Source organism: Giraffa tippelskirchi, chromosome 4 (genome assembly GCF_054371585.1).
Source record: "Giraffa tippelskirchi isolate mGirTip1 chromosome 4, T2T-mGirTip1v1.2.pri, whole genome shotgun sequence".
In the NCBI taxonomy this organism is placed as follows: Eukaryota; Metazoa; Chordata; class Mammalia; order Artiodactyla; family Giraffidae; genus Giraffa; species Giraffa tippelskirchi.
The window spans coordinates 105,503,987-105,576,075 of NC_137278.1; positions in this window are offsets into that span (position 1 = coordinate 105,503,987).

Here is a 72,089-nt window from a genome sequence, read left to right on the forward strand (position 1 = left end):
TGCCATGATCTTAGTTTTCTGAATGTTGAGCTTTAAGGCAACTTTTTCACTCTCCTCTTTCACTTTCATCAAGAGGCTTTTTAGTTCTTCTTCACTTTCTGCTGTGAGGGTAGTATCATCTACATATCTGAGGTTATTGATATTTCTCCCAGCAATCTTGATTCCAGCTTGTACTTCTTCCAGCCCAGCATTTCTCTTGATGTACTCTGCATATAAGTTAAATAATCAGAGTGACAATATACAGCCTTGACGTACTCCTTTTCCTATTTGGAACCAGTCTGTTGTTCCATGTCCAGTTCTAACTGTTGCTTCCTGACCTGCATACAGGTTTCTCAAGAGGCAGGTCAGGTGGTCTGATATTCCCGTCTCTTTCAGAATTTTCCACAGTTTATTGTGTTCCACAGTTTATTGTGATCCACACAGTCAAAGGCTTTGGCATAGTCAATAAAACAGAAGTAGATGTTTTTCTGGAAGTCTCGTGCTTTTTCAATGATCCAGCAGATGTTAGCAATTTGATCTCTGGTTCCTCTGCCTTTTCTAAAACCAGCTTGAACATCTGGAAGTTCACGGTTCACATATTGCTGAGGCTTGTCTTGGAGAATTTTGAGCATTATTTCAGTAGCGTGTGAGATGAGTGCAATTGTGCAGTAGTTTGAGCATTTTTTGGCACTGCCTTTCTTTGGGATTGGGATGAAAACTGACCTTTTCCAGTCCTGTGGCCACTCCTGAGTTTTCCCAATTTGCTGGCATATTGTGTGCAGCACTTTCACAGCATCATATTTCAGATTTAAAATAGCTCAACTGGAATTCCATCAGCTCCACTAGCTTTTTTTGTAGTGATGCTTCCTAAGGCCCACTTGACTTCACATTCCAGAATGTCTGGCTCTTAGCGAGTGATCACACCATCATGATTATCTGGATCTTTTTTGTACAGTTCTTCTGTGTATTCTTGCCACCTCTTCTTAATATCTTCTGCTTCTGTTAGGTCCATACTGTCCTTTGTCGAGCCCATCTTTGCATGAAATGTTCCCTTGGTTTCTCTAATTTTCTTGAAGAGATCTCAGTCTTTCCCATTCTGTTGTTTTCCTCTATTTCTTTGCATTGATCCCTGAGGGAGGCTTTCTTATCTCTCCTTGCTCTTCTTTGGAACTCTGCATTCAGATGGGAATACCTTTCCTTTTCTGCTTTGCTTTTCACTTCTCTTCTTTTCACAGCTATTTGTAAGCCCTTCTCAGACAGCCATTTTGCTTTTTCACATTTCTTTTCCATGGGGATGGTCTTGATCCCTGTCTCCTGTACAATGTCTCGAACCTCTGTCCGTAGTTCATCAGGCACTCTGTCAATCAGATCTAGTCCCTTAAATCTATTTCTCACTTCCATTGTATAATCATAAGGGACTTGATTTAGGTCATACCTGAATGGTCTAGAGGTTTTCCCCACTTTCTTCAATTTCAGTCTGAATTTGGCAATAAGGAATTAATGATCTGAGCCACAGTCTGCTCCCAGTCTTGTTTTTGCTGACTGTATAGAGCTTCTCCATCTTTGGCTGCAAAAAATATAATCAGTCTGATTTCTGTGTTGACCATCTGGTGATGTCCTTGTGTAGAGTCTTCTCTTGTGTTGTTGGAAGAGGGTGTTTGGTATGACCAGTGCGTTCTCTTTGCTGAACTCTATTAGCCTTTGCCCTTCTTCAATCTGTACTCCAAGGGCAAATTTTCCTGTTACTCCAGGTGTTTCTTGACTTCCTACTTTTGCCTTCCAGTCCCCTGTAATGAAAAGGACATCTTTTTGGCGTGTTAGTTCTAAAAGGTCTTGTAGGTCTTCATAGAACCGTTCAACTTCAGCTTCTTCAGTGTTACTGCTTGGGGCATTTCAAAATTCTGTTCCAAATATAACTACTGTGAGGATTTAAATAAACTACTTCAAGGAAAGTATTTAGAATAGTTCAATAGTTCAATATTTAGAGGTGTTGGCTCTCAGATATATTTTTAATATCCATATTTCTCCCCTTTGATGACTTCTCTGGTGGCTCAGATGATAAAGCGTCTGCCTACAGTGCGGGAGACCCGGGTTCAATCCCTGGGTCAGGAAGATCTCCTGGAGAAGGAAATGGCAATCCACTCTAGTGTTCTTGCCTGGAAAATTCCATGGATGGAGAAGCCTGTTAGGGCTACAGTCCATGGGGTCGCAAAGAGTCGGACATGACTGAGTGACTTCCCTTTCCTTTCACTTTCACCTTCTCCCCTTTGTTCAATTAAGTTCATTATGAATAGACAGAACGTCTACCTGTAAGAGGCACTATGAGACACATAAGAAACAATAGAGAATTTCTGCCCATCGTGGTATTCATGTATCCATTCACTGAATATATGACATTGTTCTGAATGCCAACTTGTTAGAATTCTAATATTGGCATCATTTCCAGCGGACAGAAAAAATGCCACTGGAAGCATTACTAAGTCAATAGGTATTAACTGTGTTGCATATGAATAGCGTTTGTGTTTAAGGAAACATTCAAACCGTATGTCCAGTCAGTATTTTCTTGAGAATTGATGTAACCATTTACTTTGTATTCAGAGATTATGTGTAAGTAACATAAAACTACTCACTGTAGACTCATTACATGTACAAGTGCATACACACAGTCAACTAAAAGAGAAATGTTTAATTTTCTCTGGTGGGTAAAGTCTGAGGATATACCCATTATGGATGAATCTGACCGGCATTAATTATTTGGGCATTGTAGCATAAATATTCAATTTGCCAATGTGAGGACCCTTCTCAGGAGTGAAATAGCTATGATTTATCTCTCTAAATTAAAAAGGTTGAATGGTATTAACTCATATACATAATTCATTTTAATTAAATGCATATTCTTAAATAGCTTCTTAATGGCTATCCAATGCCTCATTAATCTTAAATGTAACAAACTGAGATCCTTTGGGGGGTCATGTGATAACTTAAAATTCACAAACATAATTTGCAATGCCAAGTAGAGTATCTGTTAGGCAATCTATACAGGTTGAGTACATACCAGCCATGATGTTCATTTCTGATATAGTAAGGCAAATATTAAAGAGGTAGAAGCCATGGAGTCAAGAGAGCTGATTATTCTGCCATCATCACTTTGAAAATTCTGTTCCAAATAGTACTAGGATACCCATAATATTTTAATTTATCTTCTCTGAGGAAAGTTTATGGAAGTTTAGAATATGCTAGCTTGATCCAAATTAAATTAGGTTTGTTTTGTGAAATAGGGATTTCCTATACAAAGATTTCCAAAAGCAGAAAATTCTGCCTCTTTTGTTTAATTCTGTGCCATCAGGATCCAGGAAATTCCCAAACATATAGATGTTCAATAAAGATTCCATGAATGAATGAGTGGTCTTTGATGATTTTAGGGTACATTGTGACTGTCCAAGAAGTAAATATGTCATCATTGACCTACTTGACTTTAGCATCCTTTGCTACACCTTTTGATACAGGAATGTTCCAGGAGTAATTTGGGTAACATTCTTCTACGTTCCTCTGGTCTATAGTTGTGTCATCCACCACAGTCTCAGGTGGAGTTCATTCTAACTATGGGACATCAGACAAAAGAATACAGTGAATGACTGCACAAACCCCCACCACCATTATTATGAAAGAATAGATGTGAACCCCAAAATAAAACAAAGCAGAATTCTTGTCCTATGAACTCTCCAAAATAGATGAATTGATCATTAAACATCTGAGAAATATACCTTGCATATTCCTTTTTAAAAATGTCTTACAGTATCTATAAGATATAAAAGTACAATACACTCTTTCATTATTTTTGCATAGTTTATTTTTATATTCTAGCTTCTTTACAAAGAAAAGACTTCTGAAAGAAGAAAAATAAGTGTCTGAATTTTCTCTGGTACATCAGTTAATATGAGGGAAGAAATGAAAGTGACATAGAACACACACATACACATATTTCCAGGAGAGCCTGCAAAGGCTCCCGAGACAGTCAGTAACAAACGCCTTGCTTTTTACTGACTATCAAACTGCATTCTTATGAAGTTTGAGAAATGCATGAAGCACTCTGCCTTTTGAAGTACTTTTACTTCATTAATTAGGCAACTTAGGCAATACTTACAGCAACTTAGTGAGCTGAATTAGAAGCATGGTCCCCATTTTACAGATAACGAAATTGTGACATCATGAAGTAGGAGAGATTTGTTTAAGGGCACGTAAATAGTCAATTGCAAAGACACCAAAACAGAGAAGAGGGTTGTGGTAGAGAAGGGACAGAACTGGACAAATAGAGATTGATACAGAAACCTGGTGATATGTCACTGATCTTCGCAAGTCTTGAGTGAAGTTCTATGGAAGAACTTATGGTGAAAATAGAACCTTGTAGCTAATCACACACACAAAACAGAGCAATGAAATTCAGATGTTTTCCTAAACGAAGCAACCCAAACAAGCATTTTTAAAGCAAATTGTCCTTCAGCTTATATTTAAATAACACTAAATGAATGAATAACTCTATTCTCATCATCTTGGGTTAAGAATTATTTAATTTGATTTGGGCAATTTTAGGGAATAAATTCTAGGAGTTGGAGGCTGGCTCTCCTGAGTTCTAGTGCTAGCTCTTAAGTATAGTACATACATAGTTGGATTTTTTTTGGAAATAGAACTTCAAAATATGCTTAAATTAGTTTAGGTGGATTGCATGAAGAAGAGAAATTGTGTTTGGGTTTTATTAGGACTAAAGGTGAGCCTGGGAAGATTTCATGCCTGTGCAGGTGGACCTGCACTCGAGTGGTTTGAACCTTCCTGTTGGTCCCTAGGTCAGATGCATGGAAGGTTTATTAGTAGGGAATGATTGAAGGTAGGAGGAGAAGGAGACGACAAAGGATGAGATGGTTGGAGAGAATCACTGACTCAATGGACATGAGTTTGAGTAAGCTCCGGGAGTTGGTGATGGACAGGGAAGCCTGGTGTGCTGCAGTTCATGGGGTTGCAAAGAATCAGACAAGACTGAGCGACTGAACAACAACATCACTCAGAGTTGGGAAAAACAACAAACGGAGAAGGTGGGCTTGTAGGCTATGAGTAGCCAAACATCCAAAACAGAATTTCTCTCTATTAGAAGCAGTATCTATCTCCACCTACTAATTTCATGTTGCATTTCATTATCACTCAGTTAAAAATACTTTCTAATTTCCCAAATGATTTATTTTTTGACCTATGAGTTATTGAAAGATGAGTATCTTAATTTCTAAGTATTTGGGGATTTTCATGACATTTTGTTCTTGGTTTCTAATTTAATTTAAATAGAAGTTTAATTTAATATTATTGTATTCAAAAAGCAAGACTTTGTGTGCTATAATTTATTGAGGTACGTTTTATGGCCCACCATATGATATATGCGCACTTGGAAAACATATGTATTCTTATGCTGATGGATATGGTCTTCTATAAATATCAACTTGGTGCAGGATACTGACAGTGTTGTTTGAATATTCTTTTCTCTTAGCAGCATTTGCTTCATTATTCTCTCAGTAATGAGAAGAGTACACTAAAATTTTCTGTATGATTATGGATATCTATTTCTCCTTTTAGTTCTTCCATTTCTGCTTCATGAATTTAAATCTCTATTTTTAGGTATGTACACTTTTATTAATGTATACTAATATGTATTACTCATTAATTGGCCTTTTATGATCAACATTTAAAAAATCTCTAGGGATGGTGTCGGAGAAGACAATGGTACCCCACTCCAGTACTCTTGCCTGGAAAATCCCATGGACAGAGTAGCCTGGTAAACTGCAGTCCATGGGGTCGCTAAAAGTCGGACATGACAGAGCGACTTCACTTTCACTTTTCACTTTCATGCAGGAAAAGGAAATGGCAACTCACTCCAGTGTTCTTGCCTGGAGAATCCCAGGGACGGGAGAGCCTGGTGGGCTGCTGTCTATGGGGTCACACAGGGTCAGACACGACTGAAGGTCTTAACAGCAGCAGCAGCAGCAGAGATGGTGTATTTGCTTTTTATAATCAGTTTGTCTATGCCTCTGTATTAAATTGTTCTTGTTTTCTGAAGTTTGAATATGATATGCCTGTGTGGGTATATGTACATATATATGTGTGTGTATACATATATATACACACACATATATATACATATATATATATACACATATATATATGCATATATATACACATATATATATATATGTATATATATGTGTATTTATTCAGTTTTTTTCAGGGGTGGGGAACATGGGGAGATATTTATCTGTTTCTTGGCTTCCTGCATCAGTGGTTTGATGGTTCTAGTATTAAAATTATATATATATGTCACATCTTTTGTTATTGCCTCACAATTCTTTGATGTTCTGTGTTTTTTCTTTTCTCTTTGTGTTTGTTTCAGCTTGGCATATTTCATCTCTCATCCTATCTTCAAATGCACTAGTTCTTTCCTTAACCATGTCCAGTTTTCTCATTGAGTCCACCAAAGACATTTCATTTCTGTTAACTATGCTCTAATATTTCCTCTTGATTTTTTCTTAGAGTTTCCATCTTTCTGACTGCATTAGCCATCTGTTCTTGCCTGTTTCATATTTGAGATATTAGGGACCATACATATTAATCATAGTTATTTGGAATTCCCCATACAATAATTCCAACATCTGTTTCTTGTCTGAATATTGTTCTGATGAATTTTTCCTTGCTTTAAAATACGTTTTTACTTGCCTTTTGGCATGACTTTATTTTTTTTGTTTAAGGCCAGATAAGTTGTATTAGGTAGTAGGAACTGAGGTAAATAGGTCCTTAGTGTGAGGATTTATGTTAATCTACCAAGAGTTAGGCTACTTATAATAAGCGGTATAGCTATAGGTAACAGGGGCTTCTAATTTTTCCAGTGTTATTATTTTACTCCCCTATTACCTTTGCACTTTCTTGTGTTTTTCTACTCAGAAAAAAGTCAGTGCCTTATAGCTCTTCAGCTGTAATGCACTGTCATTATACTGGTGCCCTCTTGGTATGGTTATAACTTGGGGAGTAGGAGTATTTTATACTCTTCTGAGTAATCCAGCCTTTCAGTGAGCCTGTTTCTCGGGGCTATGGCCTTCACAAGTATTCCTCAAGAGGCTTAGCTTTTGTTCTTTCTTCCTCCTACTCTCCTCTGAATAGCAAGATTTCCAATCTATTTCCTGGAAGCCCTGTATTGGAAGGAATCATCTTCCTAGGTTTTGTGCTCTGGCCAAATCCTTTCCTCTGGAGATCAGGCTTCTGCTATGGAGAAGATTTCACCGTGTTTCACAGTGGCTACTCTTGACCTTCCCTTCCAGAGCCATGGAGGATCTATGGGTTCCTCACTGTGAGAGCCTGGTGGGTTTGTGGAGGAAAAACCTAAGTGTATCTCCTCCTACACAAGACTGCAGCCCTAGGAGTTTCTCCCTCTCCAGCAATTAGTCATGGTCCTTGCTCGAGTTTCTATCAGTTTACGGCCCCAGAATCTTCAGCTTTGGGTAAACAGATTTCAGATGCATGTCTCTAAGGTGTTCCTGTCTCTCCAGGTTTAAGAATGGTGGTTTGTTCTGAAATCTCAGATTTCTTATAGATCCAAGAAAAGTCACTGATTTTCAGTTTTTCCAACTTTTTCTGGTTGTCTGGTTGAAGTAGATCTTTACATGTCAAAACTGAAACCTGAAAGTCTATAGTATTTCTTTTCTTTTTTTTTAGTTGGGGGCTAATTACTTTACAGTATTGTAATAGTTTTTGCCATACATTGACATGAATCAGCCATGGGTTTACATGTGTTCCCCTTCCTGGACCCCCCACCCACCTCCCTCCCCATCCCATCCCTCTGGGTCATCCCATTGCCCCGGCCCTGAGCCCTTATATTCAGCTTATCATTGGATCAATTTTATTATCCAACTGCTTTTAGTTGGAGTGTCCATTTGTATTTAATTCTATTATTAATATGTTCATTAAAGTCTACTATTGTGGTGTTTGCTTCATATTTTATTTTTTTGTTCTGTTTCAATGTTTCTCCTTTCCTGACTTTTCTCAGTAAGCTGAACATTTTTAATCTCATTTTATGTCCTCTGGTGGCTTATTAGCTATATTTCTTTATTTTATATTTGAATTGGTTACTATAAAGTTTATAATATTTGTTTATAATACCAGAAACTGGCTTTATATTATATTATATGACTTCATGGCAAATATGTAAACCTCATTTTTCCTTCCCTCCTTTTTTGCTCCTATCATATTTTATATTTATTCATATAATAAAATCTTCATAGCATATTATCATTATTTTGGACTAAATGGTCAATAATCTTTTAAAGTGTATATACTTACATAAATGTTTCCCCAGCCTTCTGCAGCTGTTGCCTTAACATTAGTTTAGGCAGAGAATGCCTGTCAGGATTTCCTTTCAGTTTTCTCATCCTGACTTCATTCAGTCAGGTGTTGAGGTGTAGTTATGTTTAGTAAAAGACCCCACATGCCTCTGGGAGGATCTGCTAGTTATTAAACCTTGAACTCAGTCTTTAGTTATTCCTGAATTTGCTGGAGGTCTATGAAAAGAGCTGACAGATGAAGACAACTTGTGTAGTTGAGGTCTTTGGGGTTCTAATTTATCATGTCAGCCTCAGTTCAGTTGAGTTCAGTTCAGTCACTCAGTCGTGTCCGACTCTTTGCGACCCCGTGAACTGCAGCACGCCAGGCCTCCCTGTCCATCACCAACTCCCAGAGTCCACCCAAACCTATGTCCATTGAGTCGGTGATGCCATCAAACCATCTCATCCTCTGTCATCCCCTTCTTCCCCTGCCCTCAATCTTTCCCAGCATCAGGGTCTTTTCCAATGAGTCAGCTCTTCGCATCAGGTGGCCAAAGTATTGGAGTTTCAGCTTCAACATCAGACCTTCCAATGAACACCCAGGACTGATCTCCTTTAGGATGGACTGGTTGAATCTCCTTGCAGTCCAAGGGACTCTCAAGAGTCTTCTCCAACACCACAGTTCAAAAGCATCAATTCTTCGGCGTTCAGCTTTCTTCACCATCCAACTCTCACATCCATACATGACCACTGGAAAAACCACAGCCTTGACTACACAGACCTTTGTTGGCAGAGTAATGTCTCTGCTTTTAAATATGCTATCTAGGTTGATCATAACCTTCCTTCCAAGGAGTAAGCATCTTTTAATTTCATGGCTGCAATCACCATCTGCAGTGATTTTGGAGCCCCAAAAATAAAGTCAGCTACTGTTTCCACTGTTTCCCCATCTATTTGCCATGAAATGGTGGAATCGGATGCTATGATCTTAGTTTTCTGAATGTTGAGCTTCAAGCCAACTTTTTCACTCTCCTCTTTCACTTTCATCAAAAGCCTCTTTAGTTCTTCTTCACTTTCTGCCATAAGGGTGGTGTCATCTGCATATTTGAGTTTACTGTTATTTCTCCCGGCAATATTGATTCCAGCTTGTGCTTCTTCCAGCCCAGCGTTTCTCATAATGTACTCTGCATATAAGTTAAATAAGCAGGGTGACCATATATATCCTTGACGTACTCCTTTTCCTATTTGGAACCATTCTGTTGTTCCATGTCCAGTTCTAACTGTTGCTTCCTGACCTGCATACAGATTTCTCAAGAGGCGAGTCAGGTGGTCTGGTATTCCCATGTCAGCCTACATGTGGCTATAACAAGTTTGCCATGAATTTGTCTGGTGTCCACTTTCCTCAATCTATGGCAGAGTCTTCTTTCTCCTTCTGTTTCACCCAGGATGAACACAGTGATGATATCATCCTTTATCCTATGGGCTCATCTTTCTCTGGATATTATCCCATTTTGATTTCTTTGCATTCTCATCTCTCCGAATTTATTTTAGGTATTGTTTAATAATTTGTTTAGCTTATTTTACTTTCTATGGTTAGACCAACATTATTATGTTTTCAATCCTAACTGGAAATAGAAATTCTCTTATTGTCTAAAACATCTTTCTCCTCTTTCGTAGGTACCATCAGCCAAATTGTAGATGACCTAACTCATATCCAACTAAAACTTTTCTATATCTTTATAATAATTTATGCAGAATAACTCTCTTTAGGGCATGGATAAAGAATCCAGGGGTATAGAAAGGTCTTACCAACCTAACTCAGAACAGCAGCTGGGGTATATTACAGGGTTTGCTACAGGTCATGCAAGTTGTTCAGCCTGATTAGTCAAGCGTATGCCTTTTTCTTTTTACTGTGTCAATCATAGGTCCTAGGGCTCTGGTGTCATCAGCCTTAAGAAGAATTATATGAATACTTGACTGTGAACAGCAAGGGAGAAGAGAAAGCTGAGTTTTTTTTAGAGATGTGGACACAAATAAAGGTCAGAACACTATCTGTTAAGCGATCTGTTTAGAATTTCTAAATGTCTAGCTCCTTCTGTGGTGTCCACCACCCAGGGAGAGGTGGTAGAAAATGACAGGCCCTAATAATGAATACTCTCTAGTCTTCAAAATGCCCAGCATGACTGTGGCCACTCAACCCAGTCATAGAACTACTCTTTGGATAATTACCTTTTATAAGGATGCTACTTTCATATACTTTCTCCTCAAATACATATGCTTCCTAGTTCTTAGGAACTTTCTCCATTCCCCCCATCCATACCCACCTCACAGAAAAATTGCATGTGTGAGTATCTAGATTTTTTGGGGGGGCTTCTTATAACTTTTGAAAATATACTTTATTTTTAAAAGTTTTAGATCTACATAAAAATTGTGAAAAGGAGAATGTTTTTGTATATCCTAAACCTAGTTATCCCTACTATTAACAGCACACATTACTATGATATTTATTAGAAGGAGAAATGTTTAAGTCCATACTTTATACATATTTCCTCAGTTTTCATCTGATATAAAAATCCTGTTGCAAGATTTCCATCTAAGGCACCATATCACATTTAGTTATCTTGTCTCCTGAAAGTTCTTCTTGGCTATGACAGTTTCTCAACATTTCTTGTTTATGATGATTTTGACAATTTTAAGCAGTATCAGTCATTATATTTTAGAAAATCCCTCTACTGGAATTTTTCTTATTTTTTCCTTATGATTAGACTGGGTTGTATTATCTGGGGAGAAAGATCACAGAGGTAAAATATCCCATCAACTTGACTTACTGCAGTTGATGCTGACCTTGATCACTCGGATGGGGTCGTGTTTGTCAGGGTTTTATCCACTATAATGTCACATAATAATATTCCTTTTTCCTTTTACATTTTGCACTCTTTTGAAGGAAGTCACTAGATGCAGCCTAGACTTAAGGTATTGGGAGTGATGCTTCTCCTCCTGAGATTCATCCTTCATCCTCCCTTTGTTATGTATTCAATCACTTATTTATATCAGTATGGGACTCATAGGCATATACTGAAACTTTAGGTTACAGTCCAAAACTATTTCATAAGTTTTGCTGCTCAAATATTTTTCAGTTTTGGTCACTGGAAGTTCTTTAACTTGACTCTGTGTTCCTTTTATTTACTGCCTCGTTATCATCACTGTTATTACTATTCTTCTTGTTCTTATTTTACTCCCTTATTTTTGGCACTGTAAGACACTCAACCTCATCTTATATATTTCCTACTTCATTTCTAGTCAGCCATTTTGCCTTAAATTCCTGGTTCCTTTTAAGAAAGACTGGCATTAGAAACCAAGAAACCAAGGTCTGGGTGATATTGGTTATTACTACTGCTGTGTGTCATTTCTTCTAGGCAGTCTCAGCTGAAAGATCAAGGAAATACATACATTTGTACTATACACATCTTTTTATATTTCTGTATGTAGCTAACGGTATTTTCATTAAGTTAAATATGAGTTCATATTTATATCTCCACTTCTAGTCCAATAGTCACATGGACCATTTTTACCTTATCCTACTGCTTATCTACAAAATTCCCCTACAATAGTGAGAAGATTGTGTCCCATCACATCTCAATACATTTCAAATGATTGAAACATACAAAGTTTTGTTTCCTAACTGCAGTGGTATTAAGTAGAAATCACTGGGAATAGCAAGAAAATCCCCAAGTATTTGGAAATAAAGCAACTTCGAATAACACATAAATCAAAGAAAATATTACACAGGAAATTTTATCTATATCTATATCTATCTATCTATATCTATCCATCTATCTCCATAATGAAGAACAAAAACAAACAAATGAACCAAAACCAAAACAAACTCTTGTGCTTTGCAAATTGGCTCTATGTTAGGGTTTCTCAGCACTTAACCTGGGAAGCCATTTACAGCTCTGACAGTCTTAACTTCCTATTTGCACCAAGTCTTCAGAGCAGTCAGAAGTGAGCACTTAGGGTCCTCTTAGTTCTTTTCTAAGCATACATCCGGCCCTGCACATGCACGTGTGCATGAATTTCTAAACACGTCAGCTCTTCTGACTACCCTGATTTCCCAAAGAAACTCTCCAGCTTTTCATCCCAGGCTTTCAACGTTCTTTGTCTCTGCTGTAATCTGTGCTCCAACATGTTTTCTCTCTCATTTTAGCATGTCTCATAACTTTTTGTTGAAAGCTTAACATGATTTTTTGGGTAATAGGAACTTAGATTAATAGGTCTTTAAACTGAGTTTATATGCTAATCTTGCTAGAATTGGGGCTGTGTTTAATATTTGTTGTAGCTGTAGGTGCCGGAGGCTTCAAATCCTCTCTTTTTTTGTTTGTTGTTCTTTATCACCTGTTGTCATTTGACTTCTTTAAGAACGACTCCTTTCATAAACTCTTGGTCTTTCAGCTCCTTCAACTGTTACCTGCCATGACTACACTGAAGCTCTGTTGGTAGGATGGTAAGGTGTGGGGGAGAGTGAGTCCCATAATATTCTGTATTCCTGGACTGTGACCTTGACAAGTGTTTCTTAGCTTTTCTTCCCCTCTATTTTAGGTAAGACTGAAAGATTATAGGAGGGATCATGTTTGGAAAATGACCTTCCTCCAGGTAGATGAGACTCTAGTAAAGTCATTTTTTCCTCCAGAGAGCAGGCTTTGATATGGGGAAAGCTCTGGCACATTGCAAGCTGATTACTCTTCCCTTCACCACTTCCCCTAAAACCATGAGGAATCTCAGGTTCTTTGAGAACCTCTTTGAGAACCTAATGCTGTTTCTTAAGGTAAAATCCTTGGATATGGATTGGTCTCCCCTGTAGCTCTGTCCTCTAGGAGATCTCACTCTAATGCTAGTCCATAATCAGCCTGCAGAAATTCATCAAAAGTATCATGTATGTGTTCTGTTTCATATTTTTTTTATATTTTATTTTATATTTTCAGTTGCTTCTAATTTAGGCAAACATTTCTAGCTGCAACTTTCTGTGTTTGCCTATTTCTCCAAGTTTTTAGCATGTCTGTTTGCCTTGTGACCTCAGTTCTCTCATAAATCCAAACAAAGATGTTGATTTTTAGTTTGTTCAGCTTTTTTCTAGTTGTAAGGATGAGAGTGATTACTTCCAAATTTTTTGCATATTTGAGCTAAAATTGGAAACAACGATATGTGTTTTGGGGGTAGAAGAATGGGACATACTTTTTGCAATTTTCTTTGCTGTGGAGTGAGGTTTTACACAGTCTAAATTAGGGGAAAATATAAAAGGATTAGAAATAGTGATCTATATGACAAAGAATGAAGTCTGGAGCAAGCCTTTCTATTTCAATAGAGATTTATTTCATATATTATTTAAATAGAGATTTATTGCTAATGACTTTCTTTAAATAGGTCTGTGTTTACAATGAATTCATTTATATATATATTAAACATATATAAAATTTATACCTATAAGTATGTATATATTCTAACAGCATTACTCAAGACATTTCTCAATAAATATCATAAACTCAGAATTAAGTCAACAATAGTCATGAAGTGCACTGTTTTTGTTAATTTCCTTTGTTTAAATACATAACTTACATTTCTAAAATTTCTACCTCACAAAGATAAACAGCCTGTGATATGTTTCTTACAGTCATTTTAATGTCATGACTTAGAGTGCCAAAACATGGAATAAAGATCCTATTACTGAAAGTAGCGTATCAGTGAACATAAAGGGAAATGAACATAAAGAGAAATGAAGAGGCTGGCTCAAAACTTGGCCTAGTTCTCCCTTGCCCCAAGCAGTCCCTGCTCCAATAACATCAGATACTATAAAAGGACCTGTAAGAATAAAAGGCTTGCATGTTCTTTATAGCCCACTGCCTAATGATAGGACCCTTCATTTTCATAGATGCAAAAGCAGTTTGGGGATTTCAATAGCAGTGTTATAAAGATATTCAAAATCTGAATATGAAGCTAAAATACTATGTGGGTATCTCCAGAACAGCAGTAGAGCGATGCTGTGCCTCAGTTCCAATCTTTTCTAGCAATGTGTGTGGGGGTGAGGGGGGGGTGCTAAGTGTAGATGTGTGTGTGTGTGTGTGTGTGTGTGAATGTGTGGGTGTGTAAGTAGGTTCAAGCTCTTAGAGAAGCTTATATGTTAAAAACTGATATAACAACAAATATAAACAGGTAATCAAGGAGTTACTTAATGAATCTACACTTAACTCAAGGATTTATTGAAGATACAAATTTATTTGTATGTTGAACCTGAAAGCTGGTATAGATCAAATCTGAAAAATGTGTTTACACAGATTTTTCAGTTAAGTTTTTTAGGAAATAAAACTGGAACCTTCTTGAAAACCATATCGCAAAGAGAAATTAAAATATATTAAACACTTAGATATATAGTAGGAATAAATTGTGTATACACTTTTATGTATGCATTATGGCAGTGGTGGTGATTTAGTCATCCAGTCATGTCCAACTTGTGATTCCATGGACTGTAGCCCGCCAGGGTACTCTGTCCATGAGATTTCCCAGGCAAGAATACTGGAGAGGGTTGCCATTTCCTTCTCCAAGCGATCTTCCCAGCCCAGGGATTGAATCCGGGTCTCCTCATTGCAAGCAGATTCTTTACTGACTAAGCCACCAGGCAAGCCCTGTGTAGCATGTCTGATATTAGTTTCTAAGTGTAGGATTTGTTCATAGTTGTTTTTAAGCAATAACTTAAATAGATTTATTTAATAGTTGCATAATTGAAATTTCCTTTCCGTCTTGTTGGCTCTGTACAGATGAGCCTAAATATGTCTAATGTGAAACATTTCGAAGAATGGGAGGATAGTCAAAGAATGGGAGGATATATCAAGCATAAGTAAGCAAGTTTTACTAGTTTATATAGGAAACTTCAGCAATAATGAAAAAGTCTGTATTTTGGGAGAAACTTATCAAGTTATCACTTGAAATTACTTTTTTATTTGATCTCCTAGCATCAGTTGAAATCAAAAGAAATATTATTAAATGATAAAATGAGAAGAAACCTGAGTTAAGATTTTAGAGGATACATAAATAAAAGGTTGGAAGATTCTAAAAATAGTCAAATTAATCTCAGTGCGAAGGCTGAGGTGGCCGTTTTTTAAAAAGCACTGATATTTAGCACATACATAGAATAAAAACAAAATAAAGATAACTTCAAAAATATTTATTTTTACATTCTGAATACGTGAAAGACTGCTATAATGTAGAAGAGGATTTTGATGATTAGATATATGTTCTTGAGAATTTTAAACAATGTAAGTTACCAAAAAAAGTCTTCTTTTCCAGGCTCCGATTATTAACCCTAGATCACCTTAACTTATTTTTGTTGGAGAAATATACTTTAAACAAATTTTTGCCTACCTGCCATGTGTTTTAGTCCACTTTTTTTTTTCAAATAGCATATTAAGCATAGCCTCAATTGCTAAGTCTTCCCACCTTCATTTTTGCATCTTTGTTTGAGCCTGATCTTAGCAGGAGGGTAAAATACAGTGTGCTTTAATGCAGTATATTTAACATAGAGCTTCTAAAATATAGAGTTGTTCAACAAAACTGACAGTAGTTTGAGCCAATCAGAACAAAATATCAATGGAATCTATTTAGTAATATTCAAAGCTATTTCTTTGTTTTAGAAAAGAATATACTTTCTAATTTTCTTTTGATAATGAGGGATCATGACTTCATTTTCATCCAATATTCTTTTATTGGTTGGAATGATAAATAGGGGTAGCATAGGGGAGCAGTGATATTCAGGGAAAATGAGATACTCTAAAGAGAATAATGAGGAATTCTATGAAATTTGGCCAAATAAAAATCTGTGATTCCACACTGATGGTCACTGAGTACCTTATACCTTTATTTTTTTACCCTGTGTGAGTGGAAGCCTCTGATTCCACATTACTTTACATGTTATAACATCAAAAAGCAAACCACAAAAACTGCCTATTGAAAGCACAAGAATAAAGTTTTTATCTTGATTACTTTTTGGAACCTTAAAATTATATGAAGACAGGGATGATAGTTAATAAAGCCAAGGCCATTGGCTGGCTCTCACCTTCGTTCTTGCAAGCTTCATGCACAAGGCAGGTTCTTTGAGAGAGAAATGAGAGGATCCTTTATAAGGCCTACAAAATGGACTTGTATAAATATTACTTTCAGAGTGACAAATGGGAAAAATTATAAATTGATGAAACTTAATCTTTTAAACTTTAAAAACTTTAGGAGTTTATTTATTAACAACAGAAAGTCTTAGCATTATATATTTTTTATAGATTCTTATATTCTCTGTAAAATAGTTTATTTTTTTGGAGCTAAAATGATGAATTTGCTTTAAGAAAATTGTACTGGGATTTTGATGATTTGTATAGATATATATCCAACAATATTAACTTAGAAGTCTAGCATTTGTTCATGGCTGTATTTTGAAAACTCATTTCAAAGTAGCCTTGTAGTAAGCTGTATAATCACTCATTGATGGTTTTACTACTAAGGTTGTAATGATTGTTTTCCCTCTGAGTTGCTCCTTTACTAACCATCTATTCTAAAGTATAGTTGTTGTTTAGTCGCTAATTCATGTCTGACTCTTTTGTGACTTCACGGGCTGTAGCCCGCCAAGATCTTCTGTCCATGGGATTTCCCAGGCAAGAATACTGAAGTGGGTTGCCATTTCCTTCTCCAGAGGATCTTCCCGACCCAGGGATCAAACTCGTGTCTCCTGCATTGGCAGGAGGATTCTTTATCTCTATGACATCTGGGAAGCCCGCAGCTAAATAACAAAGAACAAAAAGTACAGTTACTGAAACTTCAGAAGAATGTATTAGGGTATACTTATTCTACTGTAGAGTCTAAATGCTGCTTTTAAATTTTTTTTAGCAGCTTTAATACTTTTGGCATTTTATAGCTTTTGTGTTAGCAAACATTTATTGAGTTTCAGTTTTGTGCATTTTTTCTAGAGCTTAGTGTTTTGATAAACTTGCATATCATTAATTTTCTGCCTGTAAAAATTTCAGGATTCTGTGGGGAAAAGTGAACTATAATGTTATGATTAGACAGTGAATATTATTAGCATTTGTGTGCAGATTATATTTATAAATACAAACAATAGCATAAGAGTAGTTTATTTATGATCTATATTTTATTTTGTCCTCTTTTTTTGGCCTTATATCTTGCCTCTCTATCTGCCTGTATGCCCTTTCTGAAGCATTTAAGAACAAATTGAAGAAAGATAAAATAATTCACATAAAAAATTCAGCATTTAGCTTCTACAAACGTGAGCATTAACCTTACAACTGCACTACACTTCTCACATTAATGAATTTAACCTTGATATAAAATTTTAATCTAATATATAGTCCATATGCAAATAACCCTGGTTATCTGAATGTTATTCTTTTTAGCTATTTCTATTTTAATTCCAAAATCTAATCAGGGATCATACATTGTATTTCACTGTCACCTCTCTTTAATCTCCTTCAGGTCAGCAGCCCTCTGTATGGTATGAACATTTTTGTTGAGCTCGGGCTAGCTGTTTTGCAAAATGACTCTTAATTTGGATTTGTTTGTTTCTGCACGATTAGATTCAGGTGAAACATTTGGAGCCCACCAGGCTCCTCTGTCCATGGAATTCTCCAAGCAAGAAAACTGGAGTGGGTTGCCATTTCCTTATCCAGGGAATCTTCCCAACCCAGGGATTGAACCCAGGTCTTCTGCATTGCAGATTCTTTACAGTCTGAGCCACCAAGGAAGCCTAAACATTTGGAAAGGAACTATGCCTTAGGGTTACAATTGAGTCTTAGGCGATATTGTTATCTTCCCAGTGTGTCAAATTCAGAGCCTAATGCACTGTTGAGATGCTGTGCTGGCATTCCTCATAATTACTATAGGAGAAAGATATTATTATCCTTGCTTTATACATATTAATTGGAGAGTTACAGGAATTAAGTTACCTGCTAAAATTGGTATGTGGCATCTGGGCCTTAAATATAGATCTTCCATTGTCAAGCCCTATGCTAATTTTTCAAGTCATAATAAAGTTGTTCCTCTCACAATTAATTTCTTTACTATTTTCAGCTAAGATCTCTTCATAATATCATTGGTGAAAGTATGTAGTTAGGTTTTGATTTGCTTTTCTATTTCATTAGTTTTGCTTTTGTTTCTAATGAATTTTGGCTACCTTTTGGTCACAATGTCTTGATAAATGGAATTGAACATATAATGGAATAAGTATAGTTAACATATTACTGAAGCATCATTTCAGAGAATCAGTTTGGAAGAATAATCTATTTCTTGAATAATGTACTAAGACATAATATGGGGATAGAAGAAATTAAGATCAAATCTTTGTTTAAAACCAGCATAAGGTAGAGGATGCTTTCTAATCCAGTTGAGCTATTTCAAATCCTCAAAGGTGATGCTGTGAAAGTGCTGCACTCGATAAGCCAGCAAATTGGGAAAACTCAGCAGTGGCCACAGGACTGGAAAAGGTCAGTTTTCGTTCCAATCCCAAAGAAAGGCAATGCCAAAGAATGCTCAAACTACCGCACAATTGCACTCATCTCACATGCTAGTAAAGTAAAGCTCAAAATTCTCCAAGCCAGGCTTCAGCAATACGTGAACCGTGAACTTCCAGATGTTCAAGCTGGTTTTAGAAAAGGCAGAAAACCAGAGATCAAATTGCCAATATCCGCTGGATCATGGAAAAAGCAAGAGAGTTCCAGAAAAACATCTATTTCTGCTTTATTGACTATGCCAAAGCCTTTGACTGTGTGGATCACAATAAACTGTGGAAAATTCTGAAAGAGATGGGAATACCAGACCATCTGACCTGTCTCTTGAGAAACGTGTATGCAGGTCAGGAAGCAACAGTTAGAACTGGACATGGAACAACAGACTGGTTCCAAATAGGAAAACGAGTACGTCAAAGCTGTATATTGTCACCCTGCTTATTTAACTTCTATGCAGAGTACATCATGAGAAACGCTGGGCTGGAAGAAACACAAGCTGGAATCAAGATTGCCGGGAGAAATATCAATAACCTCAGATATGCGGATGACACCACCCTTATGGCAGAAAGTGAAGAAGAACTAAAGAGCCTCTTGATGAAGGTGAAGGAGGAGAGTGAAAAAGTTGGCTTAAAGCTCAACGTTCAGAAAACTAAGATCATGGCATCTGGTCCCATCACTCCATGGGAAATAGACAGGGAAACAGTGGAAACAGTGTCAGACTTTACTTTTTTGGGCTCCAGAATCACTGTTGATGGTGACTGCAGCCATGAAATTAAAAGACGCTTACTCCTTGGAAGGAAGGTTATGGCCAACCTAGATAGCATGTTTAAAAGCAGAGACATTACTTTGCCAACAAAGGTCCGTCTAGTCAAGGCTATGGTTTTTCCAGTGGTCATGTATGGATGTGAGAGTTGGATGGTGAAGAAAGCTGAGCACCGCAGAATTGATGCTTTTGAACTGTGGTGTTGGAGAAGACTCTTGAGAGTCCCTTGGACTGCAAGGAGATCCAATCAATCCATCCTAAAAGAGATCAATCCTGGGTGCTCATTGGAAGGTCTGATGTTGAAGCTGAAGTTCCAATACTTTGGCCACCTCATGCGAAGGGTTGACTCATTGGAAAAGACCCTAATGCTGGGTAGGATTGGGGGCAGGAGGAGAAGGGGACGACAGAGGATGAGATGGTTGGATGGCATCACCGACTCGATGAACATGGGCTTGAGTAGACTCCGGGAGTTGGTGATGGATAGAGAGGCCTGGCGTGCTGCAATTCATGGGGTCGCAGAGAGTCGGACACGACTGAGCGACTGAACTGACTGAAGGTAGAGGATGACTTGGCAATATATGTCTCAAAAATGTGTGTATTTGTGGAATAAAAAAGTGACTGTTGAAAGCAGAATACTTTGAAGAGCAGGCATTTGGTTGTATCATTGGAAACAAAAGCTGTGATAATGAAAATTCTGTTTAGAGCTAAGGAATTTGACAAAGACTTCTGAAGTAGAGCCATTTAGTTCATTTCAGTTCAGTTCAGTTGCTCAGTTGTGTCCGACCTCATGAACCGCAGCATGCCAGGCCTCCCTGTCCACCACCAACTCCCAGAGTTTACTCAAACTCATGTCCATTGAGTCAGTGATGCCATCCAACCGTCTCTTCCTCTGTTGTCCCCTTCTCCTCCTGCCCTCGATCTTTCCCAGCATCAGGGTCTTTTCCAATGAGTCAGCTCTTCGCATCAGGTGGCCAAAGTATTGGAGTTTCAGCTTCAGCATAAGTCCTCCCAAAGAACACCCAGGGCTGACCTCCTTTAGGATGAACTGGTTGAATTTCCTTGCAGTCCAAGGGACTCTCAAGAGTCTTCTCCAACACCACAGTTCAAAAGCATCAATTCTTCTGCACTCAGCTTTCTTTATAGTCCAACTCTCACATCCTTACACGACTACTGGAAAAAACATAGCTTTGGCTAGATGGACCTTTGTTGGCAAAACGATGTTTCTGTTTTTTAATATGCTGTCTAGGTTGGTCATAACTTTTCTTGCAAGGAGCAAGCATCTTTTAATTTCATGGCTGCAGTCACCATCTGCAGTGATTTTGGAGCCCCCAAAATAAAGTCTGACACTGTTTCCATCATTTCCCCATCTATTTGTCATGAAGTGATAGGACCAGATGCTATGATCTTAGTTTTCTGAATGTTGAGCTTTAAGCCAACATTTTCACTCTCCTCTTTCACTTTCATCAAGAGGCTCTTTAGTTCTTCAGTTTTTGCCATAAAGGTGGTGTCATCTGCATATCTGAGGTTATTGGTATTTCTCCCGGAAATCTTGATTCCAGCTTGTGCTTCATCCAGCCCAGCATTTCTCATGATGTACTCTGCATATAAGTTAAATAAGCAGAGTGACAATATACAGCCTTGATACACTCCTTTCCCTGTTTGGAAGCAGTCTGTTGTTCCATGTCTAGTTCTAACTGTTGCTTCCTGAGCTGCATACAGATTTCTCAGGAGGCAGGTCAGATGGTCTGGTATTCCCATCTCTTTCAGAATTTTCCACAGTTTGTTGTGATCCACACAGTCAAAGGCTTTGGCATAGTCAATAAAGCAGAAATAGATGTTTTTTCTGGAACTCTTTTGAAGTAGAGCCATACATATTAGAATTTTATGGTACAAATTTTGCTTATTTTCATTATCTAGTTTATACATGCTTCCTCATGTGATCCCCTAGATGACTGTGTCTACACTATGCACCTCCTATTACTGTGTTAGAGGCAACATGGTAATATAAGTGTAGGAGTAAAGTATGGAGTTTTAGTTCAGTCAAACTTGAGTTAATTTGAAAACCACTTCTGTCTTTCATGTTCACTGACTCTGAAGTAGTTTTTTAACTTCCTTGGGCCTGATTCCATTCATAAAATGGAGATCATGGTACCATTTCAAATGATTCCTGTGAGAATGAATTAAATAACAAAAGTAGCATGCATTGTACTTGGAATAATACATGTTTTATCAACGAAAACTAACTCAATCCTCCTTTTCCACCAACTGCAGTGCACCAAAGTGGACTTACTGATCAGGAAAGCATTGAATTTAAAGGTTAAAATAGAGGTTTACATCTATCCCTGGGGCAGATGGTAAAGAATCTCCCTGCAAGGCAGGAGACCCGGGTTCCATCCCTGGATCAGGAAAATCCCCTGGAGAAGGGAACTCCAGTATACTTGCCTGGAGAATTCCATGGACAGAGGAGCCTGACAGGCTATAGTTCATGAGGTTGCAGAGTTGGACATGACTGAGTGACTAACACTTTCTTTTTTCTTTTATATCTATCTACCTATCTATCTATCTATTTATCTGTGTTGCTCTATATTTATGTCACTGTGTTTGTCATCTATTTATATAATTTCTTATAATAATGGAAACCTTTAATAATGGAAAATTCCTTCAAATGTAATCCTAATTGAAATGCTAGTATGCGCTACGTGCTAAGTCACTTCAGTGGTGTCTTACTCTTTGAGACCCTGTTAATGTAGCCCTCCAGGTTCTTCTGTCCATGGGATTCTACAGGCAAGAATGCTGGAATCAGTTGTCATTTCCTTCTCCAGGGATCTTTCCAATCCCGGGACTGAGCCCATATCTCTTATGTTGCCTGCATTGGCAGGCAGGTTCTTTACCACTAGCAAAAATGATGTAAATGCTCTGATTGATAATTGCTTTTCCCAGAAACAGCTCCCAGACCTGCATGGCCCTGTGGAGGTACAGTTTGTAAATTGCTGGGTTAAATGAGCCTTTATGGGTTCTGGATCCATCCCATTTCAACAAAACTTTGCAATCTTAGTTTTCAGACTTCATCTGCTGCAGACACAACTGACACTGCATTATTTAAACAGCTCACATTTTATTGGTTCATTCATCCCATTTTTCAATGAAGGATTAAATTTCTCCAAATGAATTTATTTCTCTCCAAATCCAAGAACGACACATGTTTGATAGTGATACAGGTATTTTATTTTTAAATAATGTCATATATATACCACAGACATAATAATTAATGGTATTATATACTTCAAATTTCTAAGTGAGTAGATTTCTCAAGCCCTTAACACAAGAAAAAAAATTGTAACTACGTGCAGAAAAGGATGTTAACTAAACTTATTGTGGTAATCATTTTGCAATATTTACATGTATCAAATCATTATGTTCTACACCTTAAACTGATACAATGCTATTTGTCAATTATATCACAATGAAACTGGGAAAATAATAAATAAATCAATGCAGTTTTATTCTAAACCACACCCTGATATTTCTAAGCTGCCACTCTGAATTTATTTAAGAAGAATAATTTATAGCTTCTGGGAAGGAAGAAGATAATGCCTAGAGCAAAGATGTCATTGCTTTGGCAAAACTCAAGTTTTTAAGTCCTATGACAGGAAAATTAGATTTTCTTGAGAGATAAAATTTTTTTTTCTTAGAAATCTCAAAACTAAGTTTTAGTGTCAATAGACACTCCTAAATACTAGTATCTTAATACTAGTGGTATAGAGTTATTACAATGACCTGTGGAATAGGAAAGGCATGGCTTAACTCTAGGAGAAGTTCCTGCTGGGAAGGATCAGGAAGAGGGAAAACAGAGATCAAAGGTGAAGATACAAAGGTAGAAACACCCAGATGTCCAGTGTTTCATTTCCATGCTGTACTCTATAAAACTTCTAGAGAAATCTTGCATTAGTCATGGTTTCATGTCCCCTGTGGCATGGCAGAAGACTAGTTTTATGGTGAGTCTAGGTTGGTGCCAATGGGCACACTCACCCAGGGTTCTAAACTCCTCACTATGGTACAGTGAAGACAACTCAGAATTTTTGTTTTTTTCTTTCTTGGCAATGTTTTGAAAGTGTAGAGAAAGCCTGTCAATAAGAAATTTGGATTTGGATCCCAGAGGCTATTGAGTGACTGTAATTCCAACTGGAGAAAATGACAAAGTCCGTGGTTATGAAAACAAATGTTAGTATAAACAAAGAATGTCAAATGAGCCAAACTACGTACCAGATAATGGAGCAAAGGCAGACACTGGAGTTCGTGGGCCACATGGAATGAAGTATCTTGCCTGGAGGTTGCCATGGAATCTACATTCCTTCCCTGATTTTGGAATGCACAAAATCCTGAAGAGAAGAGTAATAGCAAAGGGTAAGAGGAGGTTGTTGGACAGCTCCAGAGTGACTGAATACTTTCCTCCTCATTCCTGAAATTTGAACAATGGACAGACTTAAATTGTATTGACAAATCACTTGACCAGATAGATGGGTATCCCCAACCCCAGGGCCATAGACGGGTGGGAACTGGGCTGCACAGCAGGAGGTGAGCAGTTGTCATCCATGAAGGCAGCCCCTTGTGCTAGAAAGGCTGGGGGCTGCTGATACAGATTATCCTGGAACAGGTTGGAGTAAATTGATTAGTGAAGGCAGCCTGAAGCTAAAAAGTAAACTTGTATAATGTTATGTATTTTTGAAGAATAGCTGAGACAAAGTGTACATTTTTGTTACAATGCTCTCATGAACTCATCTTCTTAACCTATTGCTTTGCTAACACCAGGATCACATAGTGGGTATTCTCATTTCTCAAGTAGAAAAACCACCAGTCACCAACATGGAGCCAACAAACATTGGCATGACTCACTGAATACGTGAACACCAGCCTAAAGCTGCTGGGAGATTCTTTGGCACTGTTGGGGAAAAGGGGAATTCCCATCTCTCTTTTAGGTTAGATTTGGATAAAAAAAAAAAAAGTCTTATGGCAAGGTTGCTTGTTTATAGAAGAAACTGTTCCGTTAAATTTTCTTGCTCAGAGCCCTGTTCATCTCTCCAGGACCCAGGCATAAATCCACAAGATGAATTTAAATGACTGCACCACGTTCAAAATCATTATTTCTTTCTAATAATTAAACTTTCTTTCTGGATAAAATTCATCATGCCTGCCTCTTTTTCCCAGTATGAGTTTTCTTTGGCCAAATGGGAGTGGGGGTGATGGAAAAGTCTTTAGATTTTTAGAAGTATCTTGCAAATCAGCTAGACAGGGAATCTAGTAAGACTTTTTTTAAAAAAAAACTTTTTATTTAATGTTGGAGTAAAGTTATTTAACAAGTGTGTTAGTTTCAGGTGCATAGCAAAATTATTCAGCTATGTGTATACATGTATAAAACCTTTTCCAAGTTCTTTTTCCATTTAGATTGTTCCATGATATTGAGCAGAGTTCCCTGTGCTATACAGTGGTCCTGTTGGTTGTCCATTTTAAATACAGCAGTGTGAACCTAGTTAGATTTAAGTATGGTCCCAGCTGTTTCTTTATTCCTCTCTGGTATTTGGAGTTAAGTAACAGCATCGTTACTCAATCTCTATAGGAAAAACGGCATAATGGTGTATGGAGAGGAGCTCTGGACACTGAATTAGAGAACCCACATTTCTTTCATATCTTCCTAGGCAGGAACAGAATGACATTTGACAAGTCATCCATCTCCCCGTGTCTTAGAGGTTTCACATAAAATGCATAATTATAATGTCCTGTATTCCTTATAGATTTGATAAAAATAACATGTCCACCAAGTGTGAGAACACACTTTGCAAAGTGACATACACAAAAGGATATTTTTATTGCTGACCTTGGGTTACAGAAGCAGTCAGAAGTCAGTCGTGTGCCAGTGCAAAGAGATCTCTCAAATGATTGAAGGAGTCTAAGTCTGAAAGATGTGTGTGCCTTTAATGTTGTTCATATACCATTTACATTTTATAGGTAATTTTTTCTTCTACTTTTTAATTTTGGTTGTTTCACTTAAAGCTCTGTACACATGCCAGAATAAGTAGGAACAAAAGAAAACATTGTTGTTGTGGATTAAAACAGATAATTATTCTAAATGTGTTTTCCCGGCAATTTGAACATTCATGAGCAACAAGACGACTGAAATCCAGCTAAGCATTATGATAGCTTTTTAGAAGTAGTATTACTAGACAGTATTACAGTGAGTCTTAGTTCTGCTTGGAATATGACATTTGCATGGGGTTTTTCTACTGAAATGGAATGTATGCACATTCCATTTTTTCCCACATTAAAGAACAGAACATTCTGCCTCATTTTCACCTGCTTCACATGCCATCTATGCACATGCTGTCTATCCATAGGGCATGACATTAGATGAACTTTCCCACAATAGGCCTAAACTTTAAAGATGCTTCTCATTTTTTTTTCTCTGCTACTGTTTCTGTTCTGTAATATTTAGTAGTAAAGAAAGGGTTTTAGTATAAATTATAAAATTCTTAACCCATCCTCCCCAAAGAGTCATCTCCCATTTTATGTCTGTAAACTGGTCAATGAGTAATAAAATTGCTGGATAGAATCAGTCTGTTCTGACCATATTTTGACAGCATAGTTCTACACACAGAAGCTCACTGCTCACATTCAAAATGTCATCATTGTCACTGTTGGAAGTGTGGTAGATTACACCCCCTTCCCTAGTCATTACTTCCTATGTGTTGCCCTTTGTACTGATTGGTAGCTCCTCTAACCAAGAAAGTGAAAGTGTTAGTTACTCATTTGTGTCTGACTTTTTGCAACCCCATGCATTGTCACCTGCCAAACTCCTCTGTCCATGAGATTCTCCAGGCAAGACTACTAGAGTGCATTGCCATCTCCTTCTCCAGGGAATCTAACCAAGAGGAGGAGGCTATTTCCCCTCCTCTTACATCTGGACTGGCTTTGTGACTTGCTTTTGCCAACAGAATAAAACAGAAGTGTTGTTTATCTTCAAGCCTAGTCTTCAAGAGATCTTAAGCATTTCTGCTCACTATGTTGGAGCAGCAGCCAACTAATATGAGAGGCTGAGAAGGAGAGGCTGTGTGAAGTAGAGCTGAGTTGTGTTCGCATAGACTATGCTGGACCAATCTGTTCCCAGCTGAGCCATGAGCTGACCACAGTCACATGAGTGAGCCTAGTCAGGATCTATAGAGTTTAGAAGTCAAGCCACAAACTCATGATGTGCATAGAAGCTGCTATTCTAAGCTTCTACTCAGTGTGAGAGTTCATTAAGCAGCAATAGATAACTGATACAGAGGGACTGGGGCTTCCCAGGTGGCACTCGTGGGAAAGAGCCCACCTGCCAGTGCAGGAGACGTAAGAGACCTGGATTAAATCCCTGGGTAGGGAAGATCCACGGGAGGAGGGCATGGCAATCCACTCCAGTATTCTTGCCTGGAGAATCCTATGGACAGAGGAGCCTGGCAGGCTACAGTCCATTAGGGTCACAAAGAGTCAGACATCACTGAAGTGTCCTAGCACACACACACATAGAAGGACTGATCATTTATCTATGAAAAGTTATTCTTCATGGTCCTGACATCATGACTGGAAGTTCATCTTCACAAGAAAGAGATAAAGTCAAGGAAAAACTTTGAAGCTTTTGATAATTTACATATTCATTTTGAAACTAATCAACATGAAAATGACAATTAAGCTGATTTCTTTTAGCTTATGAAATAATCATAAAACCATGACAGGAGAAGAGCACCGTGAAAAAGTTGACCAGTGTTTGCACAATTGGTAAGAGGTGAAGATTCTCTTAGAAGGAATTTTCTACCTATAAAATGTCCACTGAGAACTCTGGCCTGTTGGTTTAGTTTAAAAAGTAAAATGTCACATCTTATCTAAACCATATGCACATGCTTTTAATAGTCAAATGCTCATGGCCAGTGGAAAATTACAATGGCTCAGATGGCCAATGGAAAATTACAAATGTTCTGTTCCATAAATGCTTTCTCTTACAGTGTGCTGGACACAAAGCTTGAATGAACAAGCCTGGGAATTTATAAAAGGGTCTGTAAATTAAAATAATTAGTAGAGAACATGATCTAATTCTCCATGGAATTTGCACTTATACATGTCACTCATTCTTATGTGAACATGTGTGAACAGATGATGATGTGGTTGCTGATTATAATAATGTTAATTGATTTTTATAACTATATGATACACTCTTACACAAGAAGGAAAGAACATTTGGCTGTGAGACTAATGGAACCACAGCAGCCATGGATCTCAAATCCTGGTGATTTGAAGGGGAAAAAGTTACTTACAATCTCTCACATTGCCTTGGAACTCTCTTAACATAATTGATATCCTACATAAAATTGGTTATCTGAAGAGCTGATGAAGAACAATTGCATCTAGTTATAGCAGTTAGTATCAGGAATTCACTTTTCAAAAAAGTCATTTTTACCAAGAGTTATTCCTTGAGAGCTTTCACATAATGTCTCATTTGCAATAGCTTTGGGAGAAGGGGGGCTTTTTTTAGACATCTTTTCTCATCAGATACTTTAGTCCATTGTGGTCCTTTTTTCTCAGCTGATGGATATCGTGAAAGATTAATTGAAAGGACTCACAGAGAACAACTTCTAAAAATACCTTTTGTTGCTGAAAAGACATCCTGATGTAAAAACAAGATAGTGAGTGCCTGGAATAAAATGTGCTTAATTTAGGCTATATCTAGATGAAGCAAGATCATCCAGCCATACTCTATTATGAGGGTGCATCAGTGACTAATGAGAATTCAAGTATAGTTTCACTTTTTAAAAATTTACAGTAGTGGTAGTGGTTCTTTTTTTTTTTTTGTCATTCTAAATTAGTTTATTTTCTATTTTTTAACTTTACAATATTGTATTTGTTTTGCCATACATTGACATGAATCCACCATGGATGTACATGTTTTCCCCTTCCAGAACCCCCCTTCCACCTCCCTCCCCATCCCATCCCTCTGGATCATCCCGGTGCACCAGCCCCGAGCACCCTGTATTATGCATTGAAACTGGACTGGCGATTCGTTTCACATATGATAATTTACATGCTTCCATGCCATTCTCCCATATCATCCCACCCTCGCCTTCTCTCATAGAGTCCATAATACTGTTCTATTTATCTGTGTCTCTTTTGATGTCTCACATACAGGGTTATCTTTACCGATTGACTAAATACCATATATATGTGTTAGTATACTGTATTGGTGTTTTTCTTTCTGGCTTACTTCACTCTGTATAATAGGCTCCAGTTTCATCCACCTCATTAGAACTGATTTGAATGTATACTTTTTAATGGCTGAGTAATATTCCATTGTGTATATGTACCACAGCTTCCTTATCCATTCATCTGCTGATGGGCATCTAACAGTAGTGGTTCTTAAAGGAGGGGATTTTGCCCATTCAAGGCACATCTGGAAGCATCTGGAGACAGCTTTGAACATCTTGATTTGTGGGTGCTGGGCTTCCCCAGTGGTTTAGCAGTAAAGAATCAGCCTGCAATGCAGGAGACACTGGTTCAATGACTGGCTCAGGAAGACTCCCTGGAAGAGTGCATGGCAACCCACTCCAGTATTCTTGCCTGGAAAATTCCATGACAGAGGATCCTGGCAGGCTACAGTCCATAGGGTCAAAAAGAATCAGACATGACTGAAGTGACTTAGCACGCATGCAGGTTAGTACTATGGAAATCTAGTGGGTAAAAGGGCAGGGATACTGCTCAAAATCCAACAATGCACAGTCAGCCCCACAACAAATATATACAAGAATATAGGCTAAAATGTAAACAGAGGGGGGTTTCTCTGAAAGTTCAGTGGCTGACTCCACACTCCCAATGCGGGGGGCCTTGGTTCTATCCCTGGTCAGGGAACTAGTCCCACATGCCCTAACTAAGAGTTCACATGCTGCAACTAAAGCTCCTGTATCCCATAATGAAGATCAAAGATCCTCTGTGCCTCAACTGAGCCCTGGCACAGCCAACACATATATAAACATATTGTTAAAAAATTAAAATGTCAATAGAACTGATACACCTTACTTCTAGCATCTGACAAGCTTCTACCTTCTAAAAAGGAAACATTGTATAGTGCTTAAGAGTGAGCTCAGGAATCAAACTTTCTGTTTTCAAATTCTAGTTCAGTTCAGTTCAGTTGCTCAGTCGTGTCCGACTGCTAGCAACCCCATGTATCACAGCATGCCAGGCCTCCCTGTCCATCACCAACTCCCGGAGTTTACTCAAACTCATCTCCATTGCCTTCTCCTCCTGCCCTCCATCTTTCCCAGCATCTGAGTCTTTTCAAATGAGTCAGCTCTTAGCATCAGGTGGCCAAAGTATTGGAGTTTCAGCTTCAACATCAGTCCTTCCAATGAATATTCAGGACTGATCTCCTTTAGGATGGACTGGTTGAATCTCCTTGCAGTCCAAGGGACTCTCAAGAGTCTTCTCCAACACCACAGTTCAAAAGCATCAATTCTTCAGTGCCCAGCTTTCTTTATAGTCCAGCTCTCACATTCATTAGTTATAAAGTGTATGACCTTGCACAAGTTATGTATCCCCTTTATCCCTTAGTTTTCTAATCTACACCTTCTGAATAATAACTACCTCATGGGGGTTTGTGATGATAAAATAAAGTCAAATGCATAAAAGCGCCTGGCATATAATGTTAGTCACTCAGTCGTGTCCGACTCTTTGTGACTCCATGGACTGGTGGCCACCAGGCTTCTCTTTCCATGAGAGATTCCAGGCAAGAAGACTGAAGTGGGTTGCCATTTCCTTTCCTTGGCACATAATATTCACTCACTAAGTAACAGCTGTTGTTACTGTTATTTTCAAATAATAAAATTGGTATAAAATGATATAGATAACTGTGTAGCAAGTGTTTGTAATAACACTTGAACTTCTCTGTGAAGGTTCAAAATGAACTTCAGAAGTTACAATAATGCTGAACAACTACCTATTTAGCTCACATATTCAGTGGTAAATGAGTTCACATTTTAAAGACCATAAAAGTGAAAGTTTTCACTGTTGAGCAGAGTGTAATCACACATGCAAAATTTAAGATTATTACAAACCTTTTTGGAGTTAAGAGTATAACAAAGAGACATATAATAATAAGTGTATGTGTTTGGTTCAGTACAAATTTATCAAGTAACTTCTATATACAAGACCAAATGCTTTACTGAACAGATGGAAGATTGTTCAGAAACTTCTCTTGTAGTTTTCAAATTGGGCAAGCTCTAGGAAGGGCAGAGATATGCTTGAAGAGGGGCTTCCCAGGTGGTGCTAGTGGTAAATAATTTGGCTGCCCATGCAAGAGACCTAAGAGATGCTGATTCAATGCCTGGGTCAGAAAGATCCCTGGGAGGGGAAATGGCAACCTACTCCAGTACTCTTGCCTGGAGAATCCCTGACACGCTACAGTCAATAGGGTCACCAAGAGTCAGACACTCTTGAAGCGAGTTAGCATGCATGCACACACACACACACACACACACATGTTGAAAGAGAACTTGAACTCAGCATGACTGGGGTTGGTGACATTGGTAAACTATATGGCTAATTTCTGTGGAAGAATTTCTACCAGGATTGGGTGTTGCTATAACAAAACAGAAGGGATATTTGGCATTGACTTTAGATACTGGCAGTGAGGGGCAAGGTAACTATTATAGGAGTCTGGAGAAATGGTGACCCATATGTGGCAAGGCATTTGATACAAATGACTCCTGTGATTGTGTAGAAATCACATAATATAATCAATAAACTTGTGGCTCTAAGTGTGAGATTAAGAAATAAGTATTAAGTATGAGTAATGGTTACAATTGACTGCATTTAAAAAGAATCTCAGAAATGAGCACAACATTATAAATCAACCATGTTATTGTGCTTAGTTGCTCAGTCCTTTCTGACTCTTTGTGACCCCATGGACTGTAGCCCACCATTCTCCTCTATCCATGGAATTTTCCAGTCAAGAATACCAGAGTGGGTTGCTATTTCCTACTCCAGGGGATCTTCCTGACCCAGGGCTCTAGCCCCCATCTCTTGTGTTTCCTGCATTGGGTGGTGGCTTCCTTACGACTGCACCACTTCAACAATTTAAAAAAACAAAAAAACCTGAAGAAAAAAAGAATCTCAACACTTCTTGAATGAATCAATAAATCTCGACTTCTATTCTTTAGTACAAATTCCTAATCTTTATTTGAATTATTGTCTTTGCCTCCTAACTAGTCTCTTTACTGGGAGAGAGTAAACTTATCTAATTTCATTTTCTAATTTAAATCCTTTTCATTCTCTGGGAAAATCACCTATTAAATATGCCAATTGTTGCCTTGCATCAAATGCTGCAGTATATATTATATATCATACCCCTTAGTAAGTCCTAAAATAATTTGGCTTCTGCTTACCTTTCCTCCTTTCTACTCATTTCCCACATACAACCCACCTTTTCAACATATTCAAATCTTTTCACTTCCACAGCTCAATGTTTATAAATGAAAAATTTTCACAGTTGGAAATTTCTGTCTTTAGTTTTGCTGGGAACATAGCAGCCACTTAATAAATACTTGTAGTGTTAAGAAATGATGAATATATAAAGATCAACAAAAAAAGGAACTATTGCACTCATGGAAAATATCAATCAAGTACCATAGAAAAATAATTTGAAATCGCTCACATTTTAATGTACCTGTAAATCACCCGAGTTCTTATTAAAATGCAAATTATGGTTCAATAGGCCTGAAGCAGGCATGAGATGCATTCCTATCTATAGCTCTCAGGTGATACCAAAACTACTCGTCCATGGGTCTCAATGGGGTTACCAAAGTCCTAACAGTAGAATTTTCCATAAAAGTAGAAAGAGAATACAGATAAAAAAACAGTATTAACAAAGTCCACTGAGATAGAAAATTATTGGTTGCTTTTAGCCACAGTGAATTATTTCTATTTTGTGGTCTCAAGATTTGCAGAGGTGAAATTAAGGCAATAATGCTGAAAAGATAAGACCATATTATAAAAGATCTTGAAGATCACAGTGAGAAACGTATACCTAGTAAAGCCGGTAGTGATAAACAACTTTTGGGGGGAATAATATGTATGTATGTATGAGTGGGTACACATGAATTCATGGCTATTTGGATTGTGAATAAATAAATTAAAGGAAAAGAATTTGGGATGATATCAAGGGGAAATCAGACAACAGTACCAGAGTGATGAGTTGTTGAAACTCTATGTAGATGTTTAATATCACAGGAATAGCGCTTCCCAGGTGGCACTAGTAGTAAAGAACCTGCCTGCCAATGCAGGAGACATAAGAGACACGAGTTTGATCCCTGGGTTGGGAAGATCCCCTAGAGGAGGGCATGGCAACCCACTCCAGTATTCTTGCCTGGAGAATCTCATGGACGGGGGAGCCTGGTGGGCTACAGTCTATGGGGTCACACAGAGCTAGACATGACTGAGGTGATTTAGTACAGCTCAGCACAGCACATCATAGGAGTATCTTCAAGTCACTGCAGTGCAATCTCTCAAGCCAAAATACTTTCCTTTCCCCTTTCCTTTCCAAATTTAGATTCAAAAAAGTATTAATTTGGTTTAAGTTTGGTTCAGAAAAGTAGTTCATATGGTTTTTGTAGCTGTTTCATAGAGAAATATGTAGATATAGTTCCTGCTTGCCCTAGTTGGTTGAATTAGAAACAAACAAAAATATGTATAAACAAACCATTAACTAATTTAGTTAATGGCCTAGTAAATAGTTTTACATTTGCTTTGGTTAAGGGTAAGGAGCTCAATGCATACATTGAATTTATTTCAGCTTTTGATTTACTTTTTGGTTGAATTATTAAATACAAATGCTGGAATAGAAAACGCAGTATGGATATGGAAGTATTTGAGTATACGGTATTAAACTCCAAAATCTTTAACTGAGACTGGTTAACTTGTGGGAGCTTATCTAGTGGCTGTAGTTCAATGGGGGAAATCTCAGTCATCTGTGATTCAATATGTGTATGCCCATCAGAAACATTCTCAGTAGAATTAGCCTAAACAGTGCAGGTTGACAAACAAAGGGAATCTGAGGAACTGGCATCATACAACAATAATTCACATCTCCCCAATATTGTATAGTTTATTTGCAAAATAAATCAAGTACTTTTTTTATGCAGCTGAAGCTAAACCTGTCTATTTGATGATTCTGAAAACTTCTTCAATAGTAAAAACAGACTTACAGAAATCACCTTAGCAAAACTGTTTGCCACACCGTAGAAAGAAAAAGATGAGAAGATTTTGTGTCTGTATGTCAATATTAAGTGAGTCTGACACTAAAAAGAGAGTCAGATGCACAGAGTTGACTGCAATTGGCTGAATGTTTATGTCTACCCAAACACCCAAAAGTTTGTGCCCACCCAAAAACCAAGATGAGCAGGTCATGGTAGAGAGTTCTGACAAAATGTGATCCACTGGAAAAGGGGATGGAAAACCATTTCAGTATTCTTGCCTTGAGACCCCATGAATAGTATGAAAAGGCAAAAAGATAGGACAATAAATGATGAAGTCCCCAGGTCAGTAGGTGCCCAATATGCTACTGGAGATCAGTGGAGAAATAACTCCAGAAAGACTGAAGAGACAGAGTCAAAGCAAAAACAACATCCAATTGTGGATGTGACTGGTGATGGAAGTAAAGCCTGATTCTGTAAAGAACAATATTGCATAGGAACCTGGGATGTTAGGTCCATGAATCAAGGCAAATTGGAAGTGGTCGAACAGGAGATGGTAAGAGTGAACATCGACATTTTAAGAATCAGTGAACTAAAATGGACTGAAATGGGTGAATTTAACTCAGATGACCATTATATCTTCTACTGTGGGCAAGAATCCCTTAGAAGAAATGGATAGCCATCATAGTCAACAAAAGAGTCCAAAATGCAGTACTTGAATGCAATCTCAAAAATGACAGAATGATCTCTGTTCGTTTCTAAGGCAAACCATTCAATATCACAGTAATCCAAGTTTATGCCCTGAGCAGTAATGCTGAAGAAGCTGAAGTTGAACAGTTCTATGAAAACCTACAAGATCTTCTAGAACTAACACCCCCAAAATATGTCATTTTCATTATAGGGGACTGGAACGCAAAAGTAGGAAGTCAAGGAATATTTGGTGTAATAGGCAAATTTGGCCTTGGAGTACAGAATGAAGCAGGACAAAGGCTAATAGAGTTTTGCCAAGAGAACACACTTGCCATAGCAAACACCCTCTTCTAACAACACAAAAGAAGAATCTACACATGGACCTCACCAGATAGTCAATACCAAAACCAGATTTATTATATTCTTGGCAGCCAAAGACGGAGATGCTCTATACAGTCAGCAATAGCAAGACTGGGAACTGACTGTGGATTAGATCATGAACTCCTTATTGCCAAATTCACACCTAAACTGAAGAAAGTAGAGAAAACCACTAGACCATTCAAGTATGACCTAAATAAAATCCCTTATGATTATAAGTAGAAGTGACAAATAGATTCAAGGGATTAGATCTGATAGAGAGAGTGCCTTAAGAACTATAGACAGAGGTTCATGACATTGTACAGGAGGCAGTGATCAAGTCGCTAAGAAAAAGAAATGCAAAAAAGGCAAAATGGTTGTCTGAGAAGGGCTTACAAATAGCTATGAAAAGAGGAGAAATGAAAGGCAAAGGAGAAAAGGAAAGATATACCCACTTGAATGGAGAGTTCCAAAGAGTATCAAGGAGAGATAAGAAAACCTTCCTCAGTGATCAGTGCAAAGCAATAGAGGAAAACAATAGAATGGGAAAGACTAGAGATCTCTTCAAGAAAATTAGAGATACCAAGGGAACATTCCATGCAAAGATGGGCTCAGTAAAGGACAGGAATGGTATGGACCTAACAGAAGCAGTAGATATTAAGAAGAGGTGGCAAGAATACACAGAAGAACTGTACAAAAAAGATCTTCATGACCCAGATAATGACGATGGCGTGATTCCTCATCTTGAGCCAGACCTCCTGGAATGTGAAGTCAAGTGGGCCTTAGGAAGCATCACTATTAACAAAGCTAGTGGAGGTGATGGAATTCCAGTTGAGCTACTTCAAATCCTAAAAGATGATGCTGTGGAAGTGCTGCACTCAATATGCCAGAAAATTTGGAAAACTCAGCAATGGCCACAGGACTGGAAAAGTTCAGTTTTTATTCCAATCCCAAAGAAAGGCAATGTCAAAGAAAGCTCAAACTACCTCACAATTGCACTCATCACACATGCTACCAAAGCAATGCTCAAAATTCTCCAAGCCAGACTTCAACAGTGAACTTCCAGATTTTCAAGCTAGTTTTAGAAAAGGCAGAGGAACCAGAGATCAAATTGCCTACATCTGTTGGATCATCGAAAAAGCAAGAGAGTTCCAGAAAAACATCTATTTTTGCACTATTGATTATGCCAAAGCATTTGGCTGTATGGATCACAACAAATTGTGGAAAATTATGAAAGAGATGGGAGTGCCAGACCACCTGACCTGCCTCCTGAGAAATCTGTATGCTGGTCAAGAAGCAACAGTTAGAACTGGACACAGAACAACAGACTGGTTCCAAATCTAGAAAGGAGTGTGTCAAGGCTGTATATTGTTACCCTGCTTATTTAACTTATATGCAGAGTACATCATGAGAAACACTGGGCTGAATGAAGCACAAGGTGGAATCAAGATTGCCAGGAGAAATATCAATAACCTCAGATATGCAGATGACACCACCCTTATGGCAAAAAGTGAAGAACTACAGAGCCTCTTGATGAACTTGAAAGAGGGGAGTGAAAATTGGGTAAAAACTCAACATTCAGAAAACTAAGATCATGGCATCTGGTCCCATCATTTCATGGCAAATAGACGGGGAAACAATGGAAACAGTGACAGACTTTATTTGGGGGGGCTCCAAAATCGCTGCAGATAGTGGCTGCAGCCATGAAATTAAAAGATGCTTGTTCCTTGGAAGAAAAGCTATGGCTAACCTAGACAGCATATTAAAAATCAGAGACATTAGAATTGATGCTTTTGAACTGTGGTGTTAGAGAGGACTCATGAGAGTCCCTTGCACTTCAAGGAGATCCAACCAGTCCATCCTAAAGGGAATCAGTCCTGAATATTCACTGGAAGAACTGATGCTGAAACGGAAACTCTTATACCTTGGCCACCTGATGCGAAGAACTGACTCACTGGAAAAGACCCTGATGCTGGAAAAGATTGAAGGCGAAAGGAGAAGGGGACAACAGAGGATGAGATGGTTGAATGGCATCACTGACTCGATGGACATGAGTTTGAGTAAACTCCAGGAGTTGGTGATGGACAGGGAGGCCTGGCGTGCTGCAGTCCATGGGATTACAGATTCGGACATGACTGAGCGACTGAACTGAACTAAACTGAAAACCCATATGTTGAAGTTTCATCTCCAATGTGATAGCTGTTAGACACAGAATTTTGGGAAGGTAATTAAGCCATGAGGTTGGAGCCTGTGTGAATGAGATTGTGTGTGTGTTTAATGCCCAACTCTTTCTGGATTGACCCCAGGGACTGTAGCCCGCCAGGCTCCTCTGCCCATGGGATTCTCCAGGCAAGAATACCAGAGTGGGTTGCCATTCCCTTCTCCAGGGTTTCTTCCACCCAGGGCTCAAACCTGGGTTTCCTGCATTGCAGGCATATTCTTTACCATCTGAGTCACCAGGGAGCCCAGTGAATGGAATTAGTGCCTTGTAAAAAAACTTAGGTGGCTAACTTACTCTCTTTCCACCATATGAGGGCACAGTGAGTGATGCCTGTCTATGAACAAAAAGGTGGATTCTCATCAGACACTGAATATGCTGGCACATTGATCTTGGAGGCCCCAAACTCCAGAACTGTGAGAAATAATTTGATGTTGTTTATAAGCCTCTCAGTCTATAATTATACCTTATAGCAGCCTGATCTAATACATTGACCAATGGACCAAAACTAAGATAGAATTCACATATATATATGAAACTCCTTTATTTCACTTCTAAACTACAAGCAATCTGAATTTATGATGATGTCTTAAAAGATATTTTGAATATTCCTTACAATCTGCATAATACAATGTTTTCAAAATAACTATGTAAGAAATGTTTATGAAACTGCATGAAGACAAATTGGAAAGCATATATACTTTTCTGGAAATTAAAACCCAAATGAATTCCCTATTATTCTCTAAGTTCCTAGAAGATCAATGTGGAAGGAAAAAGAATACAGGGTTTAAATATAGGATGATTTTATTCAAATTCCAGCTTTCCACTCACTATGTGTGGCTTTGGGAAAATTACTTAGTTTCTCTGCACCTAATTTCTTCATCACTAAAATGGAAATAAAATTTTTGGCCAATGTCAGTGTGAGGATTGGAGATAAAGTAATATAAAGTGCTAGCACCATTTCTAAATCACAGAATCTATTCAATAATGTTATCTCTTATTAAGATATAATCTTTACACCTTTAGTTTTCATCATGACCAAGTCACCAGTTCACATTTAGCAGGACATTTTGGGAAAAATAAAAGCCATTTCAACCTTGATTTTTTCTTAGTTTATTCAAAGACACTGAGAGCTAAGTTGGGTTGGAAAAGTTGAAACCTATGAAGGGACAAAGGGAAATAAAAATTTGTATCAGAGAGGGCTGTGAGCTCTCAGGAGACGGTATAAATCCTGAAGATGATGGGCAAAACCAAATGTGAGGTAACACCTCACATTTTAAATGCTTTTCAGTGGGAAAACCAAGACTAGAATCAGTAAATATACTACTTAAATTGTACCTCTAAGGTTAGCATAGTGATTTTTGAAAATTTTTCCTACCACTGAAATATTTATATGGGGAAAAAGAAAAAGCATGACTCAGAGATTCTCATAAATCTTCTTAAAGTACCAGAATCATCTCCCTCTATATACCCTTCTAAATTTTAAGAAGATGAAGCAAACTCCCTCTAATTAAACATTTGATGCCTCTTCTAGCTAAGCTAATAGTTTTAGGTCAAATTTTGGATACAGTAGTTATATGTTATTTGCTGTAGGTCTTTTCTTCCACATAATGAATGTGTATATTGCAATGGTATTTACTTTTTACTGCCTGAAAAATGAAAGAGAAAGTCACTCAGTCATGTCCGACTCTTGGCAACCCCATGGACTTTACAGTCCATGGAATTCTCTAGGCCAGAATACTGGAGTAGGTAGCCTTTCCCTTCTCCAAGGGGTCTTCCCAACCCGGGGATTGAACCCAGGTATCCCGCATTGCAGGATTTTATTGTCTAGAGCATCATTTTTATTATTTATATAAATATTGTTGGTTCCCAGGTGTCACTAGTGGTAAAGAACCTGCCTGCAATGCAGGAGACATAAGGGATGTGGTTTTGATACCTGGGTCAGGAAGAAACCCTGACGGAGGAAATGGCAACCCATTGCAGTGTTCTTGCCTGAAGAATTCCATGGACAGAGGAACCTGGTGGCCTATCTATGGTCCTTGGGGTCGCAAAGAGTCTGACACCACTTAGCACACATGCACACAGCACATGATTATTGTATGGATTTTAATGTCTTTGATTTTATGACATTTTTTAGTTCAGTGTAAGGTTTATTTAATGCTGAGTTGTTGGTCAGGAAACATAGCACTCAATTTAATATTTTTATTTTTTGCCTTGTCACATTGTGGCAATAAGCATGAAATGGGTTTTCCTGAAGCATAAAAACATAAAACATCAAACAAGCAAAAAGTCTATGAGGAAAAATGGTATATGACTTCTTCAGAAAGTAACGGTTTCATAGGTAATTATTGTGCAGATTACACAGTAAGTAATTAAGAAATTAATGTGCAAATTTGGGCTATTTCTTAATGCTGTATCTTCATGTATGCTAGTAATTTAATATGACTTGTTACATTTATGATAACTTAGTAAAGTGAATACTGATTCCTCCATGTAATCAAGCTTTAAATTCTCGATGTTAACATGATAGAATTTAAGTACTTTTAAATCTGTGATTATGCTTTTTTATGATTTCTAAGTTAAAAGGAAAAACAAATATGGAACTCAAGTTGATAATTATTGAAACATATAAGTGTTTGGAAAAAATAAGAAAAATGGTGAAATAATGTCATATATTTTATGACTTTTAGAATAAATTCATGAGTAAATGACTTATTGAATCAAGAAATGTTTAGAATACATATTACTGTATTTGAGAATACTTAAATTGAAAAAAATGTCTGATAACTTGAAAAATATTTCAGACATTGGAACTTAAAGAAGAGTAGACACTATAGAATTTTAAAAAAATGAATATTAGAATGCAACAAAATTTACATATCATTTATTCACCTCTGAATAATATATTTTATATTAATCATGTGGAAAAATAGCTGTTCAGCCCTTTTAGGAACACTTCCAGTGAAGGGTGATTCTCTCCCTCCATGTTTGGAAAGCTGTGTTCAAATGATCTTCCTCACGTTAATTTGACGTTAAGTTCTGTATCATAACTGGCCGTCTCACAGAAAACATTATCATAGGTATTATTTATATGAACTTCAAATATTTTTACCTATAACAACAGTATTTTTACTTTGTTTTTCAAGTTTCACAAAATAAACCTAATTTGTTTTCCATGTGATAGGTCTTCACTGACTCTGAAGTGTCCACAAAGACTTTTGTCCTGATAGGAATACCTGGAAAATCAAGATATGAATAGTTTGGTAGATGAATAAAGAGATTTGCATTCCTGACAGTATATTAGAGTACACAGCATAAATAATCTCTCTGGGGGGAAAAACAAACAAACAAACTAGAAGACACTATTAAAACATATCACTGAGCTGAGGAGAAATTGACCATGAAGAGCTGAAACACTATAAAAATGGGAATCTTGAAAGATAGACTTGGTTGTCAAATATCTTTTTTGATCACAAATTTTCCACCAAACCCTATTGTTCACATCTTCAATTTCAAAATTGTGGAGGCTGTGGAATTATGATGGGGTAGGCTGCAGATGAAATCTAACAGAGCATCTCGTGAAGAGAAAACCCAAAAAGGCCATTTCGTCTGTGGCTGGGTAAAAGAAAAATAAATCTACCCATCCATGCTCCTCCTGCAACAACAATGAACCTGGACGTCATTATGCTAAGAGATATAAGTCAGAGTCAGGTGGAAAAGAAAATACTGTGCAATATCACTTATTTGTGAAATTCTAAAAAAATAAAAAAAATTGAACTTATAGAAACAGCTGAAAAGAGGTTACCAGGGGCGGTAGAATCAAGGAAAGTTGATAAGAGTACAAACTTTCAGTTATAAGATAAATAAAATCTGAAACTATAATGTAAAACATGGTTGTTGAGGCAGCGTGAGAGCTGAATGGAAAAGAATTTCCAGACACAGAGTATTGCAGAAAGGAGAGAGTTTATTAAGAAAGATAATGTGGGCACTGCAAATGCCATGGGCCAACCTCCTGACATACCAGGAGGTTGACAGTTTCATGGATTAGTAGCCAATTTTTATAGCCTCAAGACAACGAAAATTCCTGCCAGATTGGCACTAGGTAATTAGTTAAGGCACGATAGGGTGACTATCGGGGTGGGCATTCTTGCCTAATCTGGGGTCAGAAAGCCTGCTGGTGATGATCGGGGGGCTTTTAGCAATGGTTAAAAAGGGTGACCCACTCTCCGCTCGTGTGGCCTTGAGGCAGGACTCAACAATGTTGACTACAGTTCATAACACTGTGTTGTATAACTGAAGTTTGCTAATAGAGAAGTAGTTAAATGTTCTCACACTCACCAAAAGTAAATGTATGAGATGTTTACCCTATGGGGGGAACTTTTTCATAACATAATATATGAGTATCAAGTCATTATGTTGTACACTTTAAATATCTTGCAATTTTATTTATCAGTTGTGTGCGTGCATTCTCAGTCACTTCAGTCATGTCCAGCTCTTTGCATTCCTATGGACTACAGCCTGCTAGGCTCCTTTGTCCATGTGATTCTCTAGGCAAGAATACTAGAGTGCGTTGCCATGCCCTGCTCCAGAGGATCTTCTCAACCCAGGGATTGAACCCAGACATCTCCTATGTCTCTTACAATGCAAGTGGATTCTTTACCCACTGAGTCACCTGGGAGCCGCTCATTTATCGGTTATACCTCAATAAAAGTGAAAATAAGTAAAATGAGATTACAACTGATTATATATTAGCTAATGATCTATCTCATGAACATCATTCATCCTTTTTTACAAATGAAAATGACAATTGTGACTTTCCATCACTAAACAGGAACATCAGCAATATTAGGGTTTTTCTCCTCAATAAAAGGTAATAGATTTCTGATGATTTATATATTATTTTTAGATGAAAATCATGTAGAAATGGAATTATTTTATAGTATATTATGATGCTTCATGGGAAAACAAAATTGCCTTCAGTTCAGTTCAGTTCAGTCACTCAGTTGTGTTCAACTCTATGCAACCCCATGGACTGCAGCAGGCCAGGCTTCCCTGTCCATCACCAACTCCCAGAGCCTACTCAAACTCATGTCCAGCGAGTCGGTGATGCCATCCAATCATCTTATCCTCTGTCATCCCCTTCTCCTTCTGCCTTCAATCTTTCCCAGCATCAGGGTCTTTTGCAATAAGACAATTCTTTGCATCAGGTGGCCAAAGTATTGGCGTTTCAGCTTCAGCGTCAGTCCTTCCAGTGAACATTCAGGACTGATTTCCTTTAGGATTGACTGGTTGGATCACCTTGCAGTCCAAGGGACTCTCAAGAGTCTTCTCCAACACCACAGTTCAAAAGCATCAATTCTTTGGCACTCAGCTTTCTTCACCGTCCAACTCTCACATCCATACATGACTACTGGAAAAACAATAGCCTTGATTAGACGGACCTTGGTTGACAAAGTAATGTCTCTGCTTTTTAATATGCTGTCTAGGTTGGTGATAGCTTTTCTTCCAAGGAGCAAGTGTCTTTTAATTTCATGGCTACAGTCACCATCTGCAGTGATTTTGGAGCCCAAGAAAATAGTCTCTCACTGTTTCCCCATCTGTTTGCCATGAAGTGATGGAACCAGATGCCATGATCTTAGTTTTCTGAATGTTGAGTTTTAAGCCAACTTTTTCACTCTCCTCTTTCAGGTTCATCAAGAGGCTCTTTAGTTCTTCTTCAATTTCTTCCGTAAGGGTGGTGTCATCTGCATATCTGAGGTTATTGGTATTTCTCCCAGCAATCTTGATTCCACCTTGTGCTTCATCCAGCCCAGCATTTTGCATGATGTACTCTGCATGTAAGTTAAATTTGCAGGGTGACAATATACAGCCTTGACATACTCATTTCCCAGATTTGGAACCAGTCTGTTGTTCCATGTCCAGTTTTAACTGTTGCTTCTTAGCCTGCATACAGATTTCTCAGAAGGCAGATCAGGTGGTCTGGCATTCCCATCTCTTTCATAATTTTCCACAGTTTATTGTGATCCACACAGTCAAAGGCTTTTGTTTATTCTCTAAAGCAAAGTAGATGTTTTTTTCTGGAACTCTCTTGCTTTTTCAATGACCTAGTGGATGTTGGCAATTTGATCTCTTGTTCCTCTGCCTTTTCTAAATCCAGCTTGAATATCTGGAAGTTCATGGTTCATGTATTGCTGGAGCCTGGCTTGGAGAATATTGAGCATTACTTTGCTAGTGTGTGAGATGAGTACAATTGTGTGGTAGTTTGAACATTCTTTGGCATTGTCTTTCTTTGGGAATGGAATGAAAACTGACCTTTTCCAGTCCTGTGGCCACAGCTGAGTTTTCCATGTTTGCTGGCATATTGAGTGCAACACTTTCACAGCATCAGCTTTTAGGTATTTGAAATAGCTCAACTGCCTTCAGTGGGGTTAAATCTTAGTCTACTGTGTCTTTTCTCATAAACATTTAAACAGTTTGGTTTCCAAACACAACAAATGAAGAAGTGTATCAGTTCTCTCAAAAACCCATTCTAATTCTGTTTTGCTGGGATGCAGAAGCTAGAGATGGTACCTTTACTATTCTCAGTATCCTTGTGGCAACAATTCCACATGTGATTTGGATCTGGTAGACACAATCCTATGCTCTTTGGTCTGTATCTAAGTCATGAAGGGAGAAAGGGTATGTCTGAGGCATCCACTCTGTTGGCAGTGATCGTGACAGTGAGCCTCCTTGCGGCTCTGTGTCACTGAGGTATTAAAAGTCATTTTTGGAAGCCTATCCAAAAGAGTATTTCTTCAGCCCTCTCAGCAACTCTATGAACTGTGTTTGTACTAATTAATACTCTTTTGCACTTTTCCAAAAATGGAGACTCTTGTTCATAATTTCCTATATCCAGGGATTCTCAGATGGATGCATCTCGGTACTTAGAAATATTAAAAAAATGAAACAGAAAACTAAATCTAGTAATACTTTATTTAAGGCTAAAATAAGTTGGTTTACTACTGACCTAGGCATTTTTGTTTAATTAATCAACCGGCTAATCATTTACTTTATCAAATTATGTTATTTTAATATAAATAATAGATGTGTAAATCTATTAGAGAAATGCTTTTCATACTTATCTTACTTGAGAAAAGGAGGTGAAGGTTAGTTTTATTAACCTTGATAGCAGTCATAACAAGTCAGAACAGTTTTTGTGTTATTGGACATTGGCTATTTCTCAGTGTGAAATGATTATTTTTTTCCTTACGAATGTGAATGGCTAATACACTGTATTGACTTATGTTGGCAACTGTTACAATGCTATTCTAATAATACTCAGTTTATGAAAGTTCAACTTTTAGTTACTGGCTTCCTTTACCTCTAAAAGTTTTGGTGACATTATGTTAGTTAAGCTACAGTGATATTGTCAGAGGAAGGAAAGGGAAAATTAATGCTGGCAAATGTGCATGACATTATAATCTGTGTATGATCATCCTGCTAATCATAGCACATTTTCTTTCCTGGTTATGTATGAATTGCATATTTGTACATACTTTCTTTTTCTAAGCTATTGCAACTCAGTTGCCTGTTGTGACTTTCATACAGGCAAGTGTGTATTCACAGAAAAAGTATTATCACCATTGGACTAAAAAAACCTATTGTTAGTAATGCAGAGAAATGGAACATAAGCTGAATTTAGTGCAACAGAATAATGACCTTTTCCTCATGATCAGCATGGTGTTGTTTCTCATTGCAATATCCAAACAGGTATGTAATCTCCACAAACCTATACCAATATCAGAGGAAATGTACAGTTCAGAATTTCAAGCAATGTATTTGATTAGCATACAAAAACTTACTCTATCTGATTGGTGTTTTTTTATAATACTTGTTTGATCAAGTAGAATCTTAATGTATATAAACCTATAATTAAAAAAAAATCCATTTTACAAGTAAAAAGAGTGAGGAAATGTGTAAATGATTTCCATTTTTTCTAGAAATGCCCTTACAAACCTATGTGGGTGTTTAGATGGGGGTCCATTCAGGCAGAAAGGAAAGAAAAAGAGAAAAGAAAAATCACTTAACTGCCTATTTTAGAAATAACAAAAGCTTAGGGTTTTAATGTGTCTCTAAAAGTGGGCCAGGATCTGCAAGAGTTCTCGTTTTATCTAAAAATGTTTCTTTAAAACTTGAGTATATCAAATGTGTCAGAGATTCAACCTCTTTCAAAGTTTCTTCTTATTTAATCAATGTCTAAAAGTCAAGGGATGCTAGAAGAGAGCTCTACAAAGTGCATTCTTGCTGACTTCAATTAAATCCTTGTTTTGTTCTTCATAGCGTTGAATACTTATACATCTCCCTTTTGTCAAGAAACACTGAATTCAGAAAAAACTCCTTATTTTCTGAAAAATTTTGTACCTTTCTTTCTATGGAAAGATGTTAGTAGGTGGATTATTCAAGACTCTAGACAGACCTAGTTTAATATACAGTTCCATATAAGCTATTGGAGTGAGAGGAGAAAAAAATAAGTACAGTGCTTTGCTTCAAATAATAAAGGGTTTCTAACAAGGGAATCAATACATACATTTACCTGTTTTTAAATACTATGTTTTAAGTAAAAATGTATTTATTTAGTTATATGTTAAATTTAAACCAATAAATAATAATGTCATAAAATGAATTAGAGAACTGCTATCAACGAATAGATTTTCTCTAGTTTTATTAAAAATGGTGAATGACACAATGAGTGAAAAAGGAACTATTTTTAGCAATAGCTTTTGTTTCACCTGTACTCTGGCCAGGGGTTAATGTGCACATTTTCAACGGAAGCTAAGTCAATTCAGCATCACTTTCTTGTTTCCTAGGAAATAGGACAGTGGTCAGTAACCCCGTTAGTTATGAGTGCCATGAGTGAGAATACAAAACAGTCATTGGTGTTGTTGTTTTTACCACAGAAAGGCACAGTTAGAAAAGAAACAGTAAATGAGAAGGAAGCAAAAGTGTAAAATGAGAAAAGCTTGGTGGGAACAAAAAGAGTGGAAAGTAAGATAATATTTAATATTTGAGAACAGCAATAAAAAGTGATTTTGGGACACTATGATTCTCCAAAGCTAATACTTAAACTTATAATAATTAGTTCTGTCAAGCAATTCTTGTCTTTGTGCTCCTTGTAGGTGGTAAAAAAAAATGCCATACAGAGAAAAAGAAAAGAATGAATAGTAGAAATCTTGCCTTCTAGAAGTTTACATTTCAATTAAAAATGTTATTCTAGCTTATAAAAAGTAGCAGGTTTTTTATCATGACAATATCTATTTAAACTATGACAAATTTGGTAAGATTGCAGAATCCATTTAGAAGCTTTTTCAAGTGTGTAACTATCATTTTTGTGGATTACAGCTGTTTTCCCCAGCATCATTTCTGACAGTCGTACAACAAAACACAACATCATTGAAACAAAATGATGCTTATTCCATTGAACATATCATGGCTATTTTATTTCAGACCAAAGTTAGAAATAAAATGGAAAAGCTGGTTTTAATTTCCTCATTTTTTGACTCCTGGTTATTTCTCATTCTATACCTGACTAAAAGGCTAATCTGAGCTCTTTTAGAGGGAAAGAAAGGTGCTGATCCCCAACATAAGTGTTATGAAACAATAAATGAAAAATTAAAAAGCACTGATATCTCTGAACGGAGATATCAGAACTTCTTCAAAAGATTCTATGTTTTATGCATTTCCATATATAGCAAAAACATTCATTCAAAATTCCATGGTGCAGGCATAAGATGTTGCCTATTGGTTTGTTTTGAATTATTTGTGTAAAGCGAGTTTAATGTGACAGCTATGAAACATCCTAGTTGTTATCAGCACATTTTGGCAGTCTGTTAGGTAATGTTGCTTCTGGCCCTAGCTCTGTTTATCTTTTAAAGAACAATAGAAAATAGGATGATGGCTCTTATCACAAACAACAGAAGGACACAGAGAGCTGAGCTGCATATACGATGATACATTGTACTAGAGATGTGTCATATTGTTATAGTTGATTTAATTCAGCTGATCAGTAAAGTAGGTCCTGTTGGTTCACACCTTCTGTTTGCTGTCCTCTTTTCAGTCTGCTAACCTCTTGGTATTTTACTGCTTAATTCGAGCCTTTTCCTTTCTTTGCTCCCAGTCCATTTTTCCAAAGTAGAATGGCATACTCTTTATGAATTTTTATCTACACTAGACTTTTTTTGTTTCTTAGGATTCTATCTCATATTTTTTCTCTAGATATAGATGATATAGATATAGAATAGATATATTTAGAGAATAATTTCTCCATGTTTTCTTAATACAACCTTTCTATATTCTTAAGAAATCTTCTCCCAATGAAAAAGTATAACAATTTTACTTTGAAATTCAGAGAATCTCAGTACTTTCAAATTTTCCACTTGGGAAACTACAAACATTTTTCCAGAGGGCAAATCAAAAATCAACAGTTTTTCCCTCTGGTGTGAAAAAGTTCAAAGACGTTTGAAAAAGTTCAACCCACGTTTAATAATTTGTCTCATTGAGCATTTCCTAGTGAAACTTAACAGTTCCTGGGGGAGGGATCTCTTCACTGTAAAATGTTTGTTGGACATCATTTTGTTGGCAGAACTGTTCCACAAGACTAGGTGTGTTGACTTCGCTTTCATCAGAGTGAAAGGGTGCGTGAGGGATATACTACCTGTTGTAGCTGCTATGTCCAGGGAGCCTGGACAGTGACAGGCTTGTATCCAGCAGTCTTCTGCATGTTGGTTATTATTACAGGCCTCTGTTTTTCAGTTTAGTGTATTGTCCTTCCCCTCCATAAATGTTCCTCCAAATTCCCAGGAAGTACTTAGAAAATTTCCTTCTAATTTGGTGAGGAAATAGTACTGCTTTGTTTGTTCTGTTTTATGAATTTTCAGATCAGAGAGTTTAATATTCTTGTGTATAGTTTAGTCATCTTAGCACTAACCCATACCTGGAGAATTTGTATCTAAGCCTCATGTAACACTTCATTTTCTTTTAAACTTGAACTGAGCATACAGGACTATCCTTAAAACTTATGGGAAGAGTAAACTGAACTAGTGTTTATTGAGCAGCAATGTCGTATTATATACTTTTTACATATACTGTTTCATTTAATTTCTAAAATAACATTGTGAGGTAGGCATTGCTTTTCTTGGGAAGTGATAGGATTGGACTTAAAGAAAGTGAAAGCCACTCAGTCTTGTCCAACTCTTTGCGACCCCATGGACTGTACAGTCCATGGAATTCTCCAGGCCAGAATACTGGAGTGGGTAGCCATTCTCTTTGCCAGGGGATCTTCCCAACCCAGGGATCAAACCCAGGTCTCCCGTACTGCGGGTGGATTCTTTACCAGCTGAGCCACCAGGGAAGTCTCTGTCTATTACTATAAAGCTCATGATCTTTTCAATAAAATTTGCTTCCCTTTTCTTACCAAAGAAATAGTAAAAATTTTCCTTTAGCCTGAGGCTGAGAAGGAGATTGAGTAGATATGCTTTTGTTAGGAAATAGTTCCTTCTTACCTTGTCACTTGGCAGATTATTCTCCTTGGTAAGGCTGCTCATCCTAAAACTGCCCTAATGTGTATCCATAGAAGTCATCATCTTCTCTTTTTACCCCAACCATACTCCAACAACTTTTATGTTCCCAAGCCATGAGCGATCTATTTTCATGTTTATTCTAAACAAATATGAAAAATTTTTAAACAGTTAATTGAGTAATGTATAATTTTAAGTCAAATCAATCATACTGGGCTATTTAGCTTGTGTTAAAATCACAACAAATAATATTTCTGGAGCTTATAGAAATGCATCATTTAAATAATTTCTGTGTCATCTGTGTACTTGTAATTCCCATTTACTTTGAATACATACATGCATTTGGAATCAGTTTAAAATAATCATCTGAAAGATAAATAGACATCCATCTGATTTGACAAGGATTCAAAGAACTTAAGAATTGTTCCAAGAAGGATTAACTTCAGTATTAAGAACTACTGTTTGTTATTGGGTGTTTGTGATCATGTCAGGCACTCTCCTAAACAATAAGCACCTTATCTATAATCCTCAAAAACCCTGCAAGAGCAGATGAAAATAGCCTCAATTTCTAAATGTGGAAACTCAAGCTTAGACAGTTTAAATAAGGTTGCAAAACCAGCAAATGGCAGAACCAAAGATCCAGCAGTGTGGGTTATGAAACTCCATGAAGCAAGCCATCCAAGTAGATCTTTTTAATTGGTTCCATCTTTATCCAGCAAGTGATATGGAGGGAGGCAGGGACACTGGAGTCCCGAGGCCGAGAGGCAGATAGAAATACAAGTCTCTGTTTGGTTGTGTGTCCTAGCTTGATCAATAATAAACATAGGACATTTTTGATACTTATTTGATACCCAGTGTTTATCTTTAATGTAGTTATTGGTGGTGAGTGAAGAGCATCCACAAAATTTCATAAGTCAAAACCCAAGTTGTCTAATTCCAAACTTAGTCTTTTTCATTACACTCTTGTCTCTGTGAAATTTAAGCTTTTTAAAAAAAATTTCAGGTAACTAATTACTTTTCTTATTAGGACACAATTCAATAATGCTGAGATGTATAAAATAACAAAAACTCATAGCCCCACCACAAAGTCTATGAAATTTCAGCTTTTTTAGGTCATATATTTTCTTTAAAAAATACCTTATACCTCCCTGTGAACTCACAGGCCCATGCATTTTCCTCCCTTTCAACAAATCCCCACAATGTTGAGCTCCCAGTTGATCATTCCCTTTCACAATGATGTACTATTACCTCACATATGTATCAATAAAACAATATTCAATATTGTCTTGGATGCTTCTGAAAAACATACGTACAGTTTAACTGGCTAGTTATTTATCTGTTTGTAAAATAAATTACCTCTAAAACATTGCAACACAAAGAACAAAAGCAGTGTTTATTTTCCTTCCTAATCTGCAGTTTGGGCAGAGGTAGGTAAGGGTGGCTCATCTCTGTTTGCTTAGCATCTGTTGACATGGTCAAAAGCTGGAATCATGTAAAGGTTTGATTCCCACAGATGATGTGAGCTGTTGGCTGGGACTTGAGCTTGGCCTACCAAAAATAATATGTACATGTATTCCCTCCCTGAAGCCTGGTTTCCTCACAATATGATGACTTGATTTTCAAAGATGAACATTCTCAGAGCTACAGACAGACAGAGACAAAGAGACTGACTGAAGCTTCGTTGCTTTTCTAGTCAACCTCAGAATCCCATAGTGTCATTTCTACTACATTCTAGTATTTTATTTATTAGAAGCAAGTCTCTAAATATAGTGTTCAAGCTGGATTTAGAAAAGGCAGAAGAACCAGAGATCAAATTGCCAACCTCCGTTGGGTCATTGAAAAAGCAAGAGAATTCCAGAAAAGAACATCTACTTCTGCTTTATTGATTAGGCCAAGGCCTTTGACTGTGTAGATCACAACAAACTGTGGAAAATTCTTAAAGAGATTTGGGAATATCTGTCTCCTGAGAAATCTGTATGCAGGTCAAGAAGCAAAAGTTAGAACCAGACATGGTACAAAGGACTGGTTTCAAATTGGGAAAGGGGTACATTAAGGCTGTATATTGTCACCCTGCTTATTTAACATACATGCAGAGTACATCATGAAAAATGCTGGGCTGGATGAAGCACAATCTGGAATCAAGATTGCCAGGAGAAATATCAATAACCTCAGATAAGCAAATGATACCACCCTTATGGCAGAAAGTGAAGAGGAACTAAAGAGCCTCTTGATGAAAGTGAAAGGAGTGAAAAAGCTGGCTTAAAACTTAACATTCAAAAAACTAAGGTCATGGCATTTGGTCCCATCATTTCATGGCAAACAGATGGGGAAACAATGGAAACAGTGAAAGACTTTATTTTCTTGGGCTCCAAAACTGTAGATGGTGACTGCAGCCATGAAACGAAGACACTTGCTCCTTGGAAGAAAATCTATGACCAACCTAGACAGCATATTAAAAAGTAGAGACATTACTTTGCCAACAAAGGTCCTCTAGTCAAAGCTATGGTTTTTCCAGTAGCCATGTATGGATATGAGAGTTGGACTATAAAGAAAGCTGAGCCCTGAAGAATTGATGCTTTTGAACTGTGGTGTTGGAGAAGACTCTTGAGAGTTCCTTGGACTGCAAGGAGATCCAACCAGTCCATCCTAAAGAAAATCAGTCTTGAATATTCATTGGAAGGACTGATGTTAAAGCTGAAACTCCAATACTTTGGCCACCTGATGGTAAGAATTGACTCATTCGAAAAGACCCTGATGCTGGGAAAAATAGAAGGCAGGAGGAGAAGGGGATGACTGAGGATGGGATGGTTGGATGGCATCCCTGACTCGATGGACATGAGTTTGAGCAAGCTCCAGGAGTTGGTGATGGACAGGGAAGCAAGGCGTGCTGCAGTCTATGCAGTCACAGAGTTGGATACAACTGAACGACTGAACTGAACTCAAGGGGAGGAAAATTAGATGCCATATTTTTTGGAATAGGTATAAAAGGTTTGTGGAGGGGAGACTTCCCTGGTGGTCTGCTGGTTAATAATATACCTACCAATGCAGGGGACATGGGTTCAATCCCTGGTCTGCAAAGATTCCACATGCCAGAAGGCAACTAAGCCCATACACTGCAATTACTGAAGCTCACATGCTTTAGATTCTGTGCTCTGCTACAAGAGAAACCACTGTAATGAAAAACCCACATATCAGAATGAAAAGTAGCCCCCCCCATTTGCTGCAACTAGAGCAAGCCCATGCACAGCAACAAAGAAACAGCATAGCCAAAAATATAAATAAATAAACAAGCAAACAATAAATATATATATATTTAAAAAAAGAGTTTGTAGAGGGGAAGTCGCCAAGTTGGCAAAGTAGAAAGATCCTGAGCTTAACTCCTCCAACGAACAGAGAGAATAGCAGCTACAAATATTTATGGAGTAACAGTCAATGAGAAAGACCTGAAGACTGATAGAAAAGATCTACTACAGCTAAAGATATAAAGAAGGAACCACAAGCAGACAGGTTGGAGAGGTGGAGATATGGTATAATCAGGACCAATACGCTAGGTAGGTGACCCATAAACATGAGGATAATTGTGTTTGCAGAGGTTCTCTCCAAGAAGCAAGGGGTCTGAGCCCTCCCTGCATGTTTCCTCAGCCCAGAGGTCCTGCCCTGGGAAGATGAGCCCCTAGAATATTTGGCTATGAAGACTAAAGGAGGTCACTTCTGGGAGAGGCAGGGGGCTGTGTGAAATAAACACCTGCTCTTTAACGGCCCAGCCGAAGTCTCACAGGCTCCACAATGCAGAGCAGAAGCAGTCATTAGAAAGGAGCCTGTGTCAGAACAACTTGCTGACCTTGGAGAGCCTCCTGGAAAGATAGAAGACAGCTGGGATTCCTGCTGGAGAGAGATGGAGGCAGAAGCTATGTTAGGGGGCTCATTCCACCATGAGGAGACAGATGCTGGCAAGCACCATTTTGGAATCCTCCCTGGGGCTCATTAGTGTGGGGACATGGCCTTGCCTACCATTCAGTCAGCACCCATCTTAGAATGCCCCAGCCAAGCAACTAGCTGGGCAAGGACACAGCCCAACCCATCAGCAGACTTGTTGCACAGGATCCCTTGAGCCCACAGCCAACCCAGGACCAAGCCCCACATACCACATGGCCCAGCATCTGGCCCTCCCCACCAGGGGGCAGGCACTAGCCCAGGGGCTGGCTCTCACATCACAGGCTGCCAATCCCAGGACTCACGGGGTCTCCGACAAACCTGCTATTTGACGTTACTTGCTATTTGACGTTACTTACTATCAGATTCCAAAATATGCAGCAAAGCTACCTTACTTAAGACATTGTGGAATTATAAGGACACAAAAACTGACAAATTGAACAGAAGAAAAAGTTCAGAAATAGACCCACACACATATGGCTGTTTATTTTCAATAAGGTGTCAATGCAGCAGGCTCTTTAATAAATGGCATTGCTTTCATTAAATGTCTGTATAAGAAAAAATGAACTTTGACTTTTGCCACTCATCCTAAACAAAATAAACAATCAGAGAAGAATCATAAGCCTAAATGTGAAAGGTAAATTAATAAAGCCTCTCAGAAAAAAACAAATTTTATGGTAGGAAATTATTTCTTTAATATGAATCAAAGTCATTAAATATAATAGAAAATAATCAGTAAATTGAACTTTACTAAAATAAAAGTAATCTGTTTATGAAAGGACACCACTAAAAGAATGAAAATGGCAAACTATAGACTGAGAGACTATATTCAAAACATGTACTCAACAAAAGACCTTCAAATTAATAAGGGAAAGACAAAAAACACAATTAAAAGAAAGTGCTGTTGTTGTTTAGTTGCTAGGTCATAGCCAACTCTTTTGCAACCCCGTGGAGTGTAGTCCACCAGGGTCCTCTATCCATTGGATTTCCCAGGCAAATATACTGGAGTGAGTTGCCATCTCCTTCTCCAGGGAATCTTCCCAACCCAGGGATTGAACCTGCGTTTCCTTATTGGCAGGCAGATTTTTTACCACTGAGCCACATTGGAAGTCCAAAAAAAGGCAGAGACAGATTTAATTCTTTGATTAAAAAAAGGAATTAAGATTCCAAAAAGCATATGGAAATAGGTGCAACTATAAAACTTACCAGGAAAATGCAAAGTAAAAACACAATGAGATCCCAATGACTATCCACTGAGATTGGCAAAGAAAAAAAAAGTTAATTCCAAATTTTGGGGGGGATTTAGACTAGATCAACTTGAAAGAGAAATCATAAGCACTGCTGGTAGGAGTACAATGTGAGTATCCACTTTGAAATTCTGTTCAGCAGTAACTACAAAGTCTAATATATTTCTATATCATGACCCAGCAATTCTATTCCTCGATATATATCCAGGACTCAACAGATGACAACATGTTTAACAAAATACTTCATAATACACGTAGCAGCTTTATTTATATTTTAAAAACTAGAAAGAAACCAAATGTCCATCCAAAGAAGAACACATGAATAATAGTGTTATTGTATTAAATCCATACAATGGAATAAAACTCAGACATAAAAGTGAATTTACCACTGATGCACTTGACAAACATGAGTCTCAAAGATGTTATGTTCAGAAAAAGAGGCCAGAAACCCTTTTGTCTCTTTAGTATATACTGTAGGATTCTATTTATATGCTAAAATAATTGAGACAAATTTTGACTAGTTATGACTAACCAGAATAAAATAGTTTATATATATATATATAATAAAGCAAACAAATAAATATATAATGTATTATAATGTGTATAACAAATTATATGTTATGCTGTGTGTGCATGTATGGACTTTCCAGGTGGCTCGGTGGTAAAGAATCCGCCTGCCAATGCGAGAGGTGCCAGAGATGCAGGTTGGGTCCCTGGGTTGGGAATAGTCCCTTGAGTAAGAATGGCAACTTGCTCCAGTATTCTTGCCTAGAAAATTCCATGGACAGAGGAGCCTGGTGGACTACAATCCATGGGGTCACAAAGAGTTGGATATTACTGAGTGACTGAGTGAGCAAACACACTTAATTGACTTATACAGTTGTAGATGTTAGCTATGCAAGGTCAACAGTCACAGGGGAAGATCAGCAGCAAGCTAGAATCCCATAGGTGGGGTCTGAAGTTTATCTACTATCTAGAGATGGGAGTTTTTACCCTTCTTGAAAGAAAAGAAAGTTAGTCGCACAGTCATGTCTGACTCTTTGCGATCCCATGGACTGTATTCCGCCAGGCTCCTCTGTCCATGGAATTCTCCAGGCAAGAGTACTGGAGTGTGTTGCCATTTCCTTCTCCAGGGGATCTTCCCAACCCAGAGATTCAACCCAGGTCTCTTGAATTACAGGCAGATTCTTTACCAACTGAGCTACCTCTCTGGGAAGGCCTTAATTCTCTTTTAAAGAAATTCCTGCTGATTAAGTCAGACTGACCCAGGGTAATCTGCCTTATATAAAGTCAACTGTTTAGGCATTTTAATTGTATCTGCAAAATTCCTTCACGGCAATACTAAGAGTAGCATTTGATTAAATAACTGGGAGGAGTTGTTATATGCTACAGAATGGCCATTGTGTCCTTTCTGTCCTCTACCTCTCAGGTTAGAATATCTCTTGTGGTCCAACTTGTCTGGAAACATACTAAAAACTGAATTTGGGGGAATGCAGTTTAACTTAACCAAGTGACACTCCATAAAGTTATCACACCCTTTAATGGTGATGTGTGTGCATGTGTGCTAAATCACTTCGGTTGTGTCTGACTCTTTGTGATCCTATGGACTATAACCCACCAGGCTCCCCTGACCACAGGATTCTCCAGGCAAGGATACTGGAGTGGGTTACCATTTCCTACTCCAGGTGATCTTCCTGACCCAGGGATCAAACCCGCATCTCTTATGTCTTCTGCATTGGCAGGTGAATTCTTTACCCCTAGAGTCTCCTGGGAAGCCCTTAGTGGTGATAGAAGTCATAAAATTATTTCCTTGAAGGTAGGGGGATAGCTATCAGGAAGGGGCAGGAGTGCTTTTCAAGTATTAGAAGTATTTTATAGTTTAATCTGGCTGGTAGTTATGCAGGTATATATGAATGCAAAAATTTATCAAACTGTACACTTAAGATTAGTAAACCTTATGTCCTTTATTATATGCTTGTTATAGCTCAATTTATAAAAAAATGAGAAAAAAATAGTAGGCATAAATTAGACAAAGGAAATGTGAGTGCCAGATGAAGAAAAATATATCTCATGAAGTGAACATCTTGTAAAATGATTTGGAAGTAAGAGAAGTTTCTCCTATATTAAGGGCTTCAGTATAATGAGTATATATTTGGGAGTAAATGAAGGACAGAACACAGAGTAGGATGTGGTTCCTGGGTACATGAGAAGAGCTCAGAATTTGAAAGAGTCTTGTGATATATGTTAAAGAATTTGGACTTCCTTCCAAGGATAATTTAAGGATATAATCACATCATCAGATGAATTTTTGTCAGCTCACTGGCTTCGGTGTGGAGAACTGATTGGTAAGGGGCGAAATGGAGGGAGAGGCCAGGTTTCACAAATCAGTGATCCTGCAGCGTTTCGGATGTCACTTAGTGTCTGTTTCCTTGTCTCTGAAAAGAGATGTCATCAAATGTTTCCTTACATCTGATTCCTCCAAAGATTGATTATAGACTGTATTTTATAAGAGTTTACTAAATGGTAAAGAATCAATGAATTTGCCCAAGAGATGCCCAAGTCGTTAGTAAAGCTATAATGGAGCACTGGCTGTATCACCCTATGTCAGAAGCTGCCTGCTTCCCCAGATAATTTTCTCTTCTTTTTCCTAAATGATAACATATTTAGCCAGGCATATGTATGCCTGGGGGGGGGAAAAAGATTATATCATCCAAGCAAATATCCTAAAGCTCGGTGTTTCCATGTGACTAAGTTCTGTCCAGATGGGATACAAGCATATACGATTTGTAGCCATTTCCAGGAACTTCCTTAAGAGATATCTAGAGCAACCACTCACATTCTCTTTTTTATCTCTTCTTCTATCTTTTTTAAAATTAACCTTTTTTTTTTTATTGTAGTATTGCTGCTTCTTCTATCTTGTTTTCTGGGCTATACATGCTGCCTTGAATAATGAAGACAAAGCCACAGTGTAGAGATGACAGAGAGGTGAGCTGGAAATACTCTGAATCTCTAAACTACTTCTACACTGCTGAACTATAAAGTTTCTGACATTTATACTGGTGAGAAATAAATTTCTCTCTTGTTTAAGCTCCTTTTATTCTGGACTTTTATGTTACTAGCTGCTTAATGTAAGGCTAAAAGATAAAGAATTTGGTACTAGCAGTGATAGGCTTAAGTTAGTGAAATTTGAACCTTTTTCAATGGCATAATGGAATCATTCATAGGGCAGCAATTCAGATATTGCAAGTTCAAAAAGCAACCTCCTTCTTTCTTGGCAATGCATTTTGTGACACTGTCTCCTGAATTTTCCTAGAAGGTTGTGGGTTGTCAAAACTATAGTGTTTGGGGAGAAAACTTTAAATTTTGGTGTGTTTTGACTGTTGTCACTTTTCCATGAATTCTTTGAAGTGAGGTGAGCATGAGTATGCAAATAGAATTACTTCTTTGAGGAGAAAGTGTGTTGTATATTTGGGAAGAAAAGTGCTGACAGTTACTTAGCTATCCAAGATGTTGGACTGTGCAGACTGACTGACAAAAAGAATATAAAACGGTGTGCAGCTTCTAGGAACTTCCCTTAAGAGACAGTAAGCACAAGACGTTTGCACTCATCATGGCTCCCTTTCTCCATTTTGCTACCCGGAATGTAAACCAGGTGCTACTGAACTGTGAAGAAAATGGGCACCTGCTTAAGCAGGGTAATGGTGATCTGGAAGAAACCTGGATTTTGAAGACCTCTTACAACAAAACTGCCATTTGCTCTGGACTGAAAATTTCCACTCTTTCATGTGAGAAAGAAATGAACTTTAAAATAATTAAGCAAGCTATAGTTGTTTTGGACTATTCTATAGTTTCAGCCAAACCTAACGATCAAGGTGGCCTCATGCTCCCCTTAGCTTGTCTAAACTTGGGGCAAGTCTCTCCCAGTCTCTAGACCTGTGATCTCTTTGTTCTTAAAGCATTTCACCGTTTAAAATGTTAAGGCTCTCCCAGGCTTTTACTAGTTTTACAAACAAGGAGAGTCTTTTTCCAGAGACTGACAGCCATTCCTTTGAAATATAATCAAGACAGATCACACCCCTATCTCCCAGCTCCTGTGAAAGGCGGGAGACTAACTTTTTGTGCGTGTTCATGCTCAGTCGTGTCTGACTCTTTGCAGTTCCATGGACTGTAGCCCACCAGGTTCCTTCGTCCATGGGATTCTCCAGGCAAGAATGCTGGAGCAGGTTGCCATTTCCTTCTCCAGGGGATCTTTACGACCCAGGGATCAAACTCACATCTCCTGAGTTGCCTGCATTGAGGGCAGATTCTTAACCACTGCACCACCTGGGAAGCCCAGGAGCTAACTTTGATAAACATCAATTAGCAGACACAGATGACTTAATCACACTGACAGACCTCTTCCTAATGTCCTTCAGGACTTTCTACTAGCTCATCCCAGTGTTTAAATAGCCTTCTGCTTTTTGTTTCAGTGCAGCTGATTTCAATCTCTTTTCTTTTTGCAATTATCTTGAACAACGTCATCCTTGCTTGTCTAACTCTGTCCAGCTCACTTTTAATTTGACGCTGGTTCTAATTAATATATCCTGTGTAAGAAAAGATTCCTCTCACAACATGCCAAACCATCTATTCATTATGCCCATGTTAGCATAACCAATGAGATATTTAACCATCCTGCAGGGAAAACAAAAAGAATAAAAGTGTCAGAGTGGAAGAACAGTTCTGGGAGAAAGGTAAAAAGATGAGACGAAACTAGTGCAAGACAATAACAGAAGAATTGGAAAAAGAAGAAGGAAAGGAAAGAAAGAACATTACAATGGTGTAGTAAGAAAAATAGTTGATTATTTACTTTATTTTATACAGACTTTGTCTTTCCCACAAATCCAAAATTAGTAAATTCATTCCTGGTTTTCAGATAATCAAAATGCATCATATTATCATCAAAATAAAAAAAAAAGTAATATAGCCCTACATCTCTGTGTTGAAATTAAATACAAATATTACAAGAGATTAGTGGCATGAATATATTTCCAGTAAAACAAGACAATAAAATAAATATGGACATAGCTTAAAGCTTCTATCTCCCTCAAACTCACATCAGTGTATGATATTTATGATAGTTGTTTTTATAAGCATTACTATAATGCTACTCAATTATGATAGTTATTATGTAAATTTAACATAAATTAGACTGATTATTATGGAAATTAAAGGTAAATCTCATTTGTATTCTATTAGTAATGCTTTGGATGAATATGTAGATTAATTATGAGAGTTATTTGTGATTAGCTTTAAAGAATGGAATAGGAGAGTTTCCAGTGAGATCTTTAAAAGCATGTGTACAAAATAATAGTAAATGCATAGACTTCCATCATTTAATTTTATTTTTCTGATAAAATAATGGATTAATCTGTATCCTTCACATATGAGAGTCTAGAAATTTCTAATTCAGGTAACATAAAATTTAATACTTTATTTTATCTCTTATTAGGTTATAACTTCCTAAATAGTTCATGAATTTTGACAGTGATTTTTAAAATACTAAAATGAATATAGCTAGATAAATCGATAATTGCTTATTTAACTACACAAACTATTTTATACCTTCTTTCAATAAGATTTTACCATTTAAAATTTTTCCATGGTAAAATTTTATTTTCATAATCAAAACTATATATGGTGGGACAGATGGCTAGTAATAATACCTTATTTGTATCACCTAGAGCCAGACATCTTGGAATGTGAAGTCAAGTGGGCCTTAGAAAGCATCACTATGAACAAAGCTAGTGGAGGTGATGGAATTCCAGTTGAGCTATTTCAAATCCTCAAAGGTGATGCTGTGAAAGTGCTGCACTCGATATGCCAGCAAATTTGGAAAACTCAGCAGTGGCCACAGGACTGGAAGAGGTCAGTCTTCGTTCCAATCCCAAAGAAAGGCAATGCCAAAGAATGCTCAAACTACCGCACAATTGCACTCATCTCACATGCTAGTAAAGTAATGCTCAAAATTCTCCAAGCCAGGCTTCAGCAATACGTGAACCGTGAAATTCCAGATGTTCAAGCTCGTTTTAGAAAAGGCAGAGGAACCAGAGATCAAACTGCCAATATCCGCTGGATCATCGAAAAAGCAAGCGAGTTCCAGAAAAACATCTATTTCTGCTTTATTGACTATGCCAAAGCCTTTGACTGTGTGGATCACAATAAACTGTGGAAAATTCTGAAAGAGATGGGAATACCAGACCATCTGACCTGTCTCTTGAGAAACCTGTATGCAGGTCAGGAAGCAACAGTCAGAACTGGACATGGAACAACAGACTGGTTCCAAATAGGAAAAGGAGTACGTCAAGGCTGTATATTGTCACCCTGCTTATTTAACTTATATGCAGAGTACATCATGAGAAACACTGGGCTGGAAGAAACACAAGCTGGAATCAAGATTGCCGGGAGAAATATCAATAACCTCAGATACGCGGATGACACCACCCTTATGGCAGAAAGTGAAGAAGAACTAAAGAGCCTCTTGATGAAGGTGAAGGAGGAGAGTGAAAAAGTTGGCTTAAAGCTCAACAGTCAGAAAACTAAGATCATGGCATCTGGTCCCATCACTCCATGGGAAATAGATGGGGAAACAGTGGAAACAGTGTCAGACTTTACTTTTTTGGGCTCCAGAATCACTGCTGATGGTGACTGCAGCCATGAAATTAAAAGACGCTTACTCCTTGGAAGGAAGGTTATGGCCAACCTAGATAGCATGTTTAAAAGCAGAGACATTACTTTGCCAACAAAAGTCCGTCTAGTCAAGACTATGGTTTTTCCAGTGGTCATGTATGGATGTGAGAGTTGGATGGTGAAGAAAGCTGAGCGCCGCAGAATTGATGCTTTTGAACTGTGGTGTTGGAGAAGACTCTTGAGAGTTTCTTGGACTGCAAGGAGATCCAATCAATCCATCCTAAAAGAGATCAATCCTGGGTGTTCATTGGAAGGTCTGATGTTGAAGCTGAAGTTCCAATACTTTGGCCACCTCATGCGAAGGGTTGACTCATTGGAAAAGACCCTAACGCTGGCTGGGATTGGGGGCGGGAGGAGAAGGGGACGACAGAGGATGAGATGGTTGGATGGCATTACCGACTCGATGAACATGGGTTTGGGTGGACTCCGGGAGTTGGTGATGGACAGAGAGGCCTGGCGTGCTGCAATTCATGGGGTCGCAGAGAGTCGGACACGACTGAGCGACTGAACTGAACTGAACTGATGTACTATAATGGTTTACAAAGTACTTTCATTTACATTATTTCAGTTATACTCAGTGAGATAATTAATGGTGATTTTTGTTTCCAGTAATCTCTTCAGTATTAAAGCAAGAAAGGCAACGAATTCAATGTTCACTTTAACTTTCATTGGAATTTTTTATGTTTATAAACGTGAGCCACACTAGTTTCATTTTAACAGTAAACTTAAAAATTCTTGGTTTTGAAACTGAAGCTGACTTTATATAATCAATTGATTAATTGTTCAACATCTCTTTGATACCTGTTATTCTCCAGAGGCTGGATTAGGGAATTGAATGGTTTAAAGGAGAATTTTTACAAATCTAAAATTTTCAGTTGTATCACTCGATAAAGTCATTGGCTTGGTTCTGAATCATGATAAAAGACTGTTGATAAAAACTAAAAATATTTAAACTGCATTAAAGAGTTTAATTGACTAGAAGGGAAGGAAGCCAAGAAGAAAGCATTCATAGTGAAGGTGGAATACAGAGTGATCTTAGGTAATTTATACTTTTAGAGGTTACATTTCTTCTCAGTAACGGGCATTAGATAAAACAGGAAACTTATAATTCTATTTCTGATTCTCAGATTATCAAAATAATTAGTCAGCATCTGAAGGATTTAGGAGAGGCAGCCTTGTCTATTCTCAAGGTACTACTTGGCTTCTGCAAAATTGTTCTGATCAGGGCAAAAAAATCCACTGGAAATCTAAGGAAACTGAGAAGTGCCTTAGCAAAGAGGAATGATTGGTGAAACTAAAACTGACTTTCACAGTATAATGTACTTGCTTTCTCTTCATTTTTTTTTTTTCATTGTACAGTTCTCTCTAAGCAATAAGCTTAGGGATTATTTTTTTTCATTTCTATTTTTTTCTTTTATAGCACTGCTACTACTAATGCCTACTTTTTTTTTTTTAACACTTACTATGTGCTGAGATTGGCTATGTGTACTTTGTGATTCTACTCCAAATTTGGTTAGAATATAAGTAGAATTCACAATCATATTATCTACTGTTTTCAGCTTTTGATAGTGGTTCCTGGACTATGGGGGTACTCATATTTTACCGCTTTAAGAAATTTCAGGATTATTTTGTTTGTCTCAAAGAGGAGAGAGAACTCAGATTCCTTCATTCCTAAAATTTATCATATTATCATATTGTCTGTGAGTGTTGAAGGGAAAAAATAAAATCTTAATAAATCTTTTATTTATAAAGAAAGAAAATCCCACCATAGTGACAGGTTCAAAAAAATAAAAATGGAAAGCAATATTTTAGTCCTTGTTTTTCACTTGTAACTTATAGACTCTGGGGCAGTTCTAAAATGAATGCATCCATGTCAATGTATGGCAAAAACTATTACAATATTGTAAAGTAATTAGCCCCCAACTAAAATAAGTTAAAAAAAATAAATAAAAAATAATAATAATAAAATGAATGCATCCAGGAGTTTCCCAAGCAAGCTTGCTAGGGTCTAATTCTGACAAATAGAATATAAAGTATGGGCTGAAACTTCTGGTGAAAGAGATCTTAAATTATCTACATTTCATCCTTATTTTGAATAGTTCATATTTTAAAAGAGGAATGTTGGAATTTGGGCAGAAAGAACCTGCTACACATGAGCAGTGGAAAGTAGTAGAGTGAGACAGGTATAGATTAAATTATTTTACTATGCTTTACATCCTGCAGAAGGCACTGGCAACCCATTTCAGTACTCTTGCCTGGAAAATCCCATGGACAGAGGAGCCTGGTGGGCTACACAGTCCATGGGCTTGCGAAGAGTTGGACACGATTGAGCAACTAACACACACACATGATTTACATAGTAGTTTTATAATTGGGGATAACCGATGACTATGTCTATTGGAGGAAGAAAGAGAAAGTTCTTTAAAACTTTTTTTTTTCCCCTAACAAATAAGTTTTCAGATCTTTTTCTCATATGTGGCTGACTATATGAAATAGTTGCTCAGTTATGTCCGACTCAGCCTGTGGACTATAGCCTGCCAGGTTCCTATGTCCATGGAATTCTCCAGGCAAGAATACTGGAACTGGTAGCCATTCCGTCCTCCAAAGGATCTTCCCAACCCAGCAATTGAACGCAGATCTGCATTGCAGGTACATTCTTTACCTCTAGTGTCACCTGGGAAGCTCTCCTGTGCTGTCACTCAATCGTGTCTGACTCTTTGCTACCCAGTGGACTGTAGCCCACCAGGCTCCTCTCTCCATGGGGATTCTCCAGGCAAGAAAACAGGAGTGGGTAGCCTATCCCTTCTCCAGGGGATCTTCTGGTAGTATATTTTAGAGAAAAATGAAATTCACGATGAGCCATTAAAGATTAGATATATCTGGTTCAGTCTCCAGTTTGTCATAGGACTGCCCAGTTAAAGAGTCGTCCAGACTATACTTGAATTTTTCCAAGGATGGGTAAGGAATTAAAATGACATGGTAGTGCATCTTGTAGTTACAGAATGAACCAACCTAGAACTGACTGAAATCAGCCTACTCATAATTTTACCCGTAGAGACTAAAGTCTGGATATCACATAATATCTATTGTTTTTTCCTTCTGGCAGTACTTAAATATGGTGATTTGAACTGACTGAAATCATAAATTACAGTTTTTCTGACACTCACTAGATTTCTATATTACTCAATCCTGCTGAATTAAATATTACATGAGACCATATGTTGTCTTCCTAAATTGTTTATTCCAGTCAGATTGGCATCACTGTCCTTAACATTTTTCTCTTATTTGTGGTTTTGAGCTTTAGAACCTATTTCACTACCAAGCAAATGTTTTCCATCTCAGCTCTAACTCCTGCCCTTTCTGCTTTACTATTTATTGAGAACTTGTCATGTCTCAGGAATTGTGCTGAATAAACTCAGTAAGTAAGAAATATTTGCTGATTTTTTTGAAATCAGTGTGAGGAGTAAGAGTTACAAACAAAGTGAATATAACAAGGTAAATGTTAACAGAGCTATGTGAAAGAAGCCCCATGAGAGACTGTGGGAGACTTTACAGTAGAGGTGATCGTGTGTAGTCTTGAAGAGTAAGAATAAATCAGCTGATAATGATGCATGAACACAATCATGTAGAACAAAAGGGTAGATAATATAATTTCAAGATTCCCAAGTTCCAGTATAGAAGGGCTAGGTTAGAAATTTTGGATTCAAAACTGTTTTACTTCCTATCTTCCTTTATTTTGATAAGTCACTTAACTACTCTAATATTTTTGAGACACCAATGTATGTGTGTGTGTGTATGATTGTATGTGATTCATGAGCAATATATATGCAATTCATGTCATACACAATTACATTACTGTACAACGAAGTAGATTAAACTCAAAGAGATCCACATCAACACATCTATAATTAAGCTGTTGAAAGACAGAGACAAAGAGAGAGCAAGAGAAAAGCAACTCATCACATACAAGTAACTCATTCTCAATCAGATTTCTTTTTTAGTAAATTTCTCATCAAAAATCTTGGAGGTGAGAAGGTAATGAGCTGATATACTCAAAACGGTCAAAGAGAGAAAAAATGTCTACCAAAATTCTGCAATAAATGCTAAAGAGAATCTTACAGGTTGAAAGGAAAAATCACTAGACAGTAACTCAAAGCTATACGAAGAAATGAAGATCTCAGTAAAGATAACTATAGGGCAATTATAAAAGCTAGAGAGCTCAGTAAAGATAAATACAGGGCAATTATAAAAGCTAGTATTGTTGTAATGATTGTTACTCCACATTTTATTTTCAACATTAAGAGACTTATGAGTTAAAAAAAGCCTCACAAGTAGTTGTCTAAAAACTACTATTATTATAGCATTGGTTTGTAACTCCATGTTTTGATTCCTATATAATCTAAGAAGCTAATGCATTAAAAATCATTACTTTATGTTTTTGGACACTCAGTGTATAAACATGTAGTTCTGTGACATCTAGCATAATGAAACAGAATTGCAAAGCATCAGAGTTTTTATATATTGTTGAAGTTAAGTTGGTATAAATTCAATTGTTGGTGTGAATTCAAATTCAAAAGTCATAACTTTAGCATGTTAAATGTGATCTTCATGGTAACCACAAAGAAATTATTGAGCATCTATGAAAAGAAATGACAAGGGAATTAAAACATTTCAGTGCTAGAAATTTAACTAAACACAAAAGAAGATGTATAGAAACTGAGGGACAAAAATGTATGTCATAGACAGATAGTGAGATAGTGTTAATTGTTCAGTCTTGTCTGACTCTTTGTGATTCCATGGGACTATACCCCACTGAGCTTCTCTCTCCATGGAATTCTCCAGGCCAGACTACTGGAGTGTGTAGTCGTTCCCTTCTCCAGGAGATCGTCCCAACCCAGGGATTGAACCCAGGTCTCCTGCATTGCAGGCAGATTCTTTACCATCTGAGCCACCAGGAAAGACCATAAGTCACATAAAAAGCAAATAGCAAAATGACAGAAGTGAGCCTCTACTTATCAGTAGTTACTTTAAGCGTAAATGTATTAACCTCTTCATAAAGAGACAGAGACTACCCTAATGGAATCGAATACTATGACTATTTGTAAGAGACTCACTTTAGGTTCAAAGACAGAAAGGTTGAAGGCAAGAGGATGAAAAAACAATAGTCCAAGCAAATAGTAACCAAAGGAGAGCAGAAGTAACTATACTACTATCAGAAGAGAGTTTAAATCAAAAAAAAAGTTATAAGACACCAAGAAGGACATTATACATTAATAAAGGACTCAATATAGCAAAATACATAACAATTATAAACCTAATGTATCTACTAAGAGCCCATTAAAATAGATGAAGCAAAAATTGGCAAATTTTAAGGAAAAAATAGACAGTACTACATTAAATAATTGGGGACTTCTGTATCTTATTTTAAATAATGGATAGAATAGTGAGACAAAAGATATGTAAGAAAACAGAGGACTTTAACAATACCATAAAATAACTAGTCATAATAAACATGTAAGGAATACTCTACCAAATAACAATAAAGCACACATTTTTCTCAAATGCACGTGAGATATTTTCCAGGATAGACCATATGTCAGGTCACAAATTGAAACACAAATTAAAAAATATAAATATACAAACCATCTTTTTTCATCACAATGGGATGGAATGAAGTTAGACATCAATAATGGAAAACTAGAACATTCACAAATTTGTTGGACATAAACAACACACTGAAATAACCAATGGATCAAAGAAGAAATCACAATATAAATTAGAAAATACTTAGAGCAAATAAGGGGCTTCCCTGAGAGCTTAGTTGGTAAAGAATCCGCCTGCAATGCAGGAGACTCTGGTTCATTTCCTGGATTGGGAAGATCCGCTGGAGAAGGGATAGGCTACCCACTCCAGTATTCTTGAGGTTCTGCTGTGGCTCAGCTGGTAAAGAATCTGCCTGCAATGCGGAAAACCTGGGTTCTATCCCTTGGTTGGGAAGATCCCCTGGTGAAGGCAAAGGCTACCCACTCCAGTATTCTGGCCTGGAGAATTCCATGGACTCTACAGTCCATGGGTCGCAAAGAGTCAAACATGACTAAGCAACTTTCACTTACTCACTCACTAGAGCCAAAAAAAAAACAAAAACAAAACACAGCATATCAAAATTTATGAGACACAGTGAAAGCAACGCTAAGCAATGCTATAAACACCAACATTAAAAAGTAAGATCTCAAATCAACAACAAATCTTTACAAATTAAAGTATAAAAAGAAGAAAAAACTAAGCTGAAGCTAGCAGAAGAAAGGAAATAATAATTAGAGAAAGAGTAAAAGAAATAGAGAATAGAAAAATAATAGACAAAATCAATGAAATAAAATGTTGGTTCTTCAAACAGATCAATAAAATTGAGAAAATCTTAGCTAGATTGATGAAGAAAAAAAGAAAAGAATAAAATTACTAAATCAGAAATTGAAGTGGGATTTTAAAACATTCTACAGAACCTAAAAGAATTATGAAACAATATGAGCAAGAAATTGAATAACGTGGATAAATTGAACAGATTCCTAGAAACACTAAACTTATCAAGACTAAATCATGGACAAAACTGAAAATCTGAATTGACACACCTAGTAAGGAAACTGAATAGGCAACCAAAAATCTCCCAAGAAAGAAAAGCTCAGAGCCTTATGATTTTGCCAGTGAATTCTACCAGACTTGAAGAACTAAAACCAATCTTTCATAAGCTTTTCAAGAAGAGGAAACAGGCCATTCTGTGAGGCCAGCATTAGCCTGATACCAAAGCTAGACAGACGCTACAAGGAAACTACTGACCAGTGTCCTTTAAGGACACTGATGGAAAAATCCCCAAGGAAATACTAGCAAATAGAGCTCAGCATACTGAAAGGATGATGAACCATGATATCATTGGGTCTATTCTTGAAATGCAAGGATGATTTAACAAATGCAAATCGATCAGTGTGACACTACCTTTAAGGGAAGAAAAAACTACATGGTCATCTTGACAGATGCAGATTTATCAACAGATTAATTCGACAAAATTCGACACCTTTTCATGACAAAAACACTCAATAAACTAGGAATAGAAGGAAAGTACCTAAAATATGATGATAAAACATGTTAAAAGCTATGTGGGAATATAAACTGTTACTTCAGAAAATAGAATGACAATTCCTAAAAACTTAAACATAGAATTATCATATGATACAGCAATTCCATTTCTGAGTATATACCCCAAAGAATTAAAAGTAGGGTCTCAAAGAAATATTTGTACAACCATGTTCATAGGAACATTATTCTCAGGAACTAAACTGTAGAAGCAAACTGAGCATCCATCAAAAGATGAAAAAAACAAAATGTGTAAACATACAATGGAATATTATTCATCCTTAACAAGGAAAGAAATTCTGATATATATTGCAAAATGGAAAAAACTTGAGGACATTATGTGCTCAATCACTCAGTCATGTCCAACTTTTTGCAACCCCACACACCAAGGTCCTCTATCCATAGAATTTTTCAGACAAAAGTACTGGATGGGTTGCCATTTCCTCCTCCAAAGGATCTTCCTGACCCCTGCATTGCCTATGTCTCTTGCCCTGGCAGGAGATTCTTTACCACTGAGAACATTATGGTGAAACCCTGGGAACATTATGGTGAGTTAAAATAAACTAATATGATGAAAGAAAATGATGCTTAATTCCTCTTTATATATATATATGCTGCTGCTGCTGCTAAGTCGCTTCAGTCATGTCCGACTCTGTGCGACCCCATAGACGGCAGCCCACCAGGCTCCCCTGTCTCTGGGATTCTCCAGGCCAGAACACTAGAGTGGGTTGCCATTTCCTTCTCCAATGCATGAAAGTGAAAAGTGAAAGTGAAGTCACCCAGTTGTGTCTGACTCCTCGCGACCCCATGGACTGCAGCCCACCAGGCTCCCCCGTCCATGGGACTCTCCAGGCAAGAGTACTGGAGTGGGCTAGAGTAGTAAAAATCACAGAAAATTCAATGGTGGTTGTCAGGGACTGGGGTTGAGGGAAAGTGGGGAATTATTATTTAATGGGTATAGAGTTTTAGTTTTGAGGAGGAAAAGAGTTCTGGAGATAGATAATGGTAATAGATACATAATGATATGAATCTACTTAATACCACTGCATTTCATGTTTAAAAATGATTAAGATACTCAATTTTATGTTTATTTTACCATAAGAAAAACAAGTGAAAGAAAAAAAATGCTTTTGCTTTCTAAAAGAATAAATATAGCATTTCTTAAATACTGAAACACAAGTTTCACTATGTTAATTTTGTCATTATTTTAGGAGATAGATTTCTTACAATAGCTAAATGTCATTAAGAACTTTGAATCCATAAAAGCAAGGATCTTGTCTCTTCTGTTTATTGCTGTATATTATGTTAAAGAGCCATACTTGTAACAGTAAATTCTCAGTAAATATATATTTAATTGAATGAAATTATGAATATTTAATATTAAAATTTGTACATTAATTATTCTTTATAAATTAAAAAAATCTTTAAGTACATTATTATGTGTTTTTGTTCATGCTTGCAAGTATGTTAATATTTTGTATGCTTGTATTTCATGTTATGCAATGTAAATTTATTTATGCTTATATTTAGTAAGCTTATGTACTACTTTTTCACAAGTATAGCCTCTCACTCCTCCATGTACTTGAAGACAATGATGTGGTAGGTAGTTTTGTTTTCACTTACTCTACCCATTAATAGTTTTGAGTTTAAAATGAATCCCTTGGAAATACCTATTGTTGAGTCACATCTCAGAAGTCATGGTCTGTGTCTCATTTCCTAATATTGCCCCATGGGTTAGAAATAGTGAATCTTTTGTTTGTTTCTAATTTAAAAATGCCTTTCAGTAAAAAAGGAAAAAAAAAGAAACAGACAGAAAATCTGTTACGAATAAACTGAAATTTACAGTTTGCAAGTGCTATGGGTTAGGCTTGAGGGTACACTGTTGAATTCCCCAATAATTGAAGAGCTAGAGAATTCTCAGTCAGCAGAATTCTGAATTACATTCACTCTTTCTGGTTAGTACTTTTCTTTGTCAGGGTAAGCAAAGAGAAGCTGCTGCTGCTGCTGCTAAGTTGCTTCAGTTGTGTCCGACTCTGTGCGACTCCATACACGGCAGCCAACCAGGCTCCCCCATCCCTGGGATTCTCCAGGCAAGAATACTGGAGTGGGTTGCCATTTCCTTCTCCAATGCATGAAAGGGAAAAGTGATAGTGAAGTTGCTCAGTTGTGTCCGACACTTCGCGACCCCATGGACTGTTGCCCACCAGGCTCCTCCGTCCATCGGATTCTCCAGGCAAGAGTACTGGAGTGGGGTGCCATTGCCTTCTCCAAGCAAAGAGAAGCATGTTTATGCTAATGCACCTTTGTATCTGGATTACAATTTAAACATATTTAATTGCTGCAGTAGTCAAAACAGAATTTATATTTCAAATCTGACAAAGTGAAGAAAAATAATTGGCTTATTAATGCTTTTTTTTTTTAGCCACAACATTTTTACCTCTGACATTACACTCTGAATATACAGTTATTGTAATTAAAATTCGATTTAACAAAGATGTGCTAATGATGAGTTCATTGAAGCTGCATCAGAGCAAAAATAAGCACTCTGTATCTAACTTTGTGCTGATGATACAGTGGGAAATATGTTTGTTTAAAAGACCATCTGTTATATTTAGGTATTTTAGGCACTTATATGGAATTCTATGGTACGCAGCAAAACTATCATGACTATAACCTAAGAAAAGACATATATTATTAACAAAATAACAAAAGTAAAGTCCCCTTCTGCCCCTGATGTTTGTTTAAGAGCTGATTTTTGTAGACTATTTGTTTGAAATGGCATTGAAATATTTGAGTGACTTATTTATCAATATATGTGCATTTCATTAACATATTAGTCTGCCATCAAGGTTGTTATTTTAAACCTACATTAAAAGTATGACAGGTGAATGAAACTTTGACTTATTTGAAAGCCCTCAGATATGTAACAGTGAGAGACAGCCTTTCCTTCATTTGGTTTTAATTTCCTTTTCTATAAAATAAAAGAATTCATCCCTAGGATTTTTTATGAATATAAGGTTTTATGATTTCATTAGCTGTCTAGAATAGTTCTAGAAAAATGTGGTTTACTGAATGCCCTGGAAGCCATTTTAGCATTATATACTATTGATCATTTTAGAAATTTCTTTAGGAGTAACTTATAAATGGTGACACACACACACAGACAAATCATTGCAAACTTGATGATAAGAGTTTATAAACAGACACTCAGTGTCCTGTCACAGAGTATGGATTATATCTGAAGCTTGTGTCTATGGCAGATTAGAGAACTGAAAAAGCTGCTGATCTTTCTGGCTTAGAGTCTTTTTTCTGCCTGGGATCAGGGTCCGAACAGAAAACCTACTCCTGTTAGCATCACCTGGGAGCTTCAGGAGAAACCTTCTGGCATCAGAGTATACTCTCTATTTTCCTATGGCATCCTCTTAGAAATGGCTGTGTGTACAGATTTCTCAGATCAAGGGACCCTTGCTTAGAAACTTCCATCTCAATAAGCAAATATATCAAATTTGTGTATGTGTGTGTGAATTCATACAGACATAAGAGGGAAAGAGGCAGAGAAACGAAATGAACTAGAAAAGAAGTTAATCACTTTAAACATCTGCATGACTTTCTTTCCGTAAAATAATAAAATAAAATATTACTTTCTCATTTTTACTAGAAAATCTCAGTATTAGAAATGTCCTTTTTCTCAGCCTCTTTATAATATGTATATTTCTTTGCCAATTAGAAAGGAGATTCTTACAATAAAAATGAAAGCACCTCTATGGTATCTTCATTTTCATTTTCTATTGACTATTTCTAGAATGGAGACTGATTAAATTTAGGAATGATCTTTCTTGTTCATTGGTTGAATTTTTATATAAAATCATTAAAATGGTTCATTGCTGGAATATGGATGCTTTTCTTTTTTTGGTTGGAACAGAATATGGCAATAATAAAAGGCATTTCAACAGTGTAAGAAGTTAACTGTGTAAGAAGTTAAGCATCAAGCAATTTTCTTGATGCTTCCAATGATAATGTTCATCATTTCCAAGTTCATTTTCATGGTATAATACAGTTATCAGAATTAGCATAAACTTAAAATGATGGGTAATTCATATCTATTAGACAAAAAAAGTCATCTTCAATTTTTGAAATTCTTATTACTGTTGAGCAACTTGCAGGTTTTAAATTAAATTTCCTAATTTGCATTAGGTATAAAACTGTAAATAGCTTTTTAGGATATGTAATTGAGTCGATATTGAGTTTGTAGACAAGAGCATCCTATTAAAATACAGAGATTTCTATTAACATTTGAGCTATAATTTCAGAGACACGAAGGAAAGACACAAGACAAGCAATAT